Source organism: Euleptes europaea, chromosome 14 (genome assembly GCF_029931775.1).
Source record: "Euleptes europaea isolate rEulEur1 chromosome 14, rEulEur1.hap1, whole genome shotgun sequence".
Classification (NCBI taxonomy): Eukaryota; Metazoa; Chordata; class Lepidosauria; order Squamata; family Sphaerodactylidae; genus Euleptes; species Euleptes europaea.
The window spans coordinates 18,652,867-18,723,927 of record NC_079325.1 but is presented as its reverse complement, the minus strand read 5'-3'; the positions used below and the strand labels follow the sequence as shown (position 1 = coordinate 18,723,927).

Sequence of the window (71,061 nt, the reverse complement as noted above, 5' to 3'; positions counted from 1 at the left end):
TGTTTTGGCTTGGTGCCTAAAAGACAACACGGTCAGGCGGCAAGTGAGCCTCAAAGGAGGAGGGCATTTCAAATGTGAGGTGCCACCACTGAAAATAGTCTTGAGAGGCAGATCTTACTGCAGACTAAGGAGCCTGTCAATCTCGAACTATAAGCAAAATTATTATTTGAATCCGGCTCCTAGATCGGTTCCAGAGTCTGAAATCTTTGGAAAGGCACGCAGCAGACACCACACTAGTAGGGGCTGCCCACCTCCAGGTACCAGCTGGAGATCTCCCACTATTACAGCTGATCTCCAGCCAATAGAGATCAGTTCACCTGGAGAAAATGGCCGCTTTGGCAATTGGACTCTATGGCACTGAAGTCCCTTCCCTCCCCAAACCCCGCCCTCCTCAGGCTTCCCCCCCAAAATCTCCAGGTATTTCCCAACCCGGAGCTGGCAACCTTATATACCAGCATGTGTGTAGGGTTAGGATATAGGACTCAGATCTGGAAGACCCAACTCCAAATCCCCGCTCTGTCATAAAGCTTTCTGGGCGATCTTGGGTCAGTGACACTGCCTCTGTGTCTCCCGGGGAGGTTTGTGAGGGTAAAATGGAGGAAAGGAGGACATGTCCACGGCCCTGAACTCCTTGGAGGGATTTTTTAAAAACGTACTGAATAAATAAATGATAACAATCCCGTATTAACAAAGCCAGTGATGAACTTTTAAAGGGTGGCAACGCAAATGAGCAAAATGTACATTTTGCAGTGTAACATGAGAAAAGCCATGCTGGATCAAACCAAGGCCCATCAAGTCCAGCAACCTGTTCACACAGTGGCCAACCAGGTGCCTCTAGGAAGCCCCAAACAAGACGACTGCAGCAGCACCGTCCTGCCTGTGCTCCACAGCACCTAAGATAATAGGCATGCTTCTCTGATCCTGGAGAGAATAGGTATGCATCATGACTAGTATCCATTTTTACTAGTAGCCATGAATAGCCCTCTCCTCCATGAACATGTCCACTCCCCTCTTAAAGCCTTTCAAGTTGGCAGCTGTCACCACATCCTGGGGCAGGGAGTTCCACAATTTAACTATGCGTTGTGTGAAAAAATACTTCCTTTAACCTGTTTTGAATCTGTCCCCCTCCAGCTTCAGCAGATGACCCCTCGTTCTAGTATTGTGGGAGAGGGAGAAAAGCTGCTCCCTGCCCACTCTCTCCAAACCATGCATAATTTTATAGACCTCTATCATGTCTCCCCTCAGCCGCCTTCTTTCCAAGCCAAACAGCCCTAAGCGTCTTAACCGCTCCCTATAGGGCAGTTGCTCTGGTCCCCTAATCATTGACGGCACTTAACCCACACATGATATGGGGCCTCTTGACCTAGCCGAAGGCCTGAGCAGGGCCCTGCCTTGAGGAAAAACCAGAGTGAGCAGAGGACAGGTCCCCAGACTCTCGCCCTGGTACTGCCAGCAAATGGCTCCGGTGGTGCCCGTGTGGAAAGCAGCCCTCCCCTCAGCAGTCACCCTGCCGGGAAGGTGGACTGCCTCTCAGCGGCGATGACAGCGCCCTCCGCTCCCCCTCCAGGCCCCAGCAGCGTCAGGCGGCCTCTGGAACAGCACGTCCTGCTCGCTCGACTCGGCCTTCTCCAGCTGCAGGGAGCCAGCCAGGGAGACCACAAGGAAGCAGCGCCCGGCAGCAGCAGCCGGCTGCCCTCTCCGCTCCCCTCCCCCAGACGGCTGGAGCGGGCTGGGCGGGCGAAAACACGGCGCGCCTCTCCCTGTCCCTGACATTCCAGAGAAAGAGCGAGAGGCAGGCAGCCCCGGAGAAGAAAGCAAGGCCTTTGCACCGCCAGCCTTGGGTGTGGGGTTCCCCCCCCCCTCCAGCAGCAGCAGTGAAATAGGACTCCGCAGGCTCAAAATGCCTTGTGTTGTCATTCTTTACAGAAAGACAACACTGTTCTCTCCAGGATCGGAGGAGCATGCCTGTTATCTTAGGTGCTGTGGAGCACAGGCAGGATAAATGCTGCTGCGGTTGTCTTGCTTGTGGGCTTCTTAGAGGCACCTGGTTGGCCACTGTGTGAACAGACCGCTGGACTTGATGGGCCTTGGTCTGATCCAGCAGGGCTTTTCTTATGTTCTTATGGAGGAGAGGGCTATCCATGGCTACTAGTCAAAATGGATACTGGTCATGCTGCATACCTATTCTCTCCAGTATCAGAGGAGCATGCCTATTATCTTAGGTGCTGTGGAGCACAGGCAGGATGGTGCTGCTGCAGTCGCCTTGTTTGGGGGCTTCTTAGAGGCACCTGGTTGGCCACTGTGTGAACAGACTGCTGAACTTGATGGACCTTGGTCTGATCCAGCAGGGCTTTTCTTATGGAGGAGAGGGCTATCCATGGCTACTAGTCAAAATGGCTACTAGTCATGATGCATACCTATTCTCTCCAGTGTCAGAGGAGCATGCCTATTAGGTGCTGTGGAACACAGGCAGGATGGTGCTGCTGCAGCCGTCTTGTTAGTGGCTTCCTAGATGCACCTGGTTGGCCACTGTGTGAACAGGCTGCTGGTCTTGATGGGCCTTGGCCTGATCCAGCAGGGCTTTTCTTATGTCCTTATGTTCTTAAGTCGCAGCTGGCTTATGGCAACCCAGTAGGGTTTTCGAGACAAGAGACTTAGCAGAGGTGGTTTGCTTTTGCCTTCCTCTGCACGACAGCCCTAGTATTCCTTGGTGGTCTCCCGTCCAAGTGCTAACCAGGGCTGACCCTGCTTAGCTTCTGAGATCAGGCTAGCCTGGGCCATCCAGGTCATTTACCCAGCCCCCCAATTTTTTTTAAAATAGCATTTTTTTAGTAATTATTTTAACTTAAGAGGCCCTTCATAATCTGAGGCCCTAAACCATAATTTACAAACTTTATGTAGCTTCTGCATAAATCTAACACTGCCTCGGGGAAATAGGAAGCCCCCGCCCATCCACCATTTACAAGCTAGAATAGAAAAAGTTTTGAGTCTGGATATGGTTTTTAGGTTGTAATTCTCATGAATGCTGATCCTACTGGGGGTGGGGTGGGGTGGAAGAACGCTATGCCTGTTAAAACGTTTTCTGTTTTAAATCAGTGGGACAAGGCAGGGTGGCGGGGTGATATTTTTCACTCTCCAAGGACCTCAGGGTCATGTATATGATTTTCCTTGCCCCATTGTATACATTACAACAACTTTGTGGGGTAGGTGAGGCTGAGAGTGACCAGCCCCAGGTTTGCCGGACAGTCTAGTGGGGATTTGAACCTGGATTTGACACCCCAGTCACTATACCATACTGTTCACATCTCGGTTGGAAAAACTACAGAGCCTTTGGGCAGTTTAAAGGCTAACAAAATCAGTGTGGCATAGGCCACTTTAGCAGGAACCCTTTCCATCTGACTACCCTGTGTTCTTTGCCTCCACCCCTGCTAAAATGCTGTCGTTTCAGTTTTTTTAAATAAAATAGGGCGGGATAGGAAACTCCTTTCCTGTCCCTGGGTGTGGAAAGTGGGGGTTTGGGTTATGCCTTCATACCACTGAGTGATATGGAAAACCCAAGTGTTTCTTGCCCCACATCCCACCCCTACGGGCACTGCAATTTCTGCCAATGTTGGCTGTTTTTTGGTAAAACCCCAGACAGGCCCTTTCTAAAGGAATAACAGCACTACCCGAATAGTAAAGGAGGAAAATAATAAGGCTTCTTTTAATTGAATTAAATTGAAGAAGTGCCAAACTTGGAACTCAGATATGCTGGGGGCGGGTCATAAACAGCTGTTATACTTTGGACTTTGGATATATTTGTCCTCGATTAACTCCTTGGCTTCAACCCCTGTCCTCTGGGAGTAGGCCAATCTCTACCGGGAAAAGAATCTTATTATCTTGAGTTAACAGGAGACAGCTTCAACCATCTTCCACTAAGATGTCTGGAAGCCTATTGGTTATACAAGGGGAAAAAGCAGTGTTAGGAGATGCAATTTAATCATGGCTCAGTTTGATCCAGGATTTCAACTCTCCAGTCTGCTTTCAGTTCCAGGGAGATGCAAAGTAAAAATAAATAGACAGTGAGCATGTGCAGAACACCTTTCCCTCTGTGCAGTGAATGCCTTTCCTCTATGCAGCTTTGATGAACAGGGAAGGAAGGAACTGCATGACTTCCATCTTGAGTACTGCCACATTTCATTTTAAGGAACTGAGCACTGAGTCTAGTCTTGAGAGGGTTAATGCTATCATAGTATAAAGCAGGGATCCCCAATGTGGTAGCCATGGGCACCAAGGCGCCCACCAACACCTTTCCGGGTACCTGCCAAGTCATAGAATCATAGAGTTGGAAGGGACCACCAGGGTCATCTAGTCCAACCCCCTGCACAATGCAGGAAATTCTGAACTACCTCCCTCCCACACCCCCAGTGACCCATACTTCATGCCCAGAAGATGGCCAAGGTGCCCTCCCTCTCAAGATCTGCCTAAGGTCATAGAATCAGCATTGCTGACAGATGGCCATCTGGCCTCTTCTTAAAAACCTCCAGGGAAGGAGAGCTTACCACCTCCCAAGGAAGCCTGTTCCGCTGAGGAACCCCTCTAACTGTTAGAAAATTCTTCCTAATGTCTAGATAGAAACTCTTTTAATTTAATTTCAACCCGTTGGTTCTGGTCCGACCTTCTGGAGCGTTAGAAAGTGGCTAGGGACACGTGGGACTTTTGTCCAGGAAGGCTTCTGATTTGCCATTGGAGATTTGATTGGTTGTCCAGATTTTTTTAAAAAAAGTTGCTTTGGCAGCAGCTGCCACCACAGCACAAGGATCTTCGCTGTGTGACTGAAGGTAAGCTGAGGCAGCCATTTTGTGGCTGGCTCTGCCTCTTGTAGCAGCCATTTTGTGGCTGTGCCCACCACGCTGGGTCAGAATTCCAAAGGTGCCCACTGGCTCAGAAAGGTTGGGGACCCCGGGTATAAACTCAAGAATCTATAAGATGGACAATCAGCATTTACTTTAAACCTGTGTTTAAACTAAAGGGAGAAAATGTAGGGCTGCAATAAATTAATTTAAAACCTTTTTTCATCCCTTACAAAGGTGTCATGCCATGGAAGCTTGCTGGATGACCTTGGGCCAATCACTCACTGCCAGCCTCACATACCTCACAAGGATGTTGTTGTTGTGAGGATAAAATGGAGAAGGGGAGAACAACGCTGTAAGCTGTTTTGAGTCCCCATTGAGAAGAAAAATGGGGACTAGATATCTAAATAAAGAAATATCATGTGGAATCCGTAGAGTTCAGTTGTGCCTTAGTGTTGTTAGATATTATGACTTCGTTTCTACATTCCCCCTTTCAAGAGAGGATAATTCAAGGATATTAATCCTACAGACTAAATAGTAGCTAGTGTTGGGTAAAACTTCCTGCTTGGATTATGCAGTATTTCCTTCCTGGATGTATACTGGATAACAGTGCATGTGTGACTGTTCAGATAATTCACAACCCTCCAGAAATATTGGGTTGGATCCACTCCCTTTCAGTTGGATCTGCTGACTTTTCTGTCAAGTCTTTCGCCAAAAGAGAGGAAGTCTCTTCTCCATGGAAGGAAGTCTTTCTCCCTCAAGGGACGGCTTAGTGGAAGGATCCAGTCCTTACACAGCTGATTCAATGTGATACTGTGGAGTACCCCTACCATTTTCACATGACGTGTAGGTGGACTGTGCATTTCAATGCCACCTGTGATTTATTTGTTTCACTGAAAATGTTTATACCTCAGCAAAATTCTGATTTCGGGGCACGGTTCTTATTTAAAACAAATGAAAAACAATAAATTGTCAATAATAAAAAGTATCGGCGTTAAACTTATGCCCTGACCTGGATGGCCCAAGTTAGCCCAGTCTTGTCAGATCTCAGAAGCTAAGCAGGGTCAGTCCTGGTTAATATTTGGAGAGCCCCGTGGCGCAGAATGGTAGGCTGCAGTACTGCAGTCAAAAGCTCTGCTCACAACCTGAGTTCGAGCCCTACGGAAGTCGGTTTCAGGTAGCCAGCTCAAGGTTGACTCAACCGTCCATCCTTCCGAGGTCGGTAAAATGAGGACCCAGCTTGCTGGGGGTAAAGTGTAGATGACTGAGGAAGGCAATGGCAAACCACCCCGTAAACATAGTCTGCCTAGTAAACGTCGGGATATGACGTCACTCCACGGGTCAGTAATGACCCGGTGTTACCTTTAAAGGAAGTCTAGAGTTGTTACGCAAAGGCAGGCAATGGCAAACCACCTCTGAATGTCTCTTTCCCTGAAAACTGTATGGGGTTACCATGAGTCATCTGCGACTTGACAAAACTTACAAGAAACTCATTTAAACAGCACATGGACACCTGAAGCTGCCAGATACTGACTCAGACCATCTGTCCATCAAAGTCAGTATTGTCTACTCAGGTTGGCAGTGGCTTTCCAGTGTCCCAGGTAGTGCTCACTTCGGCAGCACATATACTAAAATTGGAACGATACAGAGAAGATTAGCGTGGCCCCTGCGCAAGAAAGACACGTAGATCAGAAAGGTTGGCAAGTGAATTATAGGAGATTCTGTAGATTGTTAGGAAATTACTGGTTTTCCTATGAGATTCTTTGAAGTCCCTTCTACAAATACTACACCCTTCCTAAGCAGGGAAGGATGGCTAGAGCCCTGGTTCATAGCAGTGGCTAACCTGTGGGGGCATCCTTTAAAATACCAGAGAAAGCCTGAATACTCAGAACTGTAGTCATCATTTCCAGTGACTACTACAGGGAGTGAATCTTAAGATAATCCTGTCCTTTGGTTTCTGTTTTCTAGTTTCAGTAAGGTGTGGACAGCAAAGCTTTCCCTTAGCACTTCCTTTTCTCCACTGTGCATTTCTTAAAAGTGTATGTTGTTGTTTTTCTGGTCTGGGGTTGTGGTCCAGGGTTCTTGCAAAGAGTGTGTTTTTAGTAGAGGAAAGAGGAGAATTAGGATGATAATTTGTTTTAGCTAACTTTATTTTTTTTTGGGGGGGGGAATCTGGAAGAGAGAGAAATAATTTTATTTTCTGTAAGTCTGCACAGCTAGCTGAAGACTGCAGATTCATCTTGAAACTCCTTGTGGGCTGCAGCCTCAGTGCACTCAGCTGGCTGAAAGAATTTGCAGAAGCAACGGTTTTTATCATGAAAAACCTTGGAAGTGCCATTTACAAAAAACAAAAACAAAAAAAACAAAAGCCACCCTGGTTAACTCAGCCTTCATTTAGAGAACAAAACACAGCAAAAATGTATATTTCCCTCATACACAAATCATATTGCTTTTTTCTCAGATCAAATGGCTTTCTTTATAAATGAAGCAATATGAGTATTCCACCCATGATTTATAAGGGATATTTAGAGAGCAATCCTAAGAAGGTCTACTCAGAATCATACCCATTTCTTCTCAACGGGGCTCACTCCCAGGAAAGGATCGCACTGTTAAGTTGGTTACTCTCAGAGGTTTTCCAGTATGATGCATCCTTCAGTAGAGGGTATGACTTCTTCTGGGTCCCCTTTAGTGTGGCTGCAGTTCAGCGGCAGAACATATGCTTTGCATGCAGAAGGTCATGGGTTCAATCCTTGGCAGCTCCAGTAAAGAGTCTCAGATAACAACCATGTCTTCAAGAAAGACGTTTCTCCGAGATCCTGTGGCGCTGTTGTCAGTCAATCATCAGCTGGGGGTAGAAGAAGAAGAGTTGGTTTTTCTAGCCGACTTTCTCTATCACTTAAAGGAGACTCGAACTGGCTTGCAATGACCTTCCCTTCCTCTCCCTACAACAGACACCCTGTGAGGTAGGTGGAACTGAGAGAGTGTAACTAGCCCAAGGTCACCCAGCTGGCTTCGTGTGTAGAAGTGGGGAAACATATCCAGTTCACTAGATTAGCCTCCGCCGCTCATGTGGAGGAGTAGGGAATCAAACCCGGTTCTCCAGATCAGAGTCCACCACTCTAAACCACTGCTCTTAACCACTACACTACTCTGGGTACCAATCATCTGGCTTACTATAAAGCTACTTCATAAATTTGTGGGTGTGGGCTGGGCCCTTGATTTTGCACTGGAGGCCTGGCGTCATGCAATGGTGGCGGCTGTGTCTCATCTGATAAAGATCCTACAGAAAGGGGAGGCACCTGCCTTTGTGCCCTGCAAGCTCTGTGTGCAGGTTGCCCTGCCTGATGTGGATTGACTTCAGATTGAGCAACTCTGTCGTAGTGAATTAATAAATGCACGATGCCCATGGGATGGGCACTTGTGTTTCCGGATATATTCATTTGAAAGCTAGTTAGTTGCCTTTGGTGGTTGGTTTTTATTTAGTGCCACCAAGGAGTTCAGGTCAGAGTACATGGTTCTCTTTTCTCCATTTTATCCTTACAACAACAACCCTGTGGAGTAGATTAAGCTGAGAGTGACTGGACCAAGGTCTCCCAGCATGCTTCATGGCAAAGGGGGATTTGAACCTGGGTTGCCAGATGCTCAGTGGATGCTGTAACCACTGCACTATACTGGCTCTCTCACTTCAGCAACATTTTTGTCCTTTCATCCAAGAAGCTCAGCGTGCATCGTTTGTCTTGCCTCTCCCTCCCACTTTAGGAATGTTAGAGTCCACTTTGCTGTTGACCACTGTGGGGCTTACCCCAGGGTGGAGGAGAGAGCCAGTCTGGTATAATGGTTAGTGATTGGACTAGGATTTGGGAGAGGTTCAAATTGAACCCCTGCTCTGCCACGAAGTTATACTCTCTCAGACTAGCCTGCTTCACAGGGTTGCTGTGACGACAAAATGTGCGTTGGGAGAATAAAAGACGTATATAAATAAGCAATATTGCCAACTGGCCAGGCTTGCTCCTTGCTGTTAGCTAGTTGGCATGCAGAAATCGGCGGGTGTCCCTTTTCTGAGCATGGATATAAATGATAGCAACTGGGAATGTTTGTGAATTAAGCAGTGGGTCGAGACACAGGAACTGTTTTAAAAAGTTGGTGATTATATCCAGGGGTGAGGGCAGTGGCAGAGCAATTGTTGCTTGCCCAGGCAAGTGAGGGGCAGGTTTGCAGAGTTTGCCCATCAACTGACGGCCGGGGCCTCTGTGCCCTGTTGCTGGCTCCACAGAGTGAGTGGTTGGACTCTTGAGTGAGACAGGACACTGGACTACATGGACCTGCTGGACTAGATGGACCGCTGGTCTGATCCCGCAGGGTTGTTCTCAGTGTTCTTATGAAGTACTAACAGCGCAATCCTGAACAGGGTTATACCCTGTCATTGAAATCAATGGTATTAGAGCAATGTAATCCTGATAAGGATTACACTGCAACCGTTGTGTTAATTTTTCTTCGGGGGAGTGTGTGGGATTGCAGTGCAGCATCTGAATGCATCACTGTATGCTGGAAAAATTGAAGGGGGGGGCTGCTTCCTCTTTCCTATTGCGCCTCTCCTATTCCCCATGCCTTTGCCCTTTTGAGATTCCTGCTTCTCTGAGCTGTGTGGCTGTGTTGCTTCTGTGGGGTTGCCAGGTGTCTCTTTACCACTGTGTTTTCCACCACCAATAGAGAGGAAGCTTGGGCTTTCCTCTGAACATCATCAGCTGTGTTCTCTCTGTGTCTCTCTCTCTGTTTGCAGGCAATTCTGTGCTGCTTTGCAAAAGGCTTGTTTGAGCATCTTTCTCTAATGCACAGAAAAAGCCGTTAGAGGGCTTGCGGTCACTCCCAGCTGAGGCAGCGGCTTTGGTCGGGGGAAATGGGGTTTTGAACTGACAGTTGGGAGCTGTGTCAGATTATATATTGTTTAGCTCAGGCTGAGAACTCCTTTCCGTGTTCTGCTGTTTTTGTTCACAGATATATTCATTCAAGGGGCTTTTGGGTATAAAATCATTAACTAGAGAAAGGATTTCTATATCGATGGCTTATAAGGCAGTTTTGAGCCTGTGGAACCATGGTTAGATTCCTGGAATAGGAATCTACCAGACCTGGAGCACTAATTTGCCCTGTCTAGGAATTTTGGGGAAATTTTTTTTTTACATTTTTTAACATTTTATTTGCATTTTTGGTTTTTAACATTTTGGTTTTTAACATTTTATTTGCAACTTCCATTTAAAAGAGGAGAGCTGCTTTTGAGGAATGGAGGAGGAACTAAAATCTTTCTACCTGGTGCTCCCCAAATTTCATCCAGCTGATCTGCCCCTCTCTGCCCACTCAAGATTCCCCTTGCTCAGATCACCATTACCCTTCTCATACACAAGCCATCCTGAAAAGAAATTATCCCTTCAGCTACTTATGATTGTAAACATGACAGGTGCTTTGGTAAATGGTAATAAGGTGGGTAATTTGATTTCAAGAAAATATGTAAGTAGTTGCAAGCTTCTAGACTTGTGTGTGTGTGTGTGTGTGTGTTTAAAGTGCCGTCAAGTTGCAGCCAACTTATGGCGACCCCTTTTGGGGTTTTCATGGCAAGAGATTAACAGAGGTGGTTTGCCAGTGCCTTCCTCTGCACAGCAAGCCTGGTATTCCTTGGTGGTCTCCCATCCAAATACTAACCAGGGCCGACCCTGCTTAGCTTCTGAGATCTGAGAAGATCAGGCTAGCCTGGGCCATCCAGGTCAGGGCCTTCTAGACTTACCTTTAAATAAAAAACAGTTATTTTATGATTCTGACACTTGTTCAGTGCAGTCCTGAACAAGGTTACGCCCTTCTAAACCCATTAACTTCAGTGGAGTTAGAAGGGTGTAACTCTGTTTAGGATTGCACTGATGGTTGCTCAAATGCACATAGGAATGGTTCAGATCTTGGGGAATCCTCAGGCTATGGTGTGCCTTTCAAGTAGCTCCTAGAGTTGCCAATTTTTAAACTAGTCCTTCCAGCTCTGCCTTAATATCAGTTTGATCTGCCAACAATTATCAGGTTGTGCTATTTAACTTTATGTCATGAAAAGCTTCAATGGCCCATTTGCACTCATTAAACCTCTACTAAGGGGGCAGAATATTTTTTTCCAGGCCAGCTGGCAACTTTAGTTGTTCCAGCATTTAAAACTGTAACATGGGGAGGATTTTCCCTTTTGCTATTAAGAGCCAGTACGATGTAGTGGTTATAGTGTTAGACTAGATCTGGGAGACCCAGGTTCAAATCCCCACTCTTCCATGGAAGCTACTCTCAGCCTAACCTACTTCTCACAGGGTTGTTGTGAGGATAAAATGCAGAACTGGAGAACAATGTGAGCTACTTTGGGTCTCCGTTGAGGAGAAAGGAGGGGCCATAAATAAATAACATCTGAACTATCTCATAAGCAATTAAATTGTGGAACTCCCTGCCCTTGGATGTGGTGATGGCTGCCAACTTGGAAGGCTTCAAGAGGGGGGTGGACATGTTCGTGGAGGAGAGGGCTATTCATAGCTACTAGTAAAAATGGATACTGGTCATCATACATACCTATTCTCGCCAGGATCAGAGGAGCATGTCTATTATATAAGGTGCTTTGGAATACAGGCAGGGTAATGCTGCTGCAGTCATCTTGTTTGAGGGCTTCCTAGAGGCACCTGGTTGGCTACTGTGTGAACAGATGGCTGGACTTGATGGACCTTGGTCTGATCCAGCATGGCCTTTCTTATGTTCTTAATTGGGGCTTGGTAATATGATTATAGTTAGGGAGAAATTGCTGGTTTTCCCATTCTCAACTGCTTTGTCCTGTGTGCACTGATGTTCCTTCTAGCATGCTCCCTCTGAGCATTGGTGGCAAGGGGTTTTGTTCAAGGGGTTCGGTACCAAACGGATTAGAATCAGTGTGCAGGAAGTTAGTTGTAGGAAGCCAGTGTAATATAGTAGTACCTAGATCACTGGACCGGGGTGTCCCAGAGTCAAATCCCCACACCGCCCTGTGCAGCTCAGTAATTCAGCCATGCCTGTCTTGTGTGCGGATAAGTGGGGCCTTGAGATCTCCTAGAATCACAAACCTTCAAGTGGGGTCTGGAGATCTCCTAGAATCACAAACTCAAGAGAACTCCAGACATAAGAGATCCCTTCCCTTGGAGAAAATAGCTGCTCTGGAGGGTGGACTTCATAGCATTATACCCTGCTGAGGTCATGCCCCTCCCCAAACCCTGCCCTCCCAGGCTCTATCCCCAAATCTCCAGGAATCTCTTGACATGGAGTTGGCAACCCTAGGGGAGAACCGTGCATCCCACCCTGAACTCATTGGCAGAAGAGCAGAATATACTCCTCACAGCCAGGATGAATGCCCCTCATTTGAAATGTCATCTTTGAAGGGTGTGCATGGACAAGAAAAAAAAGTGAGCCCTGCACATTTCTTTTAAAAAAGGGGAAAGTCACAGCGGTTCATGAGGGCCACCAAGAAAGGGAGACTAGGAGGATAACATTCTGGGTGCCCATGGAGATGGGGAAATCATATGATAAAATTTCATATGATGTTTGAATTCAGCTCGTGTGGGAGGAACCTGGAGGGGATCTTTGCCTGGGAGACCATCATGGGACTGGTGTTTCTGACGAAAATTCAGAGGGTTCCCACTGGGCTTTTGATGGAAATGGAACCCACATCAATGTCAAATATATGTGAATTCATACACCTCCCCCTTTTTCTGAAACAGGTCAACAGGGATTTTGTACCACTGCCTGTTGGTCGCTTATACTGCTGCACAGGGCTTTCCTACACAGCAATTCCTCTTCCAACCTCCTTTGTGACACAGGGCCTAGCGTCTCGCCTTCCTTGTTTTGCTTAGGTTTTACCCTGCCTTTGGATTCGCAAGCTGGGTGACCTAATCATCGAACTCTTCGAAACCATGAAAAACATCCCGTTATTACACCAGATCTGCACACGGCTACCAGGTTAACAGTTGGCCAGCCCCCTCAAAAGCATTGCGAAATAAAAATGTTTTTTTTTTTAAAGGCAGGAGAGAGGGAGCTTGGCAGTCTGCCTTGGGCAGGCCCCCTTCCCCCCTTCCAAGAGCAAAGGAGGGGCCTGCCTTTGGGGCCGCTGCAAGCCCTTCTTCCCTCCCCCCCTTCCAATCCAGATTCCAGTGACTCCTCTTTCACCCGGCAGATGGAGGAATGGAATGTCCCCTCTGCCTTCTTGCTGGTGGAATCTTTCCTGCTCCAGGAAAGGAATATGCTTGGAAAGTTCTGGAAAAGCCCGCATCAGGAGCATTAGGATTCTGGGGCTAGGTCCATAGGAGAATGCAGAATCTCCTGCTTGGGCCTCTAAGGTGTATTTAGCACAGAAAGGTGTGTGGCGAGAAGCAGCCAGGAGGTTGGCGTATCCCTTTCTCTTTCCCTCTGCGTGCTGCAGATAATAAAGGAAGCCACAGCCTTCAGTTTGCAAGATCTGAACAAGGCTGTCAAAGCTAGGACATTTTGGAGGACTTTCATTCATAGGGTCGCCATGAGTCGGAAGCGACTTGACGGCACTTAACACACACGCACACACACTGCGTGCTGCACCACACCCTAAGAGCAGAGGCTTGGGGGAGCATGCCCGTTATATTAAATGCTGTGGAGCACAGGCAGGATGGTGCTGCTGCAGTCATCTTGTTTGTGGGCTTTCTAGAGGCACCTGGTTGGCCACTGTGTGAACAGGTTGCTGGACTTGATGGGCCTTGGTCTGATCCAGTAGGGCTTTTCTTAGGTTCTTATGTTCTTAACACAGGCAGGATGGTGCTGCTGCAGTCGTCTTGTTTGGGGGCTTCCTAGAGGCACCTGGTTGGCCACGGTGTGAACAGACTGCTGGACTGGATGGGCCTTGGCCTGATCCAATTGCTCCCTAATTGGTCATGCCTCAGACCCAGCATAGCCAACCATCCTTTTCTGGCTAGGAGTGGCATTCGACTTACCATCCCTCCTCTTACCATCCCTCCTCTTCGCTCTCGTGGCTTAGATAATCTGGGAGGCAGACAAAACGGCAGCAGAAAGAGATTCCTGCTTCCCTAGCTCTTAGCCAAGGGCGCTTGGCTCAGCTTGAGGCTTAAAAAGAAAAAAAGGATCCAAGACCTTGTCAAAGTGGTTCTAGCCAGTCCCTTTCCTATCGCTCTCGAAGCTGGGGCCTGTGAGCAGAAGAGGGGAGGCAGTGACAGAGGCAGCCTGCGATTTTAACTGGAGTTAAGTGCAGCCCCAGTGCATCCTTCCTGGGTGGCCTGTCCTTAGGCAAGTCACCATGAATGCTGGGTGCCTCTTCCCCGCCCGTGATGGTTTTGATATTTCTTCAAAGAGAAGGATGAGCAGCAAAGGGTTGCAATCAGGGCCGGTGCCAGTCGTTTTTGCACCCTAGGCAAGGCTAACTACTTGTCGTCCCCGCTAACCAATTTTCAAAAACGGATGCCTTGTAGAAAAAATAAAAGCACAAAACTTTTGATAAGCCGTTATAATTGATTGTATTCCATCGCACTGTTGTGGTACTTATCTTAAAATAAATAATGTAAATTATCAGTTGCATTTTTTTTCAAGAAACAAATCTGTTTAAAACTGCACCCCTCTGAGGCCTGCGCCCTAGGCGGCCGCCTAGTTTGCCTAATGGTAGCACCGGCCCTGATTGTAATGTATGCAACGGAGAGTTCAACTACCTGTCGTCAGTATTACTTCTAAGAGAAGAGGAAGAGTTGGTTTTTCTATGCCGACTTTCTCTGCCACTTAAAGGAGACTCGAACCGGCTTTCAATCACCTTCCCCTCCCCACAACAGACACCCTGTGAGGTAGTCGGGGCTGAGAGAGCGTGACTAGCCCAAGGTCACCCAGCTGGTTTCATGTGCAGGAGTGGGGAAACGTACAAAGTGGGCTCCATATAAAGGACAGGGGCAACGTGTAGATTTTACCATATTTTGTAGTGTGTTGGCAATCATCATTCTTTATTATTACTATTTTCATTACTGTTTACCATTCCTACAAAGAGATCAGAATTTTATTGTCACAACCATCTTGGGAGGTCGGTTAGAGAATGACTGGCCCAAGGGCACCCGGTAACCTTCATGGCTTGGTGGGGTTTTCAACCTGGTCAAGCCAATAGTCCGACCACAACACCAGCTGAAGTTCTGTCTGCAAGGAATCCGTGGACAGGGGAGAGTTAATCTGGTGCAACTAGGCCAGCCCCTCCAGCCTGCTCCTGCCAGGACCTTGTTTTGCCAGATCTGGGCAGTACGCCAAGTTCCTTTTGGCCGCGGTATAAAGTTGACGTAGTCAGAGCAAAAGCCTCTGCTGAACAAATGTGACCACTTCCCCTCAGGAAAACTAGGGGCAAACATGTCACTGGGGAGGGGGGCAGAGGAGGAATGCACTCTGGCTGCCCAGAGGTGTGGGTGGGGGGTCATGGAAAATCTAGGGCGGTGGCACAAAGGTGCGAGGAAGCGGGCACGGTGGAGGAGGGCACTCCCGGATCTGGAACAGAAGTGTTTATGCAAAGTAAGCCTCAGGTGTGCCACCCAGTCCTGTCCTTGAGTTGGTGCTAGAGGAAGGGTACACGAGGACAGGGAGATCCAACCATATAATCAAGGCCTAGAGACAGAGACTCTGCATTGTTCAGGCTGGTGGCACTCAGTTTATGATTATGCCCGTAGGGAGGGTTTTTTTTGGGGGGGGGGAGTCTACGAGCAGCTGTCTTCAGATTTGCTGCTGTTATGCTCCTGTGAATGAACTGCATGCAACCCTGGTTTGATGGTGTATACACCAGAAGGGATTGGTGTGGATTAAAATTGCAGCTGGAGTATGAATCCAGAGTAACCTTGGTGGTATTTCCATTTTGAAATAATGAAGCCCATTGCCAGACAGGAGTAGGGCGGCACCAGGTTTGGGGCAGAACAACTTTGGAGCAATATACTTTGTAACACATGACAGCGCTGTGTGCGTGTAATACGGAGAGTGATTTCAGGGTGAACCTGCAATGTAATCTATGCTCAGTCTAGTGAGAAAGAAAACCTTACGAAAGATCTTGCAAATGCATAAACTGAGACGTGTTTGTTCTTTGGATATGCTGAGCTGTGTGTTCTTTGTGTGCCTGGTGCTGCCTTTTAACACAATGGACGCACACTCGCGCCGTGTGAAGTAAAGGATTTTCCTGCCTCAGCTTTCACTTGACAAACTGCGTTTGGCGAGAGTCTGCCTTAGATCTGCGAATTCTACAGTCATCTGGCAGAGTGTCAGCAGAACAGTTTTGTTCACAGATCTACACTGGTCTTTCATTCCCCCCCCCCCCCCCGAATAATTTGTTTGAGCTCTTCATCCTGGTTCACAAGTACATTTTGGCACTGCTTTGTATTTCTCCTAGTAAAAGATAATTAAAAATGTTCGTGCATGCACTCAGAGCCCAGTAGAGTTTCCAAGGAAGGCAAAGAGAGCCGGCTGGCGCCTGATGGGCAGAGACACTGGAGGTTCTGGTGTGTGGCATTAGGAAGCATCTGCTGGGTGGAGCCTTGAGCATCAGCTGCCATTGGGTGATATTTTTAGAGAGCTTTATGTATTGTGTATGTCACTGTGTGCCTGTTTGCTGAGAGAGACTAGAAAGGTGTCCCCATCCATTAGTGGAGCTTTAATACCCATCTAGTCTGTGTGAGCCTTTCGTTGCTTGAAATGCCCAAGCAAAATTGCTTTGAGTACCACAAAGCAAAAATTCAACCACCTGTGCCTTGAGGCACGACACTCCATGATTTGCAGTCCTTCTGTGCATATCGTCTTTTTACTGAGGGTCTGGGAACAGCCAGAAATGCCGGTCTGTTTCCTTTAGAGCCTCCTGGGGTATTCGGGTGGGTGGGACTGGAGAGCTCGGCAACAGCCAGTGTTTGGACTGATTCCTGTTGCATGCTTCCCGGATGAACCTGCTGGTGGGCAGCTTTGCATTCTCGTGTGCAACATGGCTGCTGTCATTTGGTGGTTAACGTCCTGCATTCTGCTTCTCTTTTTTCTCTAGCCCAGCTGGAGCTGACACTCGGAGGCTGCCGCTGTCCCCTTGGGAGATCCCGCACCCAACCCCTCCTCTTTCCTGTAGCCAATGAACTCAATGAACCCAATGAAACCATCGCTCCCACCCACCCCACATGGGTGAGTATGGCTCTGCCTGGGCTGTCCTCACGCTCTGTCCATCTGCTCACCTCTTTGTCATCCTTGGGAACGAATTGGGGCTGGGCATATTTTGTGGCTCTGCAGCAGAATTTTATGCTTGGCACAGAATTCAACAGCCCAGGAAATTTTGGTTTCGCTTAAAGGAACCCACGTCTTTAGCCCTTAGGGACTGCGAGGAAGCATGAAAGTGTGCGTAAATACGTCATGCTTGCTGGTTGACCTTGGGCCAGTCACACACTCTCAGCCTAGCCTACCTCACAAGGCTGTTGTGAGGATAAACGGAGGCCAAGAGAACAATATAAGGCACTTTGGGTCCCCGTTGTGGAGGAAGACGGGGTATAAATGAAGCAAATTAAATAAATATATGATATCGCCATGAAATCATACAAATCCAGAGAGGCCTCTCATTAATCAGGAGCAAGGCTTCAGAGCCGTGCATGGCTCCATGCCGTTCCCCCTAAGAAAAGCAGAAACAAAATAATTATACATAGTAATTGTATGATTTTGTCTGATTTATGTAGGTCCCTGAATTCAGTTCTTGCTATCAAATTCTAATTGTCTCAGAGCAAGCATTTTAACAGGTGCAAAACGCTATTGGGATGGGCCCCCTTGTATTGTAGGTAGGGGGCCTAAAGCCGCCCCACGCTCACCACTTATGCTGAAACCTTAGAGCTCAGTTCTGCCATCGTCTGGAACTGCACTGCGTGGTCGCTTGACCAGAGTAGGCAGAATGCATTCGCGTCCCCTTCCCTGCAGCTGAAAAATCCATAGCCGCTCCTTCGCCATCTCTCTGTAGTGACCTGCAGCCAAGGATGGAGTACGGTGTATGTACAGTCACACAGCATTTTGGCCTCGGTTTCTGTTTTCAGGCAACCTCTGGCCACAGCTTTCTACATGTGCGTACACCACCATTCATCCTTGGCTGCAGGTCTTGCTCTGCAGCCATAAACTTCTCCCCTCCACGCTACCCGACTCTCCCGCCAGCAGTTTTTCCTCTCTGGCCATACGCTGCTTTGACGCTGCTTCCCAGCCACCCATGGTGCTCATTTCTTACCCATTCCCAGGTTTGTATTCTGTCAGGCCCATGCACTCACCCAGACACCGATCTCTTATCGAATTAAGTAAAGCTTCCCAACCCAGTTCTCAGTTCCCCTCTGCTGCCTCTGTCCATCCAGGGAATTTCCCATTTCCCACCTGTTCAGGAATTCAGAATTGAGCAATGTGTTCAGAAGAGTCCCATCGCAGATTCCTTCTTGGATGAGACCACTTCAGAATACAAGTGGAAGAGTACATTTTTGAATGTACCCTCCAAGTACAATCTTTCTTCTGAATAAAACTTAAGGGCGGGACCTTGACTCACTGGTAGAACGCCCCCTTTTGCATGCAGACGGTCCCCACTTCAAGATTTGGCATCTTCAGTTATGAAGCTCTTGGGCCGCCCGTGCTGGGGAAGGAGCTTTCTCTTCCTGAGAACCTGGACAGCCATTGGGAGAGCAGACCAGGGGTTTTCAACCTTTTTTTGGGATGAGGAACCCCTGTAGCATCTGGTGGCACCCTGTCAAATCTTAGGCTTGGATCCTGTGACATTGTTCCCTTTGCATTTCTCTCTGGTTGCGGCAAAGGCTTTCCTCCACTGCCGTACTCACTTCCGCATGTGTAAGGGCACATTGAATGAAATTGAGATTGCGCACAGGGAAATGCTAGCTGCAGAGGATGGGAGTGCCCTAGCAGAGGAAGCCTCCACAGAATCTGGAGCGAAGATCCAATCCTGTCCCTCGCCCAAGTAAAGAAAAATATAAATAAAAACAGGTGATAAAGTATTGACTGATGCAGGGTATTTTAAATTTGTGGAACCTTTGGTGGAATCCTTCCATATCAGCTTGCCCATGGAACCCCATGGGTTCTGCAGAACCCTGGTTGAAAAACTCTGGCACAGAAGTACTGATCTAAACAAGCCAAATGGTCTGACTCTGTGTAAGGCAGCTTTGTGTTTCGTGTGTTCGAGCTCTTCCTTTGTGACACAGCCATCAGCGTATCATCCCCTGGCATGGGTGGGGATAATTGCCGTGATAATACCATATCATGTGGTAAGATCTTAGAGGTGGAGAACTTTCTCTTGGGATCAACATCCCTATAGCAACCTCTCTCTATACACACACCAGCAGCAGTGTTACCCCAGCCCTGAACATGTGAATGGCCTCCGCTGTGGTGCTTGAAATGATAGAAAAAATTCCTGATTTGGTGACCTGCCAATGGCAGGTGGAGACGTTGTTGTTCATCAGGATTATTTATTATTTTAAAAATTTATATCCTGCTTTTCTCTCTGATCGGGGACCCAGACGGGCTTTTCACATCATTCCTACCTCCTCCATTTAATCCTCACTACAACAACCTTGAGAGGGTCAGTTAGGCTGAGAGATTGTGACGGGCCCAAGGCCACCCAGTGGGCTTCTATGGTTGAGCGAGGAATTTGAGCCCAGTCATCCCAGGTCCTGGTCCGACGCTCTAACCACTATGCCACACCAGGCCTTTTGTTAAGGTGGGGGGAAGGAGTTGGCTTGGGCTTGGGGATTTCCCCAGTTTTTGTTATGCTGCCTGCTGGTGCCTAGTTTCTGGCTGCTTTTATGTTAATTTGACATTGTTTCAGCTGCTTCGTTGTGGGTAGAATGGAAGGGTTTTTCCCCCTTAATTGTATGGTATGTTTTATATTTTATGATACTCTGCTGTTTTTGTGATATTTCTTGTATTTTCTTAAGCTGTCCTGAGAGCCTTGCTCAGGTTTATTTCCAATAAAGTAAATAAAGGCTCTGTCCATGATGTCTATTTCACACTTGCAAGTTCTGATATTGCATCCACCGAGCAATCAACTTCCATGTGTGAATTCTCTCATCTCCCATCTTTCCTGCCGCTCACCCACTCCTTCCCCCTGCCTGGCTACGAATCTCCTCTCCTTTCTTTTGCTCCGCTTTCCTGTCACTTCCCCAAAGGCTCCTAATTAAATTGTGCCTCTGTTGTTGTTGTTTTTCTCCCCTAGTGATGGTTCATATGCCTACGAGTCAGTACCTTGGCAACAGAATACCAATCAGCCTGCAGGATCTCTCTCAGTGGTAACCACGGTGTGGGGAGTCAGCAACACGTCCCAGAGTCAGGTAGCTTGGACAGCCTTCCAAAATGATTGGGGGGGGGGGAAGAGGAGGGGTGAGAGACCGGAGGGAAAGCATGGCATCTGAGTTGCACATTCTTGTCTACCTTGCAAAGTAGCCTCTAGAAGCCCAATTTACTGCCCGAAGCTCACAATTCTGAGAAAACTCTTTTATCTGTGGTCCACCTTTGAAATGGGACTGCAATGGTTAGTCAATTTCATGTATTAAAAATTTAATTTCTAAAAAAGCCCACCCACCCCAATAATGGAGGCAGCAGACCTTTGAACGCATGAAGCTGCCTTATATTGAATCAGACCCTTGGTCCATCAAAGTCAGTATTGTCTACTCAGACTGGCAGCGGCTCTCCAGGGTCTCAGGCTGAGATCTTTCACATCACCTACTTGCCTAGTCCCTTTAACTGGAGCTGCTGAGGATTGAACATGGGACCTTCTGCATGCCAAGCAGATGCTCTTACCACTGAGCTACGGCCCCTTTTAAAAGTTGTTCAAGGCTTTTGATGTAAACAGGCACTTTGTTGGGAGGCATTCCTATTTCTCACATAGGAAGGAATGCCTGTTCAGAGAGTGCCTGCAGCAGCACATACTTACAAGATCTGGAAACAAAGAATACTTTTTCCTTTTAGAACTATTGTCTTATTCATGCCCAAATTCATGCAGATTCAGTCCTATGTATTTTAATTGGTAATCAACTCTGGATCTCCTTAACTGAGTCACAGCCTTTATTTTTATCCCAGTTTTCAGGCACACATTGTTTCTGCAAAATAGCTTTTATAATATCTGATCTCAGAGGTGTATGGCCTGAAAAACCTGGTGTGTGTGTGTGTGGGGTCTTCTGGATCTGTATCGTTCTTGCAGCATGGAACTTTTTTTAAAAGGGAAAACTGTGTTTAAGATCTGCCAAGGATAAGGAAGCAAAGCATTGTCACTTCTTCCTAAGCAGTCCTTCCACATCAGCTTGCCTTTCCCCCGCCATCAAAACCATTTCCTGAACTGGTGTAGCAGCCTGGCTAACTGTGCAATCCTAAGAAGAATTACGCCCGTCTAAGCCCATTGACTCAGTGGAAAGTGCCGTCAAGTTGCAGCTGACTTATGGCGATCCCTTACGCTTTTCAAGAGAAGCAGAGGTGGTTAGCCATTGCCTCCTTGGTGGTCTCCCATCCAAATACTAACCAGGCCAATCCTGCTCAAGATCTGATGAGACTGGGCTACCCTGGGCCATCCAATAAGTCAGTGGACTTTGTAACTGAGCTTATAATTGCATGGTAAAAGGATGAGTGGTGGGTTGGAAGACCCGTAGCTCAAATCTCTCATGGCCTTTAGGCAAGCAACCCCCTCCCTCCAGTCTTATCTGTAATATGAGGGTAATAGTATTGCCCTACCTTATACAACATGACAATGTACCTGATGCACTGTGACCATTGAAAGCGAGATATACATGCTAAGTATTCGCTGTCGGTCTTACTCTACTGCTAATCTGAAGAATCTGAAGAAGTGAGCTGTGGCTCATGAAAGCTCATACCCTGCCAGAAATTTTGGTAGACTTTAAGGCGCTACTGCCGATCTGGTTCTTACGCTTCTCCCCTGCCATTTCCAATCCCTACGCATTCACTGCATTACTTTGAGCCTGTCTTTTAAATTTTCTTTCTGCCCCGTGTGTTAATGGGGTTATTAATACTCTTATAAATTATATTCTGCTTTTCTTCCCCCAGAAGGAATTTTGTCTACCAGCGGCTCTCAAAGTTTTTGTAGTGGGGAATCTGCTACTGCGAAAGTCTGGGGAAGAAGAAGAGCCAGCGTAGTGTAATGGTTAAGAGCGGTGGTTTGGAGCGGTGGAGTCTGATCTGGAGAACCGGGTTCGATTCCCCACTCCTCCATATGAGCGGCGGAGGCTAATCTGGTGAACTGGATTTGTTTCCCCACTCCTACACACGAAGCCAGCTGGGTGACTTTGGGCAAGTCACAGCTCTGTTAGAGCTCTCTCAGCCTCACCTACTTCACAGGGTGTCTGTTGTGGGGAGGGGAAGGGAAGGCGATTGTAAGCCGGTTTGAGTCTCCCTTAAGTGGTAGAGAATGTCAGCATATAAAAAAACCAACTCTTCTTCTTCTACAGCAAAGGTCTGGGGAGGAGGGGGGTTGATGGCTATCGTGCCTCTCGCCCTTCCCCTGCTGCCTGTAGCTAGGTCTGAGCTCCCCTGGCTCTCAGAGGGAAGGTTCCGCCCCTTTGGCTCCCTTGCAGAGGGAATGAGGGGGGACGAAGGCCTCCTCCCTCTCTTCCTCTTTCCTGCTTCTGGGTGGAGATGAGGCCAGAGGCACCTCAATTAGCTTCAGGCTTCATGGGGACAGCGGCACGAACTACCTTGTTTTTCCCCCCTCCCCCCTCCCCGCCTTGCAATGCTGATTCACATGAGGTTTGTGAAAACCTCTGCCTCCCCCTGTTCTGCAAGCTGAAAGCTGGTGGGTGAGGAGGAGGGAAGGAGATTCCCCTTCTGCAGCAAAGAATGTAAAAGATAAGATAAAATTCACTTCCCACCAGGATCTGCTGCTTTCCATCATCCTTGTACATAAATAACTTGTTGTTTGAGCTAAAGGGTAGACGTCAAGGGGAGCTTCCCATTCTTTGGAGCCCCTTCTGTTACTAAACGAGAAGATTTATTTACTTGCCACAAACCAAACCTTCCCCTTTGGGAAAGAGTCATCTGATTTTTAAAACTCCTCCTCCTCTCCTAAGTTTGAAGCTTAGGCTGGGCCTGGCCTATACTTTCAGACAAAAGTGGTGGAATCTGGGCCGGTAGAGTGGATTATGCCACTTCAGAATGTAGGCAGGGTGAAAATGCTTTGCATAAACAAATTAAGGAAGCCCAGAGCTAGAGGAAAGCAAATGCATAAATAGCCCACAGCTCAGCTCAGCTTCTCTGCGAGCTCCCGATACCTCGCACCAATTGTGCAATCCTAAGAGGTGCTACTCCAGTCTCAACCCATTGAAACAGGGCTGTATTGCTATGCCTTTGCTCTGCCAGCCAGCCAAGGATTAGCAGAGTGTCCTTCCGGTTGGCTCCTTTTGCTATCATGCTAAGCAGGAGATGCCCCTGTAAAATCTCTTGGTCTGTTTTCTTTCCATCTTAACCTTTGAACATTTATGCTTTTATTTGTTGGTTAATATGTGCAAAGTGATGACAGTCTGTATGAATCCCAATATCTTGAGTATCTACTCTACTTTTCTAATATTGAGTGTCATATGATAAACTGGGGATAAGACAAGGTGGTGGGGAATGGCAAATGTAGCAGGTGGAGCTTAATTTCACATCTCCATCATTTCCTCTGTGTCATTCATTGTTTCTTGTATACCATTCATTCATCCGTCTGATGCTGCTTTTCTTCTGCACCCATAGTACTGCACTTGTCTTACTGTACCTAGGGTTGCCATTTTTTTTAACTGCATAGAAATTAGACAGATGAAGCTTTTTTTCTGGAATGGGGAAAGCTTCACTTGCTACATTTTTGTGTCTTGGGCTGCTATTTAAAGGCACTGAAGAAATGCTAAAAAAAATGAATGCTAAAAAAAAAGTGTCCCTAACTCCACACTCAGGTTATTGATTGTACAGAATAAGGAGAATAATACCTGTCACTCCAAATGACAATGGGATTTGTCTTCCTATAAAAAACTGGTGAAAGTCTCTGTCATGCTCTCTCGCTCCCTGACACTGCATCTCTTGGGCTCTAACATCTTGCAGGTTTTCGGAAACCCCATGGGCCCTGGGGGAAACACCTCTGGCAATCCCATGATGCCGAGTGTGGCCAGCAGTGGCTCTGGAATGAACTCTCCTCCCTTTATGGGGCAGCAGTCTTTCCCAGAGGGCTCCACCAGCAAGGGCTACGTGCAGCCGGGAATGTACGGGCGCACCACTTACCCAGGAGGGCCAGGCTTTACCACAAGGTAAGATTAGAACCACTGTCTCATTCACTGCCGACTGTGCATTGTGTCTTTGTAAGAAATGTGTTCTCTTTCCTGCACTGTTACATGAGTATCTCAGGGCCCAGGAACTGCTAGGGTTTAAATTTATTTTAACATTAACCCTCTCCCACAGTACCAAAGCATCATGACTTGGAAGCTTGCTGGGTGACCTTGGCCCAGTTATTCTCACTCAGCCTAGCCTACCTTACAGGGTGATTGTGAGGAAAAATGAAGGAGAGGGGAACAATGTCAGCCACTTTGGGTCCCATTGGGGTGAAACGCAGGGTGTAAATATAGTATTTATTTATCAATGCAACCCTAAGCACGGTTATACCCTTCTGTGTCCATTAATATCAATGGACCTAGAAGAGTTCAACTCTGCTTAGGATTTTCTTGTATATTTCCAACCCACCTCCTCCTGACAAAGCTAGTAAATGTGATAAAAATATAAAACTTATTTTATGGATCACCATAAGTCAGAAGCAACTTGATGGCTCTTAACGCACGCACACGCGTGCACACACACACACACACACACAGTACATTTCAAAATCTCCCATGCCTGCTTAACCTAGCTGTTAAAATTCACTCTGAACAAGGAGGCGTCACAGCGCTTTTGTCAAACGTGCTGTTGTGGGATGGATTTGGCAGGTAGATGGCCCAGGGAAGAGGCCAATCTGGATCCATCTGGGAGGGTGGTTTTTGTGTGTGTGTGTGCTGTGCTGTACCTCTGATAGAAAGTGGATAGCAGTAGTAAATAAGACAGGGATAGTCTGAAACACCTTTCTTCTTCTGGAACCCTCATGAAAGGCAAGAGGCAAGCTGGTTCTGAGAGTTCCCCATTGCCTGTTTATGTCAGTTGGTGGGATGGGACATGGGTCCTGCCAGTTCAAACCAAAGGTGCCTGGCTCTCCCACTGGCCAACCCAATGCTCTTGGGAAGCTTACAAGCAGGGCAGGAAGTCTCCGTCTCTCCTCACCGACCCCTCCCTCAATAACTGATATTCAGTACCATAATCTCCCAGAACATGTCTCTGAAGCCCCCTCGGCTGTTCCTCTGTAGCAGCTGGTATTTTTAAGGTATCCTGCCACCAAACACGGCGGTTCCATTTAACCATCCTGACTAATTACCATTGCTGGGCCTATCTTCTACGGATTTGCCTGATCCCCTTTTTAAAGCTAAAGGAGTTGCCATGCCGCATCATGGGGGAGCAAAGGCCACAAGTTAATAATATGCTGTGCAAAGCAGGGCTTTCTGTCCCAAATATACTGTGGGTCAGTCTCAGTGGAAGTCGTTTGCTTCTTTCTTCAGGATCTGAAAACGAGCAGACACCAATGAATCTATCTGTCTCTCTCATGCAGAGCTTCCTCGGCTGCACACCTAAGCTGCTTTGGGTCCCAGTTGGGGTATAAATGAAATAAACACAATCAAATAAATGGTCCTCCTCTCCTCCATTTTATCTGTTTGAAAAAGAAAAGGTGGGGGGGAACCACTGTTCCCTCACGAAGAGGATAATATGTGAATCAGCTCTCTATGTGAACAGGACTTAAGATGAGGTACATGCATGAAAAGCTAAGCCCTCAGACGCAGCTCACCAGCTGCAGAAGGAGTCATCCCCCTCTTAGTGTCATTACTGACGAGTGTCTGTGGGGGGAGGCCATGTGCGTGAGGGCTCATAGTCATCGGGCCTGGTTGCGTAATCTCCATCATTGTAGTGTCATCTTGCCCTGTCTGGGCCTCTAATTGCTGTCTGGCAGTCCACCCCTCCCTTTTCCAAACAGCCAGTAGGAATTCTTGCTTGTATCAGTTCTCCTTACTGGGGTGCAAAAGCTGCTGGTGCCTAAAACGTAGGGACTTGTGATGTCCCTTGGAGATTTGGTAACAGGTTTATTTATTGTCCTATCTGGCTATTAAAAGTCACACTGGTTTCTAAGTTTATTTTAAAAAGGCAGATTTTGTACCCTCTGGCTCTTCAGATATCCTGCTCCTAAGCCATTCAGGTCTTTAAAGATAAAAGAACTCTGCACGGGGCCCAGAAACAAATTGGAAGCTAGTGAAGAAGATATATGTTCATAAGAACATGAGAGGAACCCTGCTGGATCAAACCAGTGTCCCACACAGAGGTCAACCAGTTGTCCTGGAGGGCCAACAAACAGTACATAGAGGCCAAAGGCTTCCCCTGATGTTGGTTTACTTCTTCTGGATGTGGAGGTTCTGTTTGTCCGCCATGGCTAGTAGTCACCAATGGACTTGGTGGTGGTGGAAAGTGCCATTAAGTCACAGCCGACTTGTAGGCTTTTCAAGGCAAGAGACTTTCAGAGGCAGTTTGCCATTGCCTGCCTCTGCATAGTGACCCTGGACTCCCTTAGTGGTCTCCCATCCAAATACTAACCAGGGACGACTCTGCTTAGCTTCCGAGATCTTAAGAAATTGGGCTGGCCTGAGCTATCCAGGTCAGGGCATCCAATGGACTTATCCTCCATGAATCTCTGTGTGTATGTTGTCAAGTCGCTTCCGACTGATGGCGACCCTATGAATTAATGTCCTCCAAAACCTCCTATCATTAACAGCCTTGCTCAGGTCTTGCAATCTGAGGGTCGTGGCTTCCCTTATTGAGTCAATCCATCTAATGTTGGGTTTTCCTTTTATCCTGCTGCCTTTGAATTTTCCTAGCATTATTGTCTTTTCCAGTGACTCTTGTCTTCTCATAGTGTGACCAAAGTAATAGCCTCAGTTTAGTCATTTTACCTTCTAGGGAGAGTTCAGGCTTGATTTAATCTAGAACCCACTTGTCTTTTTGGCAGCCCACAATATCCGTAGAACTCTCCTCCAACACCACATTTCAAAGGAATCTACTTTCCTCCTGTCAGCTTTCTTCATTGTCCAACTTTCACACCCATACATAGTAATGGGGTATAGTGTGGAATAAATTAGTTTGATCCTGGTCACCAGTGACATCCTTACACGTAAGAATCTTTTCTAGCTCTTTCCTGGCTGCCCTTCCCAGTCTCAATCTCCTTCTGATTTCTTGGTCGCAGTCTCTTTTTTTGTTGATGATGGAGCCAAGGAACAGAAAATCTTGAACAGTTTCAGTTTCTTACAAATCTCTCTCCTTCCCCTTTTAAAGCCATCTATGCTAGTGGCCATCACTTTACCACTCAGTCTGAAATACAGGAAACGCAGGATATAAATATTTTATTGATAACGATAATAAAACATCCACTGGCAGTGAATCCCACAACTTAATTACTAGCTGAGTGAAGAAGTACATCCTTTTGTCTGTCCTGAATCTATTGCCCATCATCTTCATTGGGGATTCCCAAACAGAAGTTCTCTGTTGAGACTCTTGCAGTCACATCCTCTGTCAATTGCAGTTTCCAAACACTTTTCAGAGATGTGGCCCTGAGTAGATCATGTTACAGTCGGCTGATCCGGTTGAGACGGGGGCGTGTATCACCGTGGCCAGATTATCTTGGTTAATATCCTGCGGCTTCTACTCACACCGCCCCTCTGGCTGGTGACTGGGCAGAGCAATCTGACCTGTCTGGCAGGCATCATCAGAAGAGCAAAGGGAGAAAGAAGTAAATCAGATTGAGAAGTTTTCCAACGGCAGCCCTGCTTTTTGTAACAAGGCCTGTGCAATTGGAACCAAGAGAGCCCAGGTTCGCATGTGCCTTCGCTTTAGCTGTTACTTCATTTGTAAAAATTTGTTCAGATTGTAGTGTTGGGATTTTAAGGAAATTAGGGGTACGTTGAACAGGGTCTTGGAAGATTGATGCTTTTGTGTTTTGCCACAACCTTCCTCCGAAGAACCCAGGGTGGGTATGTACATGGTCTCCCACCCCTTTATCCTCCTGACAGAGAGATAATGAGTGGCCAAAAAGTTAATTTGCAGCTGAATGGGATTATCTTAATAGAATCACTACACCATATTGACTTTCAAGAAATACAGACAATTGGGGGAAAGCTGTTGAGAAACCAGGAGCCATAAGGATGAACAGAGAAGGCATCTGCTGGTGGCTTTATGGCCCATCCGAGGCTCCTATCTGGATTTTGAACTTTCCATGCATTTTCATGTTTATTACAGTGGTTCCCAAATGTTTCGGGCCTCCGCCCCCTTGGTTCCACAGAGTCAACCCCAGTGCCCCCTACCCTATCCTATAAAAAGCATTATTCAAAATAGGGGTTTGCATGACGCACTAAAGAAGATAAGAACAATAAAATTTCAAAACAATAACAATTAATTGCACATCTATTCAAAATCAAATTTAAACTTTTTAGTTGAAATTTATTCAACCAACTGATGAACTTGATCCAGTGGTACCAGCTCTTCAACATCTGAAAAAAAATTCTGATAGTTTCCACCAAATTTGCCATCATGATGCTATAGCTTGATCTATTGTAAATTAGTGAACACGGTTGAAGGGGCCCACCTCTAGTGCCCCCCTGCTGCCCCCTTGCCTCTTAGTGCCTCCCTAGGTAATCCCACCGCCCCCCAGGGGGTGGTACTGCCCACTTTGGGAACCACTGGTTTATTAGATTGCCATGAGGGCTAAAACTTTGCTTTTCAAAAGTGTGTTTGTGTGGTGCCTAAGCAAGGGCACCGAAGCGCATTTCAGTTTCCAGGCTCGTCTTCTGCATACAAGGAATGTGCCACACCCTTCTATGTGACTTCCTTTTCTCACTCCAGTTACACAGGCAGCCCAAACGGCCCTGGGGGAATGGGCATCCCCTCGCATACCGGGAGGCCCCCTGCAGACTTCACCCAAGCTGCCGCTGCTGCTGCTGTGGCAGCAGCAGCAGCCACAGCCACGGCCACGGCGACAGCCACAGTCGCCGCTCTGCAAGAGAAGCAGAGCCAGGAGCTAAGCCAGTACGGAGCGGTAAGATGCGGGCTGTGATTCGGTGCATGGGGCTTCTCACTGTTGGAGGGGGTGAGGGAAAGAGTCAATAGAACGTGACTTGATGAGTGAGGAGCAGCATGATGTGGAAGAAGAAGGACAAAAAGGTTTGATTTTATTTAGAAGACAATAAACTCTGTTCCAGGGGTTAGTTATATCACCAGCTTAGTGTGCTAAGGTGCCCTTTTCAAAGAGATGCCGTAGCCAAATCTTGACTATGGAAGCTTGGGACACCTGCGTCACTTGATGGATCTCTTGGGCTGTAAAAACAATCGCCAGCTGTTAACCAGGATTGGAGAACCCAAATATTTTCCGTGAGATGGAGCCAGAAGCATTTTAACCCAGGTCAAACTATTAGAATAATTGGTCCTAGCGGTTGCCAAGGTCATTGGGAATAGATCAAGCTGTGTGAGAGGTCTTTCTGACTTTGCATGTATATTTACACACACACTCCCCAAAACCTCTCTGCCAGATAATTTGCCTTTTCCTTTCTAGGTCCTCTGGAAGAGTTACTACTGAGTTTGCCCAGAGAACCAGACTCTCAACATGAGGGAAGGTTTTAAGCCAAGTTCTGTAGTAGGGCCTAATTGTACAATACATCTTACCTGCTTCTACATCCCAGGGTAGCAGACAAATTCTAGGAGTCCATGCCTTCCAGGCAAGCACAGGCCCCATTTAGAATGGGACCATAGTGTGCAGGGAGGAGGGTATTTTCTCCTCTCTTGTCTATAGACTATATATTACTCTTCCTACACACTTGACACTGAGAGACACTGTCCTTCAGTGTTAATACTCTGAAGATGCCTGCCACAGTTGCTGGCGAAACGTCAGGAAAGAAAATTCCAAGACCACGGTTACACAGCCCGGATAACCTACAAGAACCAAAGACATTTTCAGTTTGCACGATCTGTAAGAATGGAGGAGATGGTGCTGGGGGGTTTTCAGTTGCAGTGGCAGTGGGTAGACAATGTATGTACAGTGACAGAGCAAAGGCTGGCCATGAGTGAATAGGTTGGAATGCTGGTTTGCATGGTGTTTGTCGGTGTAGGGATTTGTGTTCTCTTAACCCCTGGCTTCTATGTGACCTTATTTCACTTCCTATCGTTTAAACCTCCTTTCTTTTTCTTTCTGAAGATGGGGGCTGGACAGCCCTTCAACAACCAGTTTCTTCCTCACTCGGGCCCCCGAGGACCAGCCGTACCCCCTGGGATGAATCCTGCCAACATGGGTGGCGTGATGGGTGCTTCTGGAATGTCTCCCATGAACATGAACACAGCCAGGGCTCCTGCCCTAAATGCCTTGTACGGTGGACAGCGGATGCCCCAGCATGGATACCCTGGCCCTCCTCAAGGCCAGCAGATCCCCAGGCAGAGTGTCAAGAGAACCTACTCCAGTGAGGTGAGTAGGTACACATGGAGCTGCCTGATACTGCATCAGACCCCTGGTCCTTCAAGGCCAGTATAGTCAAACTGACAGCAGCTTTCCAGGGTCTCAGACCAGAGGTCTTTCACATCACCTACTTTAACTGGAGATACTGAGGATTGGAGTGGTGGAGTCTGATCTGGAGAACCGGGTTTGATTCCCACTCCTACACATGAGCGGCGGAGGCTAATCTGGTGAACTGGATTCCCCCCCCCCCCACACACTCCTACACATGAAGCCAGCTGGGTGACCTTGGGCGAGTCACAGCTCTGTCAGCCTCACCAACCTCCCAGGGAGTCTGTTGTGGGGAGGGGAAGGGAAGGTGATTGTAAGCCAGTTTGATTCTCTCTTAAGAGGCAGAGAAAGTCAGCATATAAAAACCATCTCTTATTATTATTATTATTCTTGAACCTAGGACCTTCTGCATGCAAAACAGATGCTCTACCAACAAGTCACGTCCCCTCTCGAGGTATACATGAGGATGCTGCAGGCCTCTGAGCTGTTTTTCTAGGGGACATGGAGGCATGCACCACCCCACAGGCAAACGTTCAAGGAGATTTTAGGAACTGAGTGCTTGGTGCCTGCTGCTGAGAAGTGTGGAGCCACAGAATTCATGCAAACTGCAAGTTTCATTCACATAGATCCCCCCCAGGCTCAGGAAAATCTTTGAGTTCTCTCTAGGTGCAGAAGGAGGCACAGCAGCTGTGTTCTCCATCTGTCCCGAGCTCTATAAATATGGAGTGTGCTCTGACTCTTTTGGCAAGTGTTAATCTCTCAATTTGCCAAGCCTTCTAGTACGGTGCTCTTACGTATTTACGCGAGTGAGACCAAAAGAAAAGGAGGTGCCACAAAGAGTCCTGCGCCACCAACCTTAATTTCAACATTATTCCAACCTCCTTTATTCAAATCTAGAGTGGAAATCACTCCTTGGAAAAGACAAAATGGACAAGGGGTTTAGAAATGAGATCACATGCATTTGGTGGATTTTTAAAGAATCCTCTTGGCTTTCATTAAACTTGGCATGGCAGTGCCCTAGGCAATGTAGCATGCCTGTGATGGCTGATCCCCGTAAGGAGACTGTGTGTGTGTGTGTGTGTGTGTGTGTGTGTGTGTGTGTGTGTGTGTGTGTTAAAGATCACCTGTTGGATGAAAGCCATTGGACCTAAACAGAGATTAGTCCATGATGAGCACAAATTTGGTGTGTAGCTGTACTCGCATGCTTCTTTCCTCTTCTTGAATGCACCCTGGTGGCAACTTCTTTCAGGAGTAGAGGTTCTAGATCTTTTTACGGGAGGATTTCTCCCTCATACAGTCCTAGAGGAATGCCCAAATACCCTGCTCTGCCAAATCAATCAGGCTGCAAAACTAAAATCAAGACAAGCATGTTTTTTAATCATAGGGTGATCTGTTTTATCATATTGTGTAATATTTCACCTTATAAATGGCTTGAGAATACCCGTTGATCTGTATCTTCAAGTGAGGCAAGCTTTATCTAGTCTGATTAGAAAGCTATTAGAGAAAGGCGAAATTTGAAATTTTATTTGATAACAGCAGTATTCAGTGTCGTATTGCAGACATTTGTACTCTGATTCTATACAAGGAAAGACCTTGCCTGAAGTTAATTGTAGAATGAGTGAAAAAAGTATTAAATATAGTTGAGAAGTAATTAGAAATGGATTTAGATGAAGATAACACTAAATGTGACTTCATCTGGTTTAAAAGATAATTTTTCAAAATTGTGCATCTTTGTTTACTTGACACCACAGACGGCAGGCACATATATATCCTACATCCTCAGTTAAGCTCTGGATATCTATCTATCTCTCTATATCTATATCTATATATCTATATCTATATCTATCTATCTCTCTATCTCTCTATATCTATATATCTATATCTATATCTATATCTATATCTATATCTATATATATATATATATATATATATATTTGGTCATGTTCCCAAATCCAGCTTCTCTAGAAGAAGGTTTTAGAATTGATTATTGGAACTCACGGACTAAATTCCACTAGACCCGACGGTCATTCTACTATGCTGTTTGAAAGATGACATAACTGATAATATACTTGGAATTACTAATCAGTTTGATGGTTGCAGCTAAAATTTGTATAGCAGCATGGTAGGCAAATGCAGAAGAGACCACTCTAGCCATCTGTTGTGATGACAGCTCTGTGGTCCAACACCCCCCACTGGCCATTTGCAATAGTGGCTGTAAGGCCATGATTGGCCCAAAGATATATCTGCACCAGGTCATTATCTTAGGTGGTTGAGAAGGTTGTGCCGTCTGCCTCCCATCCTATTTCCTGTCCATGATTGCCCTTGATCAGCACTCTACTTTCTCTTCCCTCCTCATCAAAGAGGCGCTATCATTTCCCTGGGTTATTTAGGTCCAAACGGGCTGTGATGCTCTCCATCCTGTCTTTTGTTCCTCCCCACCTGCCTCCATTAGCAGAGCCTCTTTCTTTTTCAAAAGAACCAGGTGGCTGTTTTATGCAAATCCAGACATTCCCCATAAGTGACGGCACTCTTGACCTTGCACTACCCAGTTATTTTACAAGCCAACAGAGACATCTCATTGCGTTCTCCCCCCTCCCAGCTCCTTCTCTTGTTTTGCATAGATCATCACAAACTGTGGTACAGGTGCAATTGCACATGATCTGTGTTTTAAAGAAAAGGCTGTCTGAAATCTTAAGAAGCGCACCCATGTATAGATGAGGCATGTGTGACAATTAATACTGAGGCAGCTTTGGAGAAATGGAATTTAAAGTGAAACGGAAATAATATACAGATTCAGCTATACATTAATAATCATGTTCCTTTGGGTGTTTGATTTTTTTCTGGTGCCGTCAAATCACAGCTGATTTATGGCGACCCCATAGAGTTTTCAAAGCAAGAGCCTTTTGCAGGTGGGTTGCCGTTTCCTGCCCCCACATCACAACTTTGATGTTCCTTGGAGGTTGCCCATCCAAATACTCACCAGGGCTGACCCTGCTTAGCTTCTGAGATCTGTCGAGATCAGGCTAGCTTGGGGCTGTCCAGGTCAGGGTCCTTTGGTATGGGGCACGTTAAAGGAACCTCTGAAAATCTGCAGCAGGAACTTTTACAATCCTGTGCTTAACAACTAATTTAGAGGACTGAATAATGTAGGTTGGGGAATGAGGGGAGGCTTACATTTGGGTTTTAAAAAGAGAGACCCATCTGGAAAGGGTAGGCAGGGGTTTCAGCATGTTGCTGTACCCCATGGCAAGACATGAAGCAGTAACCATGGGAGAGTGACAAAGAAAACCTTTATTTCCAGAATAACTACTAATACACACACACACAAATATCCACTAACATGGATTCTGTATCCATTAAGTTGTTATGCCATCCTTCCTACAATGAGCTCAAGGTGACACATGGTTCTCACGTCTCCATTTTTATCCTCATGATAGCCCCGTGAGCAAGGTTAGACTCAGAGAAGATGACTGGCTCAAGGTCACCTGGTGAATTTTCATGATGAGCAGGGATTTGAGCTGCTGTCTCCCCAGCCGTAAGCCAACACTGAAACCATTATGCCGCACTGGCACATGCACTTATTACAATTACATGCATTAAAACAGAGCCAGTGTGGTGTAGTGGTTAGGAGCGGTGAACTTTAATCTGGAGAACTGGGTTTGATTCCCCGCTCCTACACATGAAACCTGCTGGGCGACCCTGGGCTAGTCACAGTTCTCTCTGAACTCTCTCAGCCCCACCTACCTCACAAGGTGTCTGTTGTAGGGGGAGGCAGGTGATTGTAAGCCAGTTTGAGACTCTTTTAAGGCAGTAAAAATCATGGTATAAAAACCAACTCCTCCTTCTTCCTCTTCTTCTGCCTCCTCCTCCTCTTCTTGTTCTTCTTCTTCCTCCTCCTCCTCCTCTTCTTGTTGTTCTTCAATTAAACCCAAATTCTTGCAATGGCTTCTCAGCAGCAGCTGCCCCTGAATTATAGAACTGCCTCCCCTTGGAGCAGCGCTTGGTTTTCTCACTGCAGGCCTTCTAGCAACAAAGGAATTTCCCAAAAAAATCCTTAAGGCTGAGTAGGTATATTAGACCTTGTTACAGTTGTCACTTTTCAGTTCTTATTTTAAAATGGATTTTTACTGTTGCATTTTTTTCTGCCCCGAGCGTACTTTTTATGGTAATAGGGCACAGAAACATTCTAAATCACATCAGTCACCATCCCTGCAGTTAGTTTGCTGTCCCATTGTTGGAATTATCTCTGTTAAGTGATTCTGTGAACAAATGCTTCTGGTTCTGCCATCCCCATCCTTATAGTGGGGGATGTTCATTTACCCCTTTGCTCACCTTGTCCAAGTTCCAGTCAATTTTGAGAAGGGGGAGCCATCTTGGGTGGTAGACATAGTAGATCCCAGGTTTTTTCCTAATATTCCAGGATTTAAGGATGATAGAGCTGCAGGGAGACAAGGACATGATAGAAAAATCAGGTGGATTTCAACTGAACATGCATGGGAGGCCATTTTTGAAGGCCTAATATGTGATAGTGAAGAAATTCTCCTTTGCCACCACAGTTGCATTCATGTCATGCTGTCCAGGGGAGGTTTTCCAAATAGGAAGAAGCTCAATAAGGCTTGGTCTAAATTCTGATCACATTTCACTCTCGGTGACCTGTTTGCAAGGTGTTTACCAGATTAAAACCCTTTCAACTGTGCTCAGATGCCACCTCAGGTGTAGGTCGTGGGCAGAAAATGTCCCAGCCTCTGAGCATTGGGTGTTTTTTAATGAGTTTCTGTTGATATCGAAAGAATGCCTTTTAGTAACCCTGGTGTGCAAGCCATTATATTTCTGTCTTGTGTTCTTTGTCTCTTCCAGGGCTATCCAGGACAGCAATACATACAAAGTGGCCAGTACCCCTCCCAAGCTGGCCAATACGCCCCCAGCGCTCCTCAGCCATCAGCTCCATCCCCCTCCTATCCTGGCCACAGGATGCCCATTCAACAGGGGATGAGCCAGTATCTTTCTGCCTCTGGCACGGGTGGCCCATATTACAAGGTACCCAGTTGCTATGGTAACAGCTTCCAAGATTCTTGGTGAATGTGAAGAAGAAATTGTACCTGTAAAGGGAGAAAGGGGACTCCCTGGTAGAAATGATGAACATAACCTAACAGAGAGGTTCCAGTCCTGTCAGCAAGGGCCCAGGCTGAGCTGCCTTCATCTGCCCTTGGGAGATTGGATGGTATATACGCCTGACTCAGGGTGTAACCTGCAGCAGGGGAATTTTTTTTTGTCACTGCCAGCCCTGTTGCATTTCCTCCTTCCATCCATGTTTGTAATAGCTATTTATTTTAGAGCTCTACCTTCTAACCAAACAGATCCTAGGAAATTAACCTTCCCCTCATCCAGCCCACAAAATGGTTACTAATCATCATTATATGAGGAAGACAGTAGGGGGGCTCTCTTTTTGGTCCCCCTCCCGTGTTAATCAGTGGAGGAGTATAAAAAAGATCCAATCCTTGATAGGCGTTTAGCTCCCAAATTGGCTTCTTTTAGATCAGGGCTTCTTAAACTTTTTCCACTCACGACCCCTTTTCGCCCGAGAATTTTTTACGCGACCCCAGGTATACAGGTATATAAAATAGGTATACAAATCAAACATTTACCGATAATGAATCATAAAGAAATTTATTTTAAAACAATTTTTCGCGACCCCCACATTCAGTTATGGGACTCCATATGGGGTCGCGACCCACAGTTTAAGAAGCTTTTAGATAATGAAACCACTTGCAGTGTCAACCTAATCTGTTACACCTTTCTACTGAGGTCAACAGGTTTAAAAGAGCGTAACTCTGATGAGGATGGCTCTGTTGGTCACTGTCAGCCAGGTACTGACCCGGAGATGTATAAGTTATCCTACTGTAAAAGGTTGAGGAGAAAAGTAGCATGGTTAAGGCTGAGCCAGATTCAGTCTTGAGAACAGAAGTGGTCAGGGAGACGTAGATTGCTCTGCTAATGCTGTTTTTTGGTATTTTCTCATTTTTCAGCCTACCGATCAGTTCAACGGTCAAAATGCCAACTTCAACGGAGGCAACTTCAACAGCTACGGACAGGCTACCATGAACGGGGTGAGTCCTGTTGTGTCAGTCCAGGACTGGTGTGATGTGGGTAGAGTGTGCAGCTAGGGCTTGGAAGATAGGGAGTTCAAATCCCTAGTCAGCCAAAAACTCATTGGGTGACCTTGGGCCTGTCATTCTCTCAACCTAGTGTGCCTCACAGAGTTGTTGTAAAGATAAAATGGAGGAGGACGGAACTGTATATACTGCCCTGAGCACCTGTGACAGATGGACAGGCATTCCTGATGATGAATACCCCCAATGAGTGCTTCCTAAAATAACGGCCCTACTGAACAGCAACTATTGTTTCCACTGATGTAGGCTGCAGTCCATCCATGCCGTAGATTCATTATACCCACAAACACACACACCTGTCCTCAGATTATTGGTTTTCTTGCTGTTGGAGATGGGATGTGAAATAATTTGTGGTCCCCCCCACTCCCACACACATGAGACCAATATCTTTGTGTTAATCGGTCCAGAATTATACCACCCCGGGCTTTCTACATTCTGCCTCTAATACGGTTCGAACAAATGAAGCTGCCTTATACCATTGGTCCATCAAGACAGTACTATCTACTCAGACTGGCAATAGCTTTCCAGGGGCCCAGGCAGAGGTCTTTCACATCACCCACACCCTGGTCCTTTGAACCTGGGACCGTCTGCGTGCCAAGCAGATGCTCTGCCACTGAGCCACGGCCCCTCCCCATTCCTTGACAGGATGGAGAAAGCAAATCGCAAAGCTGTTCTTTGTCGTGTAATCCTGAGTATGTGTCAGTCACTCTGCCAACATCGTCCTCCATTTTTGTGGAACCACCTTTGCCTTCCCTCATTCTCAAACAGCCTTTTCCCATTCAGCACCAAGCTTCCTTCAGAGGTGTGTATCCAGCTGTTAGCCTAATGTTTGCTTCTCCTTTCAGCCTGGAAGGACCATGCCCGGCTACCCCAGCTCCCCACTACCTGGCAACCCCACGCCTCCAATGACACCTGGAACTAGCATCCCTCCATACATGTCCCCGGGGCAAGATGTGAAGTCACCCTTCCTTCCAGACATCAAACCCAACATCAATTCCTTGCACCCCTCTCCCTCCGGTAAGTCTTAAGTCAAGGCCCCAGAATTCTGACTGAAGTGCATGTGTTCACACAAAGCTGCAGACTGGGGTGGAGGGGAGGGGGGCTTGATTGAACCATGTTTGTCCTAATCTCTTAGCTATATATTGGGTAGTATCCTGCCATGGGCCAGGGAAATTCCTCTAGCATAAGAAGCTTTCTGCCAGCTTCCTCTTCCGTTGCAGGAAGAGCCTTAAGTTGGTGTAAGGCTCGTTAGGCAGCAGAAAGCCTTCAAGTTTTACTTAGTGGAGCGGTAGGTTACAGGCCTGTGTATTGGGCTCAGATAATCTTATCAGTTTTCCTGGGCATGTGCATGAACACACGCACACAACCTTTTCAAACTTCAAAGTCTGCCACTGCTGCGGCATGGTGGCCAAATGTGACTTTCTTCTTTCTCTGTTCCCTACACACCATCCCAAGAAAATGCTCAAAGTGATCACTTCTTTTTCCAGCAGCCTGATGACCTGTATTGGCCTTTGGGGTTACAGGCCAGTAATTCAGCAAGACTTCTAAAAAGTCAGCTTTGCTGTACAAAAAGAAACATTTCCCTCAAAAAAGTTAACTTCTTAGACGCCATACCTTTAAATCTGCTTCCTTCTCTGTGCTTCCTTTTGCTGCCACCTGAACTAAATGAGAAGGCCCTTTTAATGCCACCCTTATGCCCAGTTTGAACAATAAAGACCGCAGAAAGGCATTCTGTATCTGCCAGACCTTTATGGAATACCCTCCTGGGGAGATTCCTCCACCAGCAGTCCTAGCCTAGATATGTTTTTACATGATTAAAGACACTTTTGTTTGTGTAGTCTTTTGGTGCTGCTGGATGACAAATCGTTATATTTGCTTTAACATTAACGTTGATAGACTGTTCTTATCTGCTTGGAGCCTCTGAAGCTGTAATTCAATCACCTTACCAAGCATTTATTAAGAATAGACTGTGGGAGATTTGTTAAAATACATATATGAACACGACTTGCAAGGTAGGCAAGAGGGATGTTCCATTTGGAATCTTTTTATTGAAGTATATTTGGATCTGGTTTATGCATCCAGCAAAATCAAGTGGGGCGGCTCTTCCTGAGAGTTGTCTCTCTTCAGGCTCCTGGTTGGGAATGGGTTGCATGCCTGAAAACCCCCCCCCCCCAATCATATAGCCCTTCCTTTCTGCTTCCTGCACAAAAACTGTGCTTCATACTTTGGTCCTCTCTTATCTGATTATTCCCACATCCTCGTTCCATTGTCATATCTCTGTCTCTTGCAGGTGTTCTTTACTGCTACAACACTGTTCACCTTTCTCATTGATTGGACCATGTGACACCCCTCATGAAACCCTACCCTGGCCTTGAGCCTCCTCCTTTGCCTTACCTCTCCACTCTCATATTGGGATATATTCCTGCCCGTGACCTTGGCTCCTCAGGCGTCACAATCTTCACTCAGCCGTCTCACCCTCTCAAATGACTCCTGCCTTTCTCCCGTGCTGCCCTTTATGTCTGAAATTATCTCCTAAAACACCTGCATGATGCTGCCTCACCCAGTTCCATCACATCTTTCCTCAAAACTCAGCCTTTTCCAAGAAATTTTGGGCATAACCCCTTGGTCCACATCCCCTGTTGAGCCCCAGGGGTACGCAGTGGAATGGATGCACATTCTTCCCCTGTTTAGTCCCACCTCCTTCCATCCCTGTTGATGTCTTCTTTGTCTCAGATTTTAGATTGTAAGCTCTTTGGGGCAGAGATCTGTCTTGTACTCTGTAAAGTGCCAGCTATGTAGATGGCGCTAAATACATAAATGAATAGCCCCCCCCTTCCCTGTAGAAAACAAATCTGTCAAGGATTAAGTGTTCAGCTCAGCTCTCTCCTTAACAACTTGTTTTTGTGTGTGTGAAAAGTTGTTTGTTTTTAATATAAAAATGTGACACACACACACACAAAACCCTGTAGCCCAGAAAGGACCGCTCCAAGGAGAGGTTTAGTGCTTGAGTCTACTGAAGGGATCTACTAGCTCTGGATTAGTCTGGGAGAGGCAATTTAGGACACCACAGAATGTTGGTAGCCTGAGGAGCTGCAGTTGGAAGGGACAGTTGGGTGAAGGGCGGAGTGCCGTGCCCAGGAGTGGGGAGGGGCACCCAGGAACCTCTTGGGTTGTGCCCAGTCTGGAATAAAAGGAAGGCAGGATCTTCCCCCTCTGCCCCAATGCATGGGAAATACAGTGTACGGAGAGAGCGGAGGCCCCTGGCACCTTGTACCATCTGCTGCTTAGCCCATACTGTGGGTCCCCAGATGCAGGCTACTGCTTATTGCTTCCCTGGTTGCCAGACCAGGTTGGGCCCGCTTTTGTGCCTCGGCGGTGCCACCCGGTGCCTTCTCCTCTGTGCCTCCAGTTCCCCCGTCCCATCACCAGTTCTTTCTCTCCCCTCGCCCCATTAGGAAACCCGTGTGATGAATTGCGCCTGACCTTCCCTGTGCGGGACGGCGTGGTTTTGGAGCCCTTTCGCCTCCAGCACAACTTGGCAGTCAGCAACCATGTCTTCCAGCTCAGGGACTCAGTTTACAAGACCCTGATGCTCAGGTGAGAGCCGTCCTTCCCCTTTCCCCTTCCCTACCTCCGGCTGTTGATACTGTGCAGGAGATCATTTTTCACCACCTCCAGCTGAACGGGAGAATAGCGACTTTTTCTCTCCGATACGGAACCGGCCTTGAAACAGAAGTAGGGCAACATTTGATTAGAGACTGTGTAGCCGACGCAGGATCCCAGTTTGCTTTAGGGAAGGGCACAATCTGCTGGGAAATACATTGCAAAATTGAAAGGGGTGGAACTATAGTTGCTTAGTACATTGCAGCACTGCTTCAGAATCCATACTGGAACAGCTCACGGTGCTAGTCACAAGCTTCACAGCTCCATCCTGCTTGGGCCTGCATCCTTCTTTCCTTCCTTGTATCCTGAAGGAGGGCGCCCTCTTCACTGTCAGACATATACCAAGGCATACAGAGGGGCATTCTCAGAAGCCGCTCCATGTTTTCTCCTGGAGGTTTTCCGTAGCCCAAACCTGAACATATTTCTGAAGCACTGACAGGAGACATCATAAGCAACCATTTGGCACGCTCTCTAAAACAAGCAGAGCAGCCTGAATAGCCCGAGCTTGTCAGAGCTTGGAAGCTACGCAGGGTTGGCTGTGGTTGGCACTTGGATGGGAGACCACCAAGGCAGTCCAGGGTTTCTCTACAGCGGAAGGCAATGGCAAACTACCTCTGCTCAGCTCTTGCCTTGAAAAACCATTGAGGGGGTTGCCATAAGGGTTGCGATTTGATGGCACTTAATTGTTATTGCTAAAACAAGCAGGGGGTTATTTGAATCGGTTGTCTTTTACAGAATAACACACACATGAACACATGAATCTGCCTTATAATGAATCAGACCCCATCAAAGTCAGTATTGTCTACTCAGACCGGCAGCGGCTCTCCAGGGTCTCAGGCTGAGGTCTTTCACATCACCTACTTGCTTACTCCCTTTAACTAGAGATGCTGGGGATTGAACCTGGGACCTTCTGCATGCCAAACAGATGCTGTACCACTGAGCCACAGTCCCTCCCCAAAGAACAAGTTGTCATCTGACTGTGTCCTTCTGGAAATATATGAATGCTTCATAGCTCCCCCAGAAATATTTTGTATTCTATAAAGGGAGCTGAGATGCTCCTGGCCTTTCTGACACATCCACCAATATGAAGCCTCCAGTACCATTTCACCAGTGGCTGCTTCCTCCTTGGCTGTCACAACATGTGTACTGTTTGGGCTGTATTTTTTTAGCATCCCTTCCTTTGCAGAGGAGAGTGGCACTGCTCAGCAGTAAGGCCACATGTGTTGAATGCAGAAGGTCCCAAGTGGAATCCCTGGATCTGAGATAGCAGGAGCTGGGGAAGGCTCTCTCTGAAACTCCAGGGAATCGCTACCAGTCAGCAGACAAGACTGAGGCAGATGAACCAATGGGCTGGCTTGGTGCAAGGCAGCAGCGAATGTACTATCCCAAGAGTAGCCATAGCCGGTTGAGAACCATCATCACAAAGTGAAAGTGACATGAAGGTCTGGGTTTGGCATTTTGAAGGATTAGAAGCCTTCATCTATTCCCTGACAACCAGGCCTTGGCCCGTCAGCCTTGGGGCATCAGTCTTGTTTGGGAAAACTGGGATATTCCCGCACGGAAGGCTGTTTCCTCCTCTCGGGAATGCCAAGCAGGAGCACTCCAAACATTTAGTGCCTCCCAACCGGCCCTGAATCCTTGCTCTTCAGCCTCTCCTCCTACACCCAGGCCTCTGTTCAGTTGTCCTTTCTCTTGTCCTAGGCCTGACTTGGAGCTGCAATTTAAATGCTACCATCACGAGGACCGACAAATGAATACCAACTGGCCGGCCTCAGTCCAGGTCAGCGTGAACGCCACACCCTTGACCATCGAGCGGGGAGACAACAAGACGTCGCACAAGCCCCTCTACCTAAAGCAGGTGTGCCAGCCTGGGAGGAACACCATCCAGATCACCGTCACCGCTTGCTGCTGTGTAAGTCAGTTCTTGGGCTCTGCCTATTTTTGAGTTGGCTGTCCTGGATAAAGCCTGAGGCTGTGCCACTGGGTTGATTCCTCCCCTTTTGGTTAATACAAAACATCCACCCAATGTCATCTTATCCAGTCCAATCCAACCAACCTTTATTGGCATATACCCAGAAACATAACACTACCCATGCACAAAATTCTCTGTCCATTCATTAAATACAGTTTAAAGTTTGGTCCTAGTTTTGAAAACCTCCATCAGAAATTCCGCCACCTTTAAAGTGAATTCAGGAATAGAATTATTCACTAAAAACCGGCATACAGAGGATTATTGGCTAGATTTCATTTTATCAAGCAAGAGTAGAATTATTTTCTTACGGGGGCCGTCATGCAGATATGTCCATAGCCCTGCTTTAAAAGCTCCTCCAGCCATGGTTGTATGAAATGCTAGACCGAAAAGGACAACTGCCCTTCAGAAAGAAAGAAAAAAATTTGCAGAATAAGTTACGCTAATTGGCTTCCAGCTGCTTATTTCGCACCAGTTATATATGGTATAGGATATATCTACTGACAATTTAAAAAACTAACTAACAAAAAGCCTGCCAGTGAAGGGGGGTGCACAAGGGGAAATGAAAGAAAAAATGAAGCCAAATACAAGCAGGGAAGTGCAGAAATCTCCATGTTCCCATCCCATCCACCCTCCCTAAACCTACTTTGAGTATGAACTTTTTGGAAAAAAACTGAGGTTGGGTTTGTTTAGTTTGGAGAAAAGAAGGTTGAGGGGAGACATGATAGCCATGTTTAAACATTTGAAGGGATGTCGTGTTGATGAGGGAACTAGCTTGTTCTCTGTCGCTTCAGAGACTAGGACACGGAGTAATGGATTTAAACTAAGAGAAAAGCGATTCCACCTAAACATTAGGAAGAACTTCCTGATGGTGAGGGCTGTTCGATGGTGGAATGCACTGCCTCGGAGGGTGGTGGAGTCCCTGTCTTTGGAGGTCTTTAAGCAGAGGCTGGATGGCCATCTGTCGGGAGTGCTTTGATTGTGGGATCCTGCATGGTGGGAGGAGGGTTGGGGTCACTGGGGATGTGGGGGGGAGGTAGTTGTTAATTTCTTGCCTCGAGCAGGGGGTTGGACTAGATGACCCTGGTGGTCCCTTCCAACTCTATGATTCTATGAGCTTTGGAGGAAGACGGTGAAGCTGGGGAAAACTCGGAAGATGGGCGACTGCACAATGATATTGTGTGGAAGTGCCCCTCCCAAATTGTTTCTGCTTGGGGATGGAGCAGAGCAGAGTCGCTGTCACCCCTCCGACAACTTCAGGCCTTTTTTGTTGATTATGCATGCCGTTTCCGACCATCAGAGGTTGCCTCGCTCTCCCCCTGCATTTCCCCGTGTTTTGCCTGCATTTTTAAATTCGAAATAAAACAGGTCCCTCAAAACACAGGGAAATGCAGGGGAAGAGCGAGGCAACCTCTGATGGTCGGAAACGGCATGCATAATCAACACAAAGACCCAAAGTCGTCAGAGGGGTGACAGCGAGTGAAACAGCCATGCATAAAATACCTAGTACTCATTTGCAGTGGGACCTTTCCCAGTTTGCACTGGGAGCGCTGCTGCAAAATGTACAGTAACTGTTAGCATTCTTATAGTGCTTTTTTCCTGAGTGCTACACATATATTCTTTCAGTAATCCTTACAATAACCCCAGTCAGTTGTCAGTATGACCACCCCAGTACTGCAGATTGAAGGGCTGAGACAACAAAAGAGTGACTTGTCAAGGGCCGCTCAGTGAGTTCACATTTCAAAGTGAGATTTGAATCAGGGACTTCCGAGCATATTCTCCTGGCTGCTGCACAAGCCCAGCTTTCAACGTGATGCAGGAAAGTCATCGGGGAAGGGTCACGGCTCAGCGGTAGAGCATCTGCTTGGCATGCTGAAGGTCCCAGGTTCAGTCCCTGGCATTGCCCATTAAAGGACCAGGCAGTAGGTGAAGTGAAAGACCTCTGCCTGAGACCCAGGGCAACTGAGTAGACAGTATTGACTTTGTTGGACCAAGGGTTCAATATAAGGCGGCTTCATGTCTTCATGTGATGGTTGAAGCAGAAGAGTAGCAGCTCACCTGCATGGGATCCTCCTTGGCCCAGGTAACCCCCCTCCTCTTCTTTTTCTTTTTTCTTGTAGTCTCACCTCTTTGTCCTGCAGCTGGTGCACAGGCCCTCCGTGCGGTCAGTTTTGCAAGGCTTGATAAAAAAGCGTTTGCTGCCGGCTGAGCACTGTATCACCAAAAGTAAGTATGCACCTATTTGCAGAATCTGTAAATTTGGGCTAGGCAGCCAGAATTCTCTTTCCAGACTCTTCAAGGAGGTGGTCTCTTCTCTGCATAGTAGGGGCTATGAGCTGATTTCTTCCAGGGCCTTCATGGCAGTAGAAATAAGTTAAGTGCATTGACAGGATAGCCTTGCAGCCCGTGAGTTCTTTCTGTTCCAGGGTGAATTTAATTTCTGCCTGAGGATGCTTTTGTTTTGGCGTTCTTTGATTTTCTTTACAACTTCCTGCTGTCAGTCCAAGTTGGGGGCTCAAGGCAGTTTATGTTCACACCACAAACTGCAAGCATGAAACACTTTAAAAGGGAGTATGGAGAAAACTACCACAGAAAGCAAGAAATTTAGCTGAGAGTCGGCAGCAGAGAATTCACAATTCAATTTAGCCATCCCAGACCCCTGTTCAACAAAAGATTTTGGCCAGCCTTTTAAAATTCTAAAAGTGAGCTGATCCGGCGGACTTCCCTAGCATTTTGTGCTGTTGTGGCATTTAATTAATTTATAAACTGTCATTTTTTGTAATAATTTTCAAGGGCCTGTTCCAGTGGGAACGCAAAGTAATGTCCAGAGCGTGAGGGAGCAGTGCAAGAGACCTGGGTTGCTTCTGCCCGGAGCTCTTCCTCTGCATTCCCTCCCCACTCCCCTCACTCCAGACTGCAGCAGTTCTTTTGGGGGCTTCTGCAGGACATCATGGGGCCATCCACCTTCCATGCTTTCCCTGACCCCACTTCATGTTTTCCCGATCCTGCTTTGATACAGTTGTTCCTGAAAGATCATACCTAAAGTAAATTTGGGGAAAGTGTGGACAGAACAAGATGCATTTCTGCCACATCCCTTGTGTCTGCTTGCCTGCACTCGGACTCAGCTCCCCACCCCTCCCCAAGCTCCAGAGCTGGAATACTTACATGGTCCATGGCCATCAGAGGGAGGGAAAGGCCCCAGGGAACAGGCTGCCTGCCTAAGGCAGGCAAGGGAATCTACAAAAGCCAGACAGCAGATGATTGAAGAGGAACACCTGGACCCAGGAAATGGGCAAGGCTGGGCCAGATCCGGGTGTAGGGCTGTTGGTTGAATGGGAAGGGGTGGGTGATCGGCTCTTCAGGAACACAAGGAGGCGGGAGTAAGACCAGGGAGAGAAATAAAAGGCAGGCTTCATAGTCCATCTGAGGAGGAAGGAAGTAGCACAACGCCAGAGAGGGATGCAGAGTGCTGTTCCAGGGGAGGAGAGGAGGGACCTGCGTTGCTCAGTCAGTGTCCTACCTGCCCCAGTTCTGAGGAGCTCCAATGCAGAAGGCATAACAGCAGAGACAGCAGAGAGGGCAATGCGGAAGGGGATGCTCACATTGCCATTCCCCCACACCACTTCCGGCAACATTTTTAAAATCAGTAATAGATGCATTGCCATGGCGTCCTTTTATTAACATAGTCGCTACTGGCTGCTTTTTTTAGGTGGGCAAAAAACACTCCAGTGGCCGTGGAGGGTTGGTGGCAGGCGCGAGGAGATTCTGCATGGACTGTTCATGTGTAGAAGTTCCATTGCAACTATGGAAGGTCTCTGCAAATGAGAGCAGAATGGGTTGTCGTCCTCGTAGGCTCTCTCTGGTGATGGGACCGGGGGCAAGGGAGGCTGGGCAGGCTCAAGATGGGATGGATCTCCAAGCGGCAGCCGAGAAATGCTACTCCCAGCAACCCTGGAAAACTGGTTCTGTCCTCAGTGATGCATGCTGGCTGCTTGTCCACCACATTTGCAGTTTGCAAACATCGTTTCCCTTTCCACACCGTAGTAAAGCGAAACTTCAGCAGCGGCACAATCCCTGGGACTCCTGGTCCCAATGGCGAAGATGGTGTGGAGCAGACGGCCATCAAGGTGTCTCTGAAGTGCCCCATCACTTTCCGGAGAATTCAGCTTCCTGCAAGAGGTCATGATTGCAGGCACATACAGGTGAGTCTCCAGTCACGGCCCCTCTTCCCATGTCTCTGCAGAGGCAGAATTACAGACATGCCTTATTGAGCCCTGCCAGCCACATTGGCATTTTTGATCTATTGCTTCTATCCCAGTTGTCCTCTGATGAGGACAGAGTAGCTTCAGTAACCTTCAGTACTTCAGTAACCTTCCATCCCAGTAACTTCAGTAACCTTCCATCCCAGTTGCTTCAGTAACCTTCCATCCCAGGCAGCTTATATATAGGGCTCACATTTACTTAATTTCAGCAGCAGAACCATGCCATCTGCCTTCAGATCATTCTCACTAACTGGAAGCCTGCCCTGAGGGTGCATTTTCTCCATTGATGCTGTAAGGCCAGACTTTCTGGCCCTCGTGCCCGAATTCTCCCTGCCATTGGGGGGACCCTGCAAATTCTGACAGCCCCTCTCCAGCTACATTGTCCCACTTTCTGTCTTTGTTCAGTGCTTCGACCTGGAGTCCTACTTGCAGCTGAATTGTGAAAGGGGGACATGGAGGTGTCCTGTTTGCAAGTGAGTATTCGTCATTGGGCACAAGGAGATGCTGGACCCCTGATTTTTAGACCTTCTGGGGGCCTCTGGTTGGCCCCTCGCATCCTTAAACAATTCATCTAGCAGCACAGGGGTTTAGCAGTCCACTTGCCAGCTGTGTAACTCTGGCACGGTGTCTCACGCTCCCTGCCCTTTGTTGTATCTGAGAAACTTCGGTAACAAGAATAAGAAGAGGAGTTGGTTTTTATACCCCACTTTTCTCTACCTTACAATCCCCTTCCCTTCCCCACAACAGACACCTTGTGAGGTAGGTGGGGCTGAGAGAGTCCAGAGAGAACTGTGACTGGCCCAAGGTCACCGAGCAGGCTTCAATGTGGAGGAGCAGGAAATCAAACCTGGTTCTCCAGATTAGAGTCCACCACTCTTAACCACTCTGCCACGCTGATTCTCAGTGCAATAACCTCAAGGGCATGTGTTCAGAGAGGGGAAAGTTATAAGAACTTACTGAGCATTGACAGTTGTATGTAGCCAGACTCTCGAAGAGAGTCCCCAGGTTGTAAATTTCCCTGCATGTTAACTGACTCCGCCTTTCCTCTTCTTTGCTTTATTCTCAGTAAAACAGCCTTGTTAGAGGGACTCGAGGTGGATCAATACATGTTGGGGATTCTGATCTATATTCAGAAGTAAGTCGTGTGGTTTATATATACTTTGGTTCTTGCGTTGGGTCTTGGTTGAGACCATGCTGTCTTCTCACCAGACACCTGCCCCACCTATACCCCTTCCTGACTGGGGTTCAGGCTTAGATGAAAACACTGTATTGAGAAGGAGCAGGGGAATCTCCTTTTAACAATATATTGTGAGCAGGATACGATTAAACCAACTATGATCGATTGGGCTCAAAATGTGGGACATGATATTGTTTTAAATAAATGGGAAAGACTATGGTCCAAAGATCTAAAAGGAATAAAAGCACAGTCAGTGCGAGAAAACATTTATAAAATGATGTATAGATGGTACTTAACACCCAAGAAAATTGCAAAGATTTATAAAACGATGTCCCCTACTTGTTGGAAATGTAATAAAGAAATTGGTTCCTTTTATCACATGTGGTGGACCTGTGACAAAGCCAAAGACTTCTGGGACATGATCTATAATGAATTGAGATTAATATTACAAAAGAATATACCCAAAACACCAGAAATGATGCTACTGAGTATGATTCCAGACGACTTAGCAATACAAAGAACTTTTTTGATTTATGCCACAACAGCTGCGAGACTGCTTTATGCAGCGAAATGGAAAGGGCTAGAAACTCCTGAGAAAAAAGACTGGATTGTTAAAATGTTTGAAGTGGCAGAAATAGCAAAACTCACAGCTATTCTAAATGAAGAAAATGACGTTCGGTTTTTGGGGGAATGGGGGGCGTGGATGCATTATTGTGAATATGAGTTAAAAATGGGAAGAATGGAAGAATACTTTCTAATCTGATCCAGAGGATTATTTCTGATTTTTTTTATAATGATTAAGTATAAGTATATTTACTAACAGACTATGGTTTTTTTTTCTATATATGGTATTGATAGCTTATTAAGATTAGATTACCTACGACGGGATGAACTTTTTATTAAGAGGCAGATAGAGGTGAAGGGGAAGTTAAAAAAACTTTTCCATTTCTCTTTTTTCTTTTTTATTATATGATATGGAACTATAACAACTTTAAGTTAGAATTGAAATTTGATATTGTTATAGATGTTGTTCAATGTAATGGAAAATTTCTAGTATAAAACCTAATAAAATTTATATATAAAAAAAAAAAAGAGAAGGAGCAGGGGAGAGCTCTCTAGAAACTGAGCAGCTGTGCGGAATCGAGATCAGAATTCGTGAACCCAGGGACTCAGTTCAGACATAACACAAAACTGTGCTTTCGTTCAGCTGAACTTAGCGTGATGATCCAAATGCAGCCAATCCGCTAACTATGGCTCGCTAGCATTTCTTCACATCATTGTTAGAAGTTGGTTTATTAACCAGTCTTTACTGGTTTCACGGGATGTGTGCCCACAGTGCTTGTTGCCCATCTCTGCAGCGCAGGCCAGGCTACCAGCTGGGTTTCGGTGAAAACAGCTGGGGAGAGAGCAAAGATGACAAAGCCAGTGTTTGTCAAGAGAAACCAGAGTCTGAACGGTCGTCTGCAAGCCAAATCCTGGTTTCATAGTATAGCCAAAGTTAAAATGGTTTCACAGTATGTCTGAACCACCCCAGTGAAACAGCGAAGGCCTGCCAGCTTTGAAAAGGGAGTGGGGGATGAAACCTCAGTGGCTGTGGGACTGGGGGTCCCTGGGGATTCTGATCCTTTTTATTTTGCTTCCAAGTGTTTCCGCCCTTTTTCCTACTTCAGACATTACCAAACGCTGCATCAGGAACCACCCGTGGCTCACAAAAGCCCTTGTTGGTGGTTTTGCAAGCAGCTGCCCTTGGGAACAGCGTGGGCCAGAAAGATAAATGTTAAGTTAGTGGATGGGACTGACAGATGAGCACCCCCACCCCACAAAAAAAAAAGTTTAAAATTGGTGAGAGGCACTGTGGTGCAGTAGAAAGAATCTTGGATCTTACCATCTGGATTTGAATCCCGAGTGAACTGGAAGAAGAAGAGTTGGTTTTTATATCACGACTTTTCTCTACCACTTAAGGAAGAATCAAACTGGCTTACAATCACCTTCCCTTCCCTTCCCCACAACAGACACCCTGTGAGGTAGGTGGGGCTGAGAGAGCTGTGACTAGCCCAAGGTCACCCAACTGGCTTCTCATGGAGGAGTGGCGAAACCAACCCGGTTCACCAGATTAGCATCCACCGCTCATGGGGAGGAGTGGGGAATCAAACCCAGTTCTCCAGATTAGAGTCCACCGCTCTTAACCACTACACCATGCTGGCTCAACTACTCAGCCCACTGGGCATTATTTTTAGCCTGATCTCTCGCAGAGTTTTGTTATATTCCCTCTGATCAGACAGATGCACCAGGCAGCCTCCGCGTTTACATGGCAATTCTGGGCAGGGGGACTCCATCCCACGGCCCTTGAAATCACTGGGCTCAGACTGGGCTAGTTCAGCATAGGACTGCACTCTCAGACACAACTGCACAAAACATGAAGACCACCCAAAAAAAAAAAAATCTCACAAAGTGAAAAAAGCGCAGTTGATTTACAGTATTATCAACGGAGGGCATAAGTGAGCTGATACTTTCAGAACATTTAAACAATCCCCCCCTTTGCTGGCTTTGCAATTCATATGGAGAGCTCTCTGAGCAGGACTTTTCCAGTCAAGCTGACTAGCACAGGAGGGCTTGTAGGATTCATGTGATATTAAATATGATTTGGAAGGCATTTTGTATACTGAAAGATACTACAGATGTTTTGATTCCCCTCTTCTCAATTTCTGCTGCCCACCTTTGCCAGTGAATTGTAACAAGCAAAGCATCTTCTGGGCATGGAGTAGAGAGGTCATTGGGGGTGAGGGGGGGATATAATTGTGAATTTCTTGCATTGTGCAGGGGGTTGGACTAGGTGAGCCTGGTGGTCCCTTCCAACTCTATGATTCTGTCTTCATCCCATTCATTGACACAGTCTCAAGCCCACATCCTGGCTCTCCTGCTTCCCACGAATGCCACCCCATCCTTTCCTTTGCCTCACAGTGAGGTGATTTTGAGTTTTCTCTCAGTCTCTGAGATCTGGCTAGCAGTATTACCAGCCACATCAACCAGCGCAGATGAGCCTTCCTGTCCTAGAATGCACAGCTGTTCAGCTAGCGTGCAGAACTTCCCTTCCGCCATTTGAGGGCCTGTCGCTCCAAATTTTCCCTGCCTGGAAAAAAAAAACCCAGCCTTGCATTACATAAACAAGAAGGAACCAGATCAAACATGCTGGGCATTGAGGCAGCAATGGCCTGGCCTTGGGGAGTCACCCGCTGCAGCATCCCCCATAGATCTAACACTACCAAGGACAAACCTTTGAGCAGAGAAAACCCAGCCCCATGCGAAGACTCTGCCAAAAGTTAGAGAGAGTGAAAGAGCAGTTGTTTACAGAAGGTCTTTATCTTGACATGGAAGTCCCTGACCTCCCATCAGCCTCTGGTTTTAGGTTATGGGGCCCTTCCTAAAGCCCAAAAGGCCAACTTAGAAAGAACCAAAAGCTTTTGATACCAGTTGCTCTTCTTCTCAGTTTAAGGAAACTTGTAAAGGGGGAGAGTTGGTCTCTGAAGTGGAGTGTTCAATCTCATAAAGAGACACAGTGTTCTGAGATTGGATCTCCTATTTTTAGGACAAGAGGAGCTCATTCCTCCCTTCTGTGGTTGCCCATGCAACTTGGCAAGCGTGCTGTGTCACTCACTTTGGATGTCCCCCCAAAAAATACCCTGGTATAGCTTAACTGACAGTGGTTAGTGTGATCTCCCAAATGTGAGCCTTTCGCCATCTATGCTTAGTTAGGGCCCATCAAACCAAGATTTGAAGCCATGGCTTGAAGTTAATTAAACCACAGGTCAGTAATCACAGAATGTGAAAGGATGACTTCATGTGATGTACAAATGGGGGGCTCCAGGCTCGTTCCATGGCACCATCTTCCCGACTGCAGAGGCGCCTGGCCAGAGCAATGGCAATTAAACCGGCATTTGTTGAGGCCATCCATAGTTCAAATGATTGACTGTGAGGCAAATCCTGGTTTCACAAACTCACAATTATTAAGATAAATCGTGGTTTTGCATTGTGTCTGAGCCAAGTACTGGGGCCAGCCTCCCACCCTGGGCCCCTTGTTCCATATTGCTGCTTGACACAATAACGGGGAAATGGGAGGTGGAGGGGGGAGGTCTTCAGCATTCTGCCAACATGTGACATCACTCTTGGCGCAAAACTGGAAGTGACACCATCGTGTTGGCATGATGCTGTAGGATTCGCCTCAAACTCTATGAGTGAATCCTACATCTTTGCAACAACACAATGTCACTTCCGATTTTGTGCTGGAAGTGATGGCATGCATTGGCACAATGCCAAAAGCAGTTTCCTGCCCCTCCTCCTCACATGCTCCCACTGGGTTGCCAGCCACAACTGCCAACCCTAGAACCAAGCCAGTGCACCCTGAAACAACTTCCAAGTGTGAGCACACATGGGCACAACCCCATGAAAGCACCAGATCAAGGAAAACGTGCCGGGTGGTTTCTGCTGGCTCCAGCAGCCTTACCCTGACCTGGATGGGCCAAGCTAAGCTGATCCTGTCAGATCTCAGCTGCTAAGCAGGGTCAGCCCTGGCTAGTATTTGGATGGGAGACCACCAAGCAATACCAGGGTCGCTATGCAGAGGCAGGCAATGGCAAACCACCTCTGAACATCTCTTGCCTTGAAAACCCTATGGGGTCACCATAAGTTGGCTGCGACTTGCCGACACTTTACACACACACCCCAGTGGCCTGAGGCCTCTTCTCTGACCAGCGCCTGTCTTCTCTGACCAGCTCCGATTACGAAGAGATCACTATCGACCCAACGTGCAGCTGGAAGCCCGTGCCCATCAAGCCTGACATCCACATCAAGGAGGAGCAGGACGGGCCTGTGCTGAAGCGCTGCCGCACCATGAGCCCCACCCACATGGTGATGCCCAACGTCATGGAGATGATTGCCGCCCTGGGACCCGGCCCGGCACCGTTTGTCCCCTTGCAGCCCCCATCTGCCGGCAGTGGAAGCAGCGACTACACCAGCCAAAGTGAGTCAGCCTCCGGGACGCGAAGGCTTCTTTATGGGGCACTGGCGAAGGCCTCTTGTTCCTGAAGGGAGCAGCCTCTCTTCAGAGGGAGTGTTGCCTTCTAAGAGGGTGGAATCTTTAGCTTGTGGGTCTTTTGCAGCTCCTGGATAGGATGTCTTTTCTGGAGTTGGCCTTTCAATTACCACTGATGCAGCCAGCATCAATACAGTTGTCATTTCCTTGTTGTCAGAACTTTAATGTATGTCCAGTGTACTCTTGCCCTGACCTGGATGGCCCAGGCTAGCCTGATCTCGTCAGATCTCAGAAGCTAAGCAGGGTCAGCCCTGGTTAGTATTTGGATGGGAGACCACCAAGGAATACCAGGGTTGCTGTGCAGAGGAAGGCACTGGCAAACCACCTCTGTTAGTCTCTTGCCATGAAAACCCCCAAAAGGGGTCACCATAAGTCGGCTGCGACTTGACGGCACTTTACACACACACAGTGTACTCTTACTATCCTCACTGGCCAGTGACAAGATATTAGGGATGTTTAGCTTGGGAAAAGGCTATTAAGGAGAGACATAGAGGTCTATAAAATTATGCATGGTTTGGAGAGAGTGGACAGGGAGAAGCTTTTCTCCCACTTTCACCAGACTAGAACACGGAGTCATCTGCTGAAGCTGGAGGTGAGAGATTCAAAACTGATAAAAGGAAGTATTTATTCACACATCACATACCGTAGTTAAATTGTGGAACTCCCTGCCCCAGGATGTGGTGATGTCTGCCAACTTGGAAGGCTTTAAGAAGGGAGTGGACATGTTCATGGAGGAGAGGGCTATTCATGGCTACTAGTAAAAATGGATAGTAGTCATGATGCATGCCTAGTCTCCAGGATCAGAGGAGCATGCCAAATATATTAGGTTCTGTGGAACACAGGCAGGACGGTGCTGCTGCAGTCATCTTGTTTGTGGGCTTCCTAGAGGCACCAGGTTGGCCACTGTGTGAACAGACTGCTTGACTTGATGGACCTTGGTCTGATCCAGCATGGCTTTTCATATGTTCTTATGTAGGCATAGCCACAAAACTGACATGGTGTCTGGCAACTCGGCAAATGCAGAAGCCCGCTTCTAGTAGCGATGCGGAGTCCCCTGCTGCTTAGCAATAGAAAGAAGTATGAACCATTTTGAAAGGAATTCTGTGCTTCCTTTAAGGGGTTAAAAAGTGGGGCAGCGTCCTCCGTCAGCATGAAAAAGTAGTTTCTCTAATGTCCCTGCCCCTCTCCCATGTCCAAACACCCTTTTAGTCTTCTGCCTTTGCACTATATAGTGGGAGAATTAACTTTGCTGTAAACTGCACCTTGGGGTTGTTCTTGTTGCTAAAGTTGATCTGGATTTATTTTGCAGGTTCAAGCTTTTCTGGCCCTGGAACATTCCCAGATTCATTCCCCGCTGTGAACCCCAGCACCCCAACGTTAAACGAATTCAACCCAGGGCCTCCCCCGATCTCCTACCAGTCAGACATTCCCAGCAGCTTGCTGACTTCTGAAAAGCCACCTGCTCCCTCCATCACTGGACAGGTCAGTAAGAAGCTCCACTAGGAGTGGAAGAGAGGGTGGGGAAGAGAAGAGCGGGCATGTGTCTACGCCAGCTGTTCTTTCCTGGATCTCTACCCTGCAGCCGCCTGTAACTGTCCCACCCTCTCAACTTTTCTGGATGTACCTGGAACAACTTGCCAATTTTTTTTCCAGCATGGCAGATGCTGCTGGGTTTTGGGGGAGTCCAGAGCGGGTGAAGCTGTAACTTTTGCATTGTAGGTGCAAGAATGGTTCCACAGATTTTTCAAAAGGAGAACAAATGGTGTTCTGGTGGCTCCCTAAGGATAGGAATGGACTTGATCCCCATTTGTCTGTTTATAGATGCATTGGCTTTGTAATAAAGCGTCCAGCTTTGGCTTTGGAGAATTCCTCTTAAGCCTGCTTTCTAGAAGTAATGAACTTACAGCCATCGATTTCCATGCATCTCATGTGACACTGATGTATTTGATTGCAGATTCTGCCCACAGTTGTGAATGAGATGGTTCCCGGATTTTGCTTTTTGTTCCCTAGGCCAGCCACCAGGGGGCATCATAGGGCCCCCTGCGCTGATGGTGCCTCCTTAAGCCTTTGCAGCCCAGAGGTTTTTCACATGATGGAATTTCTCAGAAGCTTAGTCAGGGTTTCTCAAGAGAGGATAATGGCAACAAAGCTGCCATGGAAATTTTCTCACCCTTACCCATCATTTTCTAAAATCAGCAGCCGCAGAGGGACGTTAGGCGTGTTCAGTTTTACACGCAGCAGTGGTAGCATTCCAGAGGTATGAACTGAGTGTTCCCAGAGGGTTCCACAGCAGAGTACGTAAAGGTTTGTGGAAACTAGGAATTTTTCAAAGATGCTGCTGTACCTGGGCACAGCTGCAGATGGGGCAGCGCTTACGAGCAGCTGACGTCTGTTCTGTGCTTCCTCCACCACCCCTTTCCCCCAATAAAGTCCTCTTTAAAATCAGGCTTGACAGCCTCAACTCTTGATATGGTTGTTTTGCATGTGCATCATGTAGGGACCTGTGGCATTTAGAGAAAACCACACAAATTATGACGGTTTGGGAGGGGTGGACAAAGCATTTGCTGCTTTTGGTGTCCCACAGCCCTCCCCAAAGCCATTCCCTGGCAGTTTTGGGGCACCCTGTCCCATTCTTTGTCATGATCCTTTGTTTTGGCCAGTGGTATAAGAAGACTGATCTGCCATCATCACACTCTTATCCTGCCCTTTCTCCCAGAACCTCAGGGCAGCCAGACATGTTTTTCTTTTAGCTGGATTGTGAGAACAGTGGCTGTTATTGGGCCACTGCTGCATTGCATTATCATGAAAAGCTATTGCCTGCCACAGTTAAAATGGACAGCGGAAGCAGGATGTGTAATGCTTCCCATGATGCCTGATTCCCCCTTATTGATTCCCAGTGTGTCCCAGCAGTGACCCATTTTTCCTCCAGCCCACTGCTCCGATGTTCCTTAAAACAGCTGCTGCCGCCAAGAGTTCAAACATCAAACGAGCTCCATGTCCTCCCCCCTGTTGGATTTATGGATATCTGTAAATTCAATTATTGAATTTTTTCCCACGGAATGTTACACTTTAGAGAGACCCCAAACTTTGCATCTTCGTGTACAACCCCAGCTCCCTTGGGTGGCGCTGCTGGTTCTCTTAAGCATTGCGTGCATCTCACAGTGACACACCACCAAATGATTTCTTCTGCCCTTCTCAGCTCCTGCCAAACAGGCCCACTCTGATATGAAGCTCTCCTGATTCCATGTTACAGAAATGGGGAAGAATGATAACATTTTCACATTTTCTGTCTCTTTTCCAACAGCATTCAGTCAGTGTCAGCTATAAGGCCACCTGTGTGGGATTTAGGGAGATGGGGAAATTGTAGAGTAAAAAATCATCAAGCTTAAAAAGGCCCTGAAATTTTAAGTCCTTATTTTGAAATCTGTGCTTGTAGGCCCTCTCTCTGGGACTTCTTTAAGAACAGGTGTTTTGCTTGTCAGCAACCAGGAGTCAGGCAACAACTCCCCCTACCCCAAATATGCAAAATCTGTTTGATGACTGATGACACTGGAACAAGTTCTAGATGAATAAAATTAAATTCTGGATGACAATGTTGCCACTTGGATGACAAAGATGCCATTTATCCCTGGAATTCCCTGTGTGTTATGCCTTCTCTCCTTACTTCCTGGTCTCAGGTGAAGAAGGGAAATGTATGTTTTCTTAGCACAGTGGAGTGGTTATATGCCCATGTCCTTCTTTGAGCGAGCACCCAGAAGCAGGAATCTGTCATAGATCTTACCTCTTTCATCATTTTTGGAGAGAGGTTGAGAGTGTCTCTGTGTATTTGAGATGGAGTCAGGGGCTTAATGTGTTTGAGATGGAGTCAGGGGCCATGAAGGTATGAGAGTGCATATACTACCCAGTTATTCACAATGCCCTGAAAATAGCCTGTGCCCACAGCGTTGTGCCTTATTTTTTGTTCTTCTTTGCCATTAGATGCCTCCTTCTAGCAGGATGGATCCTTCCCACAACCCTGTGCAGCAGGGGTTAAACAACCCCAACCTCGCCAGCCAACCAGGGCAGCAGCTCCATCATCGGAACCCTCCCCCACCACAGTCACGACAGCCCATTGGACAGTCAGGGTCAGGAGGTCAGGCACATGGAGGGGATCTCTCCTTCAATCCTGGCCCTGGGATGGTGGGACAGCCAGGGATGCCCGGAGCTACAGAAGGGTCAGAGCCTTCCCTTGATGTAAGTAGCACAACTCTCCCTTTTCAAGCTAAACCCTCTCATCTCTTTTTCCTGTTATGTTATAAACCTTGCAACTGACAATATAGCCATTGTTACTAAACTGTAGGAATTAAAAAGGCCTTCCTGAGGAGCAGTGACCAGTAGTGAAGATCTGAAAAGCCAGGGCTGAAGTGATGGTGGAATCCACGCACTGGCTACTTATCTTTTATATCACCGCTAAGTTGACAGTTTGTATAAATCAAGAAGTAGAGGTCCAGCCAGACACTATCCAATGAAGGTTTGTTCCTGCCCTAGAAGATTGATCAGGATGGAGCTTTCTGCACAGAAGCCCTTGCGAAGCAGTCTTCTTGGTTGCTCCCACAGCATGGCAGACAGGATGGGTGATCTCTTGAGCTTCCTCCTAAGTAGTCCCCCTAAGCTCATGCCTTGGCTATCCTGTTGCATCAAAAGAGAGCCAGGCTGAGGTGCTGCCCAGTGAAAGAGCTAATTCCTGCTGTGCCCCACTGTTCTCCTAGCAAACTTTTGACCTTTTAGAGCAAGCCTTCTGGAATCCTGAGAGCCCCCAAGAAGGTAGTCCGACACAAGAGTGACACATTTCAGTCTCTCGGCTGAGGTACGCATGGATCCATCCTCCATTATACTGTGCTTAAGGTTAGGTGCTGTTCCCCAAACAAAAGGATTGGAGGCCACCTGACCCAAACTTTGTAAGCCAACTCTTGCCTCTTTCCATATCTACACCCATTGGAATTTCTAACTTCACCAGTCAGCAATGCCTTACAAGTTGGTCTTCATTATGTCTCCCCACCCCCCATCCCCCATGTATTAGAGGCTGTGCTTATCCTCAGGCTGCCCTTTTATTATTTATTGGAAACATTTCTGTCCCATCCACCCATCCGCTCTATTCATAGAATCATAGAGTTGGAAAGGACCACCAGGGTCAGCTAGCCCAGCCCCCTGCACAATGCAGGAAATTCACAACCTTTCCCCCACACACATCCCCAGTGACCCCTGCTCCATGCCCAGAAAATGGCCAAGATGCCCTCCTTCTCATGATCTGCCTAAGGACATAGAATCAGCATTGCTGACAGATGGCCATCCAGCCTGTAACCTATTGTTGATCCAGTGCAGAATTTCCACGGCCTTCCCAAAATTAGATGGAAACAAGAGGGCTGAGTGTTATCTGCACATTGACAGCAAAGCCCAGAAGAACTCCCCAAGCTGTTGCGTGTAACATGTTGCACAGCAAAGATACCTGTGGTACCCTCACAGGCTATGAGGTCAAGGGACTAGTTTTCCAACATCCCCTTCTGAGACCTACCATCCAGGAAAGAACAGATCCACCTGTATGTGGTGCCACCCAACCCCAGTCCGGCAATCCAGAAGGGATACTGTGATCACTCTTGAGATTTCGAAGCTTTAGGTAGGAGTCAGATTTCAATTCATTCTCTCAGGTGGCCGATTCTTTCCCCCCATGTTTTTTACACTTGTTGTTAAGGCACAATACTATCTGTTCTATGTACTTTTGTCTGGAAGAGTTTTAGTACCTGTTTCATGATCTTAAACAGCATAGCTATATGTCAGGACAATGCAGAATTCTCCCCCCCCCCCTTAAAAAAACAATCCTGGGCTGACTGGGCAGTGATCATCCCTTTAGATTCCAGCTCCCATTCTGACTCTCTAGACATTCCATTTGGGGCAAAGGCTGGGACTGCAACAATCTCATCACTCCCTTGCCAGTTCCTTCTGTTGCACAGGCATTTCCCACCAGGGAAAACCACACATACAACAGAGACCTGTTTTGCAAGGCGGGATGAGGAGTGCTCACTGGCTTGGGTAGATCCCAGTGCTGGTGAAACGAATTCCCCCTACAAAACCTGAGCAGTTTCTTGGCACATTGGTGATGGCAGAACCTGCAGTGTGACTCGGCATGTAGAATCCCTAGAGCGCCACAGTTGTTGTTTTTCTTTAAAAAAACAGTGTGTGTATAAATTGGTGGTGGGATAGAGCACTGCTGTGGGGCTCAGTCCCAGCACTCATGACACTTCATTCAGGAGGGAGAGTGTTTTCTGTTCAAATCATACTGATAAGGCAGGACAAAAAGACCTTGGCTCAGCTGTTAGGTAGCAGATGGAATGGCTGTTCCATGAGCAGTCGCAAAACAGTTCTCTCGATGCTGCAAGGTGCTGTGTCTCACCTTGAGCACCTAGCAAGGGATTCACCTTTCCGTTTCCCCCCTTTTGATCTTCCTAATCTATTTTGAGTCTACACCTGAATCACCTGTGGAATTTTTGTGTGTGCTGCTCTGCAGCTCAGAGCCTTAACAGTAACCCCATTCTTTGTGCGTCATCCTCAGCTTCTTCCTGAGCTGACGAACCCAGACGAACTGCTCTCCTACTTGGGACCGCCCGATCTCCCCAACAACAGCAACGATGACCTGCTTTCCTTGTTTGAGAACAACTGAAGTTGCCGCTTGTGGAAGGCAGTCACCAAGCTCTGCGCACCATGTACACACACCTGCACATCTCTCTCTCTCACACATACACACACACTCACCACAATCCATCCCATAACTTCCCAGGCTCTCATCAAGAGAGAGATCTTGCCTTTTACAGTGGCAGTGCCCCCTCCCCTGGGGGTCCTGCCAGTGACTCAGAACTGTGATAAGGCAGCCCAGTAACTTTGGCCAGGCAGTGATCCCATTCTGTCAGAATTGCCTCGACCCTATAGAAGGTGATCCTGTGGACACTGGGGCAACTTGCTCTAGCTGTTTTGGGATGCCTTCTGCCCCAGGAGAAATGGTGGTGCTGGTGGTGGGGGATTGTTCATGAAGAACTTGGTTTTATCAAGAGGCTCAGGCCAGGTTAAAGAACCGGTTGGCCACATGGCAGCTGAATGGTCCCTGCTGATCTACCCAAGTGACATCCCATAAACCCACAGCCAGAGAAGGAAGGAATGAAGCTGAATGGTTCCTTCAAATGTTGGCAGGACTGATGGTTCTCACCTTCTTCCTGTGTGCATTTTGCTGGATCTTAGTCGTGGAAAGATCAGATCTGCCTGAACATGTGAAGCTGTGCAGTGGAACAGGTACCTCCTTGTTTATACATTTCCTCGTGCTCTTCAGCCACCAGCTGCGAGGAAGGGCAGAGATCTGCAGTGACTGGGAGAAGTCAACGGAGCTTGCTTGCTTTGCCCTTGCATGTCTTTGGACCAGGACTCCCCCCAGGAACCAGCTCTGCCTACCCACACCCCACAGTTCTGAGGTGGACACAGCAGCTGGGGTTGTCTTGACAGCACCCAGTGGCCTGGGTGCTTCAGAATGAGCCAGAATCAGGATCTGAAACCTGTTCACACTCCCCGCTCCAAAGGGTCAGTCCCCATCAAAGAGCCCCATGAGTGCTTGAGCTGGGGAACTTTCCCATTGCTTCCCACTGGACTACGGCAGCACAGCAGCGAGTCTCTGGCTGAAAGAACAGACAGTTCCCTGGACCCGACCCGACAGACTGTCTCCATCTGCCGATGGATCGTCTACAAGCACAACAATGTAAATAATGTAGAAACACTAAAGGAAGCAAAAGCGAGGGTGGAAAGAGAGGGAGGGAAGGGAAGGGGGAAAATATTTAAAAAGCAAGCCGCATCACTCTGTTGTACAGTCTCTAGGGCTTCCCAGCCTTGGGGCGAGAGTCCTCTGTATAAATGTGCATAAGCTTCCTAGATTGTAATATAGACCATTCCACATGGGGCTGCGTGCGCCATCCAGAGACTTGATGCATTTAGCCATAGCCAGGGCCCCGTCCCTTGCATCTGACATTGTGCGTCCCACCAAAGTAGGATCTGGATGCTGAGTATTAACTCATTTTAATCTTGAGCCCCAGAAATAAGCGCAACGAGTCAGTCCAAAACAGTGTGCGCGTGTGCATCCGTGCGAGTGTGTGTGTGTGCGTGTGTGGGCCTGCCATTCATTCCCCACCAATCCCGTTCAGGAACCTACTTGAGTTTAGGTTGCGTTTGGGATGGTGGCAAAGAGATCCCAAAGGTTTTACCTGACTGCGAAGAACCAAACAGTGGTTTGTGGCCGGGTTTCCTGAGCCGGGGAGTCCCTGTGTCCCAAGTGCTGACAGCTGTGTTGAGTTTTGTGCATCCTGTTTCATTATTGCTATATATTAAAGGATTCTTTTTGGTGGGGCTCACCAAACACCTGTCTACTGTTGGTTTTAAAGCAGCAGTGTTTGCAAAGTTCAAGGGGTGCGGGATCATTCATCTCTTTTAGAACTTGAAGGGGGGGGGTCCCCAGGGTATACATTTTCTTCCTACTAAAGGAATACACTGGTTCATTTCCCAGGAAAGAGTGCACTTTAATATTTTTGCCTAAAGGGCAACATCTTACTTAATCAAAGAGGTCTGTATGCACCAGGGAGTCACCGGAAACACCACTGTGAGGACAGTAGCCTACTTCTTCCTAAAAGGAGCCAAGCAGAAAAAACTATTGAACATGGAACTGCAGAGGTAAAACCTGGCAGTGAAGAGAGTAGGAGGGAAATCCTTGGATCTAGCCTGGACTAATCCTCCTAAATTTGGGAGAAAATACTACAGAGCACACCCCTCTTCAAAACTGGCATAAGGGGTTGTTCTCTTCCTGATGCCCCTTTCTCTCTCTTACCATAGAAACATTTTAAAATCCTACCTTCTGAACCTTGTGCCTGGATTACCCTGCCTATCCCCAAGATACAGGACTACTGATGGATCAGGGTCCCTCATCTGGATTAGGATCCCTCTCCTAGTCAAAGTTGTCTTAGAGCCCTGGTTAAATACCTTACGGAGGTGTAAGAGAGCAGGAAAGGCGGCGCTGAGTAATCAGAACTGTCCACCGCCATCTTGTTACGATGCTAGGTTGGAATGTGAACTATTGCAGAAAATCCCATGAGATTCTGCTGTCAGCTTGAAGTGCCCCTGGGTAACAGTCAAGATGGCCCCTGTCAAAGCTCCCTCGCTGATAGCTTTGTGATCCAAAGAGAAGAGGCGAGAAGAGAATGTGTCCAGATCTGTTTCTAACTAAAAGGGATCAGGGTGTCAATGAAAGCTTGACCTCAAAGCAACCAGATTCAGAAAACCATACAAGGCCAGCGTGACTGCCTAAAAGGAGATGGAGAGGAACAAAAAACAGATCTAGGGAATACAGTACAGGAGAGAGGAATGTGGAAATCTGCCAGTGTCTCAGCCAGGAAGGGAGACTTGAAAGGACCTGCAGGCAGTGGGGGATTTGAGCACGGCGATTCTGAACAACAAGCAGCCAAAGGCAATCCTTTGCTCAAACAGGTAAGAAAACTGGAATCCAAAAGGGGGGAGCACAGATACTACGGATGGGGAATATAAACGCACTGTGACTCACAGAGCAAAAAAGGAAACCAAATGTTTACTTTGACATGCAGCCCCCAAGTGAGTTTTCCTAACCAGGAACAGCATGCCCACCTGCAGAGAAAACCATCAGCTCCAATAAAGAAGGTGGTGAAATCACCACACACTGATTGTTGAAATCCTTCACGAGCTGGGTGGGTGGGGGGAATGACGAAACATTAACAGACATCTAGAAGGCACCGTGGGACAAGGAAGAGTGGTGCACGGTCTCCTCGGCACTCATTCTGCATCCTGGAATCTTTCGGGCGTGCTGTTTTTTTTGAAAAGCGCTGGATTGTTCAGGGAAGGAAGACATGCAAAACGTGCCAGACTTCAAAAAGGTAAGCGCAGCAGTCCTGGAGCTGGCAGCCAGGCGATCCCTCTCTAGCGAGATGCAGGAAATTAATGCTAACCGATAAAAGGGCTAGCTGATTGGAGTTAGGGTATGGGAATTCCCAGGCTGCATCAAAACTCAATTGCCGCTTCTCCAGTCAACAAGGACCAGAGGAGTCTGCTTCGGAGAAGCATTTATGGTTGTCAAAAATCAAGCGAAGTTGCATATTGCAAACGTTCTGCTCTTTAATCTGATTATCAGTCCCTCATTTACCCTGTCATATACCATTTTTTTCATATTCTCCAGCTCTTGTTTACTTTGACATGCAGCCCACAAGTGAGTAAAGAAAGCCCAGAGACCAGCTGGCTGATGAGTCAGCTCGTAACTTAGGGGTTCTAGATGGAGATCTGTTTGTCACCCAGAGAATCTCATCTAAATCCTAGTAAGCAGCTTCCCAGGTGCCCATCGGTTGTTTACATACCAGTCCCCTTTCTAAGTTAAGGTCCCTTGTTTCTTAATTCTGTGCTCTTGTATTTGTATTAACTGTTGGCATTCACCACATCGCATGGTGACCTCCAATGACTCATGAGTTTTATGTCAAGGGCGTTACACCATACCATGTCAGCAAATCAGGTAGCCACTCATCCCTAATAGAGTGGATGGTGCCAATGTGCATAATGGCACCTTCCATAAGAATGTAAGTAGTTTCAAGAGGCCTCAGTCTAAGTATCCCAAACAAAGTTATATTTCTTCTTCCAACTTTGTCAACAACAGCAAAAAAAATCTTTGCACTGTTCCCTCCACTGTGTTGCAGTTTCAGGCCCATCCCTCTATGAAATCAATCTGGAATCTTCTGTGGCGCATGCAAAAAGCTCTCTCTGTGTCATGAACATCAGCCTCAATGAAAATAATGGCATGTTTCAGCCCTTATTTGCCCAGGTTGTGTGTCAGTGAAGAGCTGATTTTCCTCCCATCTCTGCAAAGCAGATGCAATACTCACTAGATCTGCCACAGCCTCTGCATCATCTTGTCCATTCTCACCTCTCATGGCTGTGTTCTGGCTCTTCCCTCCCTCCCTCCCTCCCTCCCTCCTGGGAAAGAGCAGATCTGGGTCATGCGCTCCACGCAATGCCCCCCCCCACATGCACGCACCTCAGGGCATGAGCCAGTGCCTCACTGAGCAAGGGATTGTTTTCTTGTGGCCTCAGCATCCAGCTGCTTCCTACAAACAATGGAGAATTTCTATCAGCGGTCAATGGAGAATGATCGAAAATTCTCCCTTCACGCACTTCATCAGTTCAATGTCCTTCAACTGACAGAGTGGAGGAATGGCCAGAGTGGAAAAGGCAAAGAGGAAAGTCTTCAGTAGCTGTTCAGGATGAGGACAAGGTACCCAAGAGAAGAGTTAAGCCCTGTTTTTGAAGATAATACTCTGTTGCATTACATTCTTGATTCCATAGCAGCTTTGGTGCTTTTTTCCAGCTTTCTCTGTTTGTTTCTGGGGTCGGTTTTGCCCTTATTTAACAAGAAATTCAGTGTCTGGTGATTTGGAGGAAAGTACGATGTTCGCATATGGCCACACAAAACGTTTCTGTGTTGCGAGCCTCTCTTCTGTCACATCACACGACCTCATGGGATGTTCTTCATGCTTCCCATTTTCCAGTGATGGCCTGCAATAATGAAGGCTGCTCAGTATGCGGAATGTCACCCTGCTCTTCCCAGTGACTACTGGAAAAGCAGCAATAATGCAAAACCCGTTGTACGGCAAGCTGGATGCAGAGACTGGTTAGGCTTTGGTTTTCTTCCCTTACGTTATTCAACTCCATCTGGCTGGAGGATGCCAACTGGTCAGCTTTTGGCAGGTAAAGCTTAATAGCCTTCAGCTAGTAATTTGCAAGTAGTTGTTCCAAGATTCGCCTGTAGGCGAGGAAGCTCTGGGCTGGTCCTTAGGCTTCTCTCGTGTTTGTCATGAAACGCAAGCACGCCACAAATCTGTGGCTTGTATTTTTGTCCCTCCAGAGCTCAGGGTGGCGTCCTAGATTATCCCTTCTCCACTTAAACCTCACAACAACCCTTTGAGGTATGCTAGTCCCAGAAATTGGTCCAGGGTGCCCCAATGAGCTTCATGGCCAAAGGTAGATTTGAGCCTGAGTACCCCCAGTTCTCAGGCAACACTGTAACCGCCATGCCATATTGGCTTTCTTACAGGCTTCCACTTTCAAATCATAACACTCAAAAATGAGAATCCGATCCCAAACAAAGACGGTGTTGTATTCATCGGTTGCCTGCTTGGGAAGCAGCAGTTCAACATCGGAACACTTCGAGGACTCGAGCTATCTGTTGCAGAGGGAATGCTGTTCAGGTTCTCAAGCACAGCCCCATCCAAAAGGCATCTCGCTAGGGAGCCCGGTGACAGGAGACTAAGCCAAGCAATCCATTTGTCTACTAGTCAGTAGCGTCAAAAAATCTTGGCAGCTGCTGGGTGGATTAAATCAGAAGTTTGCACATTGCATACTGGGGCTGCTTCACGCGCCTGCAAATGACAAGACCTCCCCCACCCAAAAACAGATGGCCACAACTCAGCTTCAAGTGACAGGTACAGGACTGCTGCTTCTGCTTGGGGAAGGGGGGGATTTGAGAGAACAGGTGGGGGCCAGATGCCCTTCTCACTTCCACTGGGTCTAATCTTGGGGGATTGTTTCTGCCTCTCTCCCCAAAAAAGCCACACTGCAGGAGAAGCTCCCAGCTGCAGCGCTTCAGAACGTGAGGTAGGCTTACAGAAGCACACCTCACTGGAATCTTCCCCTGTCCTGATCCCACCTTGAGATGAAGATGCCCCAATTACTCCAAAAATGCAAACGAGGGCTGGCCTAGAAATTTTACCAATCCATGCTACATGTATGTTTGTCTGGCAGGGATTTTTTGTCCGGGAGGGAGCATTGAATTATCATCTTCCACTTGTCATCTGAAGTGGTATAGTCCACGCTAACCCTCAGAGGACTTTACCACTCTGTTGTATGGCACGTGCAGAGTAGGTCGCAATCACAACAGCATTTTTCAGCACAGCTTGGCAGGTGCCGCCTCTGTAGGGTGTTTCCTTCACTTGGATTAATAATTGATTCAGTTGTTTGCTTACGGTGCGTTGTAGTGACGCTGGATCCATAACCCAAGGATGGCTAGCTCTTAAGAGAAAGAGACTAGGCCTTCCTTGGACAGCTCATTCTCAGGGGCAGGTCTTGTGTGTCTCTCTTTTGAAAAGCTAATCCATGTCATAAAATACAGCTCACGTGATTCTCCTCTGCAAAAGAAAACATGCCATCATAAAAGGGGAATATTGTTTTGCTTTAAAAGCCCATCATCATAACCTTCAGCTTGTTAATGCTCTATAGCACCTGGCAGATGACAAAAAGAACTGCTTGTTTGATATTATGTGAGGAAATGGGCACTTTTTGGGGGAGGGGGCTTTTCTGACTGAAGTTCCACACTAGAATTCTTAACTTTACTATCTGCATTTCTCCGCTGGCTAAAACCTTGTTCACATCTGCATATATAAAATACTATTTAGGGGCTGGGGGGTGGCATATGAATTAACTAGAACATTTTACTTTTTAAAAAATTGCCCTGCTTTTCCTTCCAGGGACTCTGAACATTATAACCCTAATACTACAAATAGCAACAATTATTTTTAAAAGCTTTAAAAACAGCAATAGAATAAAAACAGCAAGTAAGTAATAAAAAAGCTGTTAGATGTGGTACCTAAATATGAAGCTGTGTATTTTACATGCCAAATAAGTTGCACAAGGAGCACAAGGGTGAGCTATAAGTTTGGAAAACATGCCTGGTCCCCAAAGTGTCATGAGTCAGCCTGCAGAGACCTCCTCTGACGAAGAGGGACATCCTCAGGCAGAAGTCCCACAGGAACAACCACAGGGCCTACAGCCTGCCGCAGGGGAGGATCAGCGAAGGTCAGGGGATGACTCACCATGTCTGCAGCCAGCCAGCTCAAGGACTCCAGTTGGACCTGACACCTTGCAACATGCAGTGTCTCCAGAGGCCTCGCCAGGGCCACTGGAGCAGAGAAGAAAACAGGTCCGTCTGGCAATGCAGCAGAGACGGCAGAGTGCTAGGCTGAAGGCTTTACAGAGGAACCTCCCCAGTAGCAGTGATGAGGAAGAGCAGGGCTGAAGCACCACCTGTGAACTCAGCCTCATCAGCATCAGCTGGCTGCTACAGCAGCAGGGGAAGGGATTTAAGCCATCAGTTAGGCTTGGCTGTTGTGCAAGCAACTTGTCACCAACCTCCTTGAGTACCTGCCTTGTTTCCCTGCTATCCATTGGATTCCTGGTATCCTGACTTCTTGGACTGGCTCTGACTAACGCTTTGGACTTCCCTTGCCTGTATTGATATCTCGGACTCTGCCTTCACTGTGAATGACCTTGGACTGTTCCCCAGAATACGCTTACAGCCCTCGCTCCTCGCCTGTACCACGACAGATTGCTTGCACCCACAAAAAAACAAAACAAACTCACCCTCCCTCGCTGGCAGGATGGAAGGGGCCAACGTCTCAGAGATGGTGGTGATTCAGCTCCAGCTGTTAAAGGCACAGATAACGCAGCTCACTCAAGCTTTGGCTGTGCTTCAACAACAACCGTCGCAGCAGCCGTTGCCAACTGGCCCATCAGCCTGCCAGATAAGTTTGCGGGGGATGTGGAGAATTTTCCTACTTTCTTTGCCCAGTGCAAATTATACCTTGATCTCCGAGCCCAGGATTTTCGTACTGATAAGATGAAGGTTGGATTTGTGTTAAGCCTCTTAAAGGGACAGGCTGCCAAATGGGCCACCCCTCTGCTGCTTGGCCAGTCCCCATTGCTGGATAATTTTACTGCTTTTGAGGCTCACTTGCGTGGGTTTTTTGCCAACCCCTTGAAGGCTGAAAAGGCTAACCAGTGCCTCAGGCACCTCAAGCAAGGGAATGGGACAGTGGCAGCATATACAACAGAATTCCAGCTGCTGGCTCAAGACCTGGAATGGAACGAAGCAGCCCTAATGGACCAGTACCAGGAAGGGCTGTCAGAAGAACTGCAGGATGAACTAGCCCGAGTAGAGCGCCCTGCAACTCTTCAAGCTTTAATTTTGCTCTGTTTGCGGATTGATGGGCGGCTGGAGGCCCGAAGGCTGGCGCGCAAAAGGGCCCACCCTGGTCTGGTGGTTGGCCAACCACCCCTGCCGTCCATGACTACTGCAGGCTCAGAAACATCAGTGGAGGAACCTAGACAGCAAGGAGCTGGTAGGCCATGCCTGCCAGAGACAGAAAAGGACAGGCGTCGAGCCCTGCATCTATGTTTATATTGTGGAGGTTCTGGGCACTACATCAGTTGCTGCCCCGAAAAAAAGGACCGTGCCGGAGCGGATGTTAAACGCCAAGCCCCAGGTCAACACAAGTCAGATGCTTTGGGACACGCTGAAGGACTAGAGGGGGCCCCCCAGCACCAGTCCTGGACCTTTCCTGGTCCCTGTGAAATTGCAGTTGCCCGATGGGCGTTGGTTGTTGGCCTATGGTATGATAGACTCGGGGGCCTCCCGGTGTTTCATGGATGCCCAGTTTGCTGCCCAGCATCGAGTCCCACTACAGCCAAAGACTACTCCTGCTCTAGTGGAGGCCATTGATGGACGGCTACTACGGTCTGGACCAGTTACTCAGGAGACTGAACCGCTGATCCTGGAGCTGCAGCGACACCATGAACAAGTGCAATTTGATGTGGTCTGTATGCCCCAGTTTCCCATTGTGTTAGGGCTCTCCTGGTTGGCCCTCCACAACCCTGCCATCAACTGGGCACGTCAGGAACTGCAGTTCAGGAACCCTTGCCCACACGAAGGCTGCCCTATAGTCCTGGGGGCAGCTGCCTCTTCAGCCTTGGCCGGCCTCCCCGAGAAGTATGCTGATTACAGGGATGTATTTGAGGAGAAGGGGGCAGATCAGCTGCCCCCCCACCAGCCATATGACTGTGCCATCAACTTGGTACCTGGGGCCCCTCTGCCTACAGGTCGACTATACCGCCTCTCTGAGCCGGAACTGGAGGCGCTTCGGGACTTCCTGACCAAGAACTTGCAAAGAGGATTTATATGCCCCTCTAACTCCCCAACCTCAGCACCTGTCCTCTTTGTGAAAAAGAAGAGTGGAGAGCTCCGATTGTGTAATGACTATAGGGCTCTCAACAAAATTACCATCCGGGACCGGTACCCCTTGCCCCTCATCCTGGAGCTGCTGGAACGCCTACGAGGGGCCAAGGTGTTTACTAAGCTGGACCTTTGTGGTGCTTATAACTTGGTAAGGATCCGCCAAGGGGATGAATGGAAGACAGCATTTGCCACTCGGTATGGGCAGTATGAATACCTGGTGATGCCATTCGGTCTCTGCAATGCTCCGGCCGTGTTCCAGCGCTTCATGAACGATGTATTGCGTGATTTGCTAGACAAGTTTGTCATCATCTACTTGGATGACATCCTGATTTATTCCCAGGATCCAGACAGCCACACTGAACATGTGCGAATAGTTCTTCACCGGCTTCGACAGCATGGCCTCTATGCCAAGCTGGAGAAGTGTGAGTTCAATCTTCCGGCCGTGGAATTCCTGGGACACCGCATTTCTCCTCAGGGCATTATGATGGATCCCCAGAAAATAGAGGCAGTACTCTCTTGGCAGGCTCCCCAGAACCGAAAGGATGTACAGCGTTTCCTTGGTTTTGCAAACTATTACAGACAATTTATTCCTGAGTTTGCGTCCTTGGCTGTACCCTTGACCAGGCTGCTGCGACCACGGGAGCCCTTCCGCTGGACACCGGAGGCACAGCGGGCTTTTCAGGACCTCAAAAAACAGTTTGCTACCCATCCACTCCTGCGGTATCCAGACCCCAATTTGCCCTTCACCGTGGAAGCCGACGCCTCAAATAGGGCTATTGGGGCCATACTTCTACAGCCAGGGACGGCCACCGGGGCCCTGCAGCCATGTGCTTACTACTCCAGGCAGCTCACACCAGCTGAGCAAAATTATACTATCTGGGAGCGGGAGTTGTTGGCCATCAAAGCGGCTTTTGAGGTATGGAGACACCACCTGGAGGGGGCTCGACACCCGGTGGTGGTCCGGACAGACCATCGGAACCTGGAGAGTCTACAGACTGCTCGGCGGCTGAACCAGAGACAGATCCGATGGTCCTTGTTTTTCTCCAGATTTAATTTCACCATCACATACATCCCCAGCTCCCAGAACAAGAGGGCGGATGCCTTGTCCAGAAAACCAGAATACTCAGCAGTCCCGATTCAGGAGCGCCCTCTTGCTACAGTCCTACCATCTGAGAGCTTCGCCGCCATCCAGCTCAATACCTCCCTCAGGGAACGAATAGAGCATCAGCAGCGAATCGACCCCTTTGCACAGAAGCAGCTCCAGGCTCTTAGGGACTCTCAAGGAAGAGTACCTCCAGGCTTCATGGTGCAGGGGGATGTACTCACCCACCGGGGTAGGATCTATGTGCCTCCAGGGCCCTTACGAGCTGAAGTTCTGAAGCTGGTACACGATGCCAAGCCGGCTGGGCACTTTGGCCGCTACAAGACCCTTCACCTCCTGACTCGAGACTTTTGGTGGCCACGGGTCCGGGCAGACATTAACCAGTATGTGGCATCCTGTGAAGTCTGCCAACGGGCCAAGAACCAGCCTGGGAAGCCTACAGGCTTGTTGCAACCCTTGCCCACTCCCTTAGGCCCTTGGAAGACCATATCCATGGACTTCATCACGGACTTGCCTAGGTCCGGTGGCCACACAAGCATCCTGGTGGCTGTGGACCTACTCACCAAGATGGCACACTTTGTTCCCTGTCCAGGTTTCCCCTCTGCTCGTGAAACCGCTCGGTTGTATCTACACAATATCTTTCGGCTTCATGGACTGCCAGAACACCTGATTTCAGATCGGGGCACTCAGTTTACCTCCCGGTTCTGGCGGGCTCTGCATTCCCTCCTGGGGACCCAGGTACACCTCTCCTCAGCTCACCACCCTCAAACTGATGGGCAGACTGAGCGCACAAATGCCACGCTCGAGCAATACTTGAGGTGTTTCGTGAACCACCAGCAGGACAACTGGTTTGACCTGCTACCCTTAGCAGAATTCGTCTACAATAATGTGGTTCACTCCTCCACCCAGCAGACACCCTTCATGGCTACCTATGGCTACAATCCCCGGTTCTTCCCTCAAGTGACGCCAGCCTCGGCAGTTCCTGCTGCCAATGACCTCGTT

General features: G+C 47.7%; 1 protein-coding gene and 1 non-coding gene across 3 annotated transcripts; both read left to right on the top strand.

The window, feature by feature from the left end:
- The first annotated feature begins 6,436 nt into the window (after positions 1-6,436).
- LOC130487511 (U6 spliceosomal RNA) lies at positions 6,437-6,543 on the top strand. The gene has a single exon (XR_008933792.1). It is a non-coding gene; the product is annotated as a U6 spliceosomal RNA (small nuclear RNA).
- Positions 6,544-16,888: 10,345 nt separating this feature from the next.
- On the top strand, positions 16,889-59,822 carry ZMIZ2 (zinc finger MIZ-type containing 2). Of its 2 annotated transcripts, XM_056860466.1 has the most exons (18): positions 16,889-17,015; positions 20,071-20,185; positions 23,931-24,133; positions 28,842-29,034; positions 30,187-30,450; positions 35,347-35,526; positions 36,516-36,596; positions 37,505-37,676; positions 40,115-40,256; positions 42,024-42,234; positions 44,412-44,517; positions 46,336-46,493; positions 46,959-47,026; positions 47,620-47,688; positions 52,500-52,747; positions 54,129-54,301; positions 56,798-57,052; positions 59,406-59,822. In XM_056860466.1, the coding sequence occupies exons 1-18, from the start codon at positions 16,966-16,968 to the stop codon at positions 59,511-59,513; spliced, it is 2,796 nt and encodes a 931-aa protein (XP_056716444.1). In that variant the 5' UTR covers positions 16,889-16,965; the 3' UTR covers positions 59,514-59,822. The 2 variants fall into 2 exon arrangements, with proteins under 2 accessions (XP_056716444.1, XP_056716446.1); XM_056860468.1 differs by lacking the exon at positions 20,071-20,185 and having other exon boundaries at positions 16,905-17,015.
- Positions 59,823-71,061: the final 11,239 nt, after the last annotated feature.

What these genes read in the sequence shown, in the direction of transcription:
- ZMIZ2 (XM_056860466.1), top strand. Translation starts at nt 16,966, where the DNA reads ATGAACTCAATGAACCCAATGAAACCATCGCTCCCACCCACCCCACAT. An exon ending in AGCTAAGCCAGTACGGAGCG is followed by an intron (nt 29,035 to 30,186) that starts GTAAGATGCGGG and finishes TTCTTTCTGAAG; the next exon opens with ATGGGGGCTGGACAGCCCTT. An exon ending in ATTCTGATCTATATTCAGAA is followed by an intron (nt 47,689 to 52,499) that starts GTAAGTCGTGTG and finishes TTCTCTGACCAG; the next exon opens with CTCCGATTACGAAGAGATCA.